We start from the raw sequence: 67,329 nt of genomic DNA, 5'->3' as shown, positions 1-67,329 counted from the left end.
CAGAGGCTATATATAGCGGGGGATCTCTCCATTTTCGAGGATTCCACTTCATTCCAGATTGAGAGCTCAGTGAAAGAGAGAAAGAGAGCAAAGGAGCAAGAAGAGAAGATCAAGGAAGAGGAAGAGGCGAGAATCGACGGATCTACACCTTCTCCATTCCCGATCTTCAATCTAGTTCTTTCATGACTTTCTCTATCTCTTTTCTTGTATATCTGGACAGATCCATGACTTGTGAGTAGTAGACTTTCGTTTCTAGGGTTTGTAGATGGATTTTCTTGATTTGTGTTGCTTTTCTTGATTTGGATCTTGTATGAACTCTTGTGATTGAATTAATTGTGAATTTGCTTTTCTTGATTGCTTTGTGTTTCTGTGATTGCATGTGGTGTGCCTATAGTGGTAGATCAACCCTAACAAGGTCATGTGACCATTGCCTTCTCTCAACCAAACCAATCCCTTTAGGTAGACTTGATCGAATTGAAGCCGAAAGGTTGAATTCTCCTCTAATCGACAGATTAGAGGTTACCTTAGATCTCCAATCAATCAACTAGAGGATCTGGACCAAAACACGAGAGTTGAGGTTTAGAAACCCTAGAAGGTGAAGAATTGAATCCAAAACTTAGATCTTGAACCAACAAACGAGAGTTGAGGTTTAGGAACCTTAGGTATGGTCAATTGAACCTTTATCAAGAGTTTAATACGAGGTACCAGCAAGAAATGCATCAACTCGAACTTGTAAGCTCTGTTCTGGTAAACCAGTACGGCCCTTACAAGAGTGGTGCGGCCTACCCGTACCAAGCCCCATACGGCTTGGTCATACCAGGTTGGTGCGGCCTGGCCGTACCACTAGAGGCAAATCAGAGATGAAGTCTGAAACCCTTGAAACACCTTTTATCCCAAATCAACACACAGTTTATACCTTTTCTTGCACATTTACTATTCTATATCATTGCGTGATTGCTTGAGTTGATTCCTTAGGAAAATTAAACACCAAAACCCCTTTTTCTCACTTCTAGTCTTTAGCTAAGCTAAGTAAAATTCTAGATAAAGAAACCGTCCCTGTGGATCGATACCCGATTATACTCCTCGATAGGGTTGTGCACTTGCAACCCTAATCGGAAGGTGTAACCGCGGTTTAAAAGGTACGCTCCCAAGCGTACCGAAACTTGCGTTGCGCTTTTACGCCGATCAATCTCCATAGGTCATCTGAATATCTTGAACTGGATAGAGATATTGTAAAAATATTCAATAAAATCCTTCTTCATGCATCTATTTAACTAGATGGGCTTTGATGTCCTCTTTAGTTGATACATGTCCAAAAATCAACCAAATAAATAATTAGTAAATCATAAACCTAACAAAATTTGCTTCATGAAGCACATTCGCCCAACTCTAATTTGCTTTTCTGTTCAGAAATTAACCAATATTTTCTCATCTCTATTTTGTTGCATTATGGGTGTCCTTTGTATTTAACTTAAAGAAGTTTCATATTAAAAAATTTGATTGAAACTATACTAATATTCAATAATCATAAGGATTGAAACTAAATCCAAATATGGATAAAACTATGGTTACATCATCAACTTCAACTCTCCATCATTTGCAACAGAAGCAAGTTCATACCCAAAAGATCAAATGCAAGATAAATAAAATTAGATAGCTATAAGCATCCATTCATTTTATGTATGTTCGCGTGAAAGCGCAACGCAAGTTTCGGTACGCTTGGGAGCGTACCTTTTAAAACCGCGGTTACACCTTCCGATTAGGGTTGCAAGTGCACAACCCTATCGAGGAGTATAATCGGGTATCGATCCACAGGGACGGTTCTTTTCGATTCTAAATTCCTACGAATCCGAGTTAGGTACTAGAAGTGTGAAAAGTTGGGTTTGGTTTGTTTATATTTCCTAATTTCGAGTGACAATTCAATTAACAGTAAATGAAAGCAATTAAAGGTTTTGGTTTTGAACAATGATAAAAGGCGCTCCCAGGGTTTCAGGTTTCATCCCAAACTTTGCCTTCTCTGGACCTATCATGCGACTCGCATCATCTCTGATGCGACCCGTATGATGCGACTCGCATCATCTCTGATGCGGGTCGCATCATCTCTGATGCGGGTCGCATCATCTCTGATGCGGGTCGCATGGCCCTCGAGCAGAGCTGACATGTGTTCCTATCTAAGTTGATTTCTTGTGCGAGGCTTCAACCTGTAGCTCTCACCTACTGGTATCTAACCTAAATTGCTTGTCTGGTTTGCTAGAAGTATCCACAACCTTTCGATAATGGAAAGTTCACCTCTCGGCTACTATTGATCTTAGATCTACTTCAAATGCTAAATCACAATTGCAAGAAACATCAAGGCCAAATTACTAGAAGAGATGCTTTAGACATCTAACAGTAGACAATCAAGAATCAATCAAGCAATCAAAATCAAGCAATCAATGAATACTCAAACAAGGAATCACACAAGTTCAAGCTTAGATCAAAACAACATTCAACTCAAAGACAAAGTTTAGAGACTACATCCTAACCCTAGGAACTAAAGATCTACTCAAGCATGGTGAAAAAAAGTATAAAAGATAGGAGAAGAGAAGAGATCATGATGAAGCTCGAAGATCCAAGGTGGATTAGAGAGGATCTTGCAATCTTCTCTTCTTCTCCAAGCGATCTCCAATCTCTCTCTTCTTTCTTGATCAACACTCCGATTCTTGAGGTTTTGAATCTTCAAATTCGGAACTCCCTCCCTGGTAGCAGGGGTGGTCTATTTATAGACATTTCAAAACGAGTGCTTCAATTCTGGGCCTTAATTGGGCCTTTGCTGTCTGCTCTGGAATCTCGCGATGCGACCTGCATCAGGTCTGATGAGGGTCGCGTCGGCTCTGATGAGGGTCGCGTCAGATGTGATGAGGGTCGCGTCAGATGTGATGAGGGTCGCATCAGATGTCTCAGAATTCAGTAACTTCCCTGATTTTGCCCGTTTTCGCCTGATTCCTGCAAAGTAAGAACCAAAACATAGCAGTACCACATTCTATGGATATTCAATGTAAAAGGCACCATTTGTTGGTTCAAAACATAGATTTTTGTATGGAAACAAGTCGAAATAATAGGTCTAATAAAGTGATATCAATGTACACTAGTAAACAAAGGATAGATACAATTAATTAACAGAACTCGACTCATACATAAAATGATACATCGATACAATAACGGCTCAATTGTTTCTCAATTTTGAAAATTCATCAACCAGTTAATCCAACTTTAATTGAACATTTTAATTTAAATTATACAAAATTGGACAAACCAGAGACTAAAGTGAAGTTTACCAGTTGTTTAGTATGTATATAGATAGACAACTTCTGTTGCCTTTCTATTGTAGAGCACTATTTACCAGTATGGATTTTGATTCATCATAACAAATTAAATCTGTATTGGTATATAATCAGGACTGTAAATTACAAGTGTAAAGTATTAGAAACTTAAAATGGGAAGAAATAGGAAAGGGGGCATGCAAAGCTCGTGCCTGCAGATCCACCGAGTGGAGAGAGTGGGGCTCGTCGACTGAGAAAGCAACGCTGAGCTTCTTCTTGAGGCCATCGCAGAGGCAGCAACCAGGCTTTGAGTAAAGCACTAGCTGTCGCCGCGCCTTTCCGCCACCACCGGAGATGGACGAGAAAATGCGCAAACGACGCGGTGTGAGGCGCGCAGCGAGTGTGGTGAGCTAGAGTGTCGCGGGGGAGAAGAGCGAGACGAGATTTGCACTCGCCAGAAGCACTCGCAGGTTTTTCTTTTTCTAGGTTTTTTTTCACTTGGAGAATCGTCAATCGCCAGGAGGAAGAGTATCGCGAAGGGGTCGAAAGGAGGAGAGAGAAAAATGCTGGGAGAATGGTCTAACCGAGTCTGCCCGTTAATCTATTCCGCTGCCCGTCTTCGTTGTAGGGGCATTTTGGTCCGTGAAAAATTCAAACGTTGTAAGCACAAAATTTCACGCTGTAAAAATGGGTTCCCGATATTTTGCGTAAAGATGTTAACAGAGTATATTTGGTTTCATGCAGCGCACATACTATTGAAACAGCCCTACATTACATATAGTTCGTACGTTGCATGAAGTTAAAACTACTCTGTTGAACTAATGACCTGATATTTCAGGCATACTAATATCAGCAAATTTATAATCTATCAAATTAATATCAAAGAACTAATCCAAATCGTTCAAACCAATCTACTTCATGAGTAGTGTGTTTACATATAAAAATTTATAATTTTTTAATTTAATTATTATCGATTCAAGTGGTTTGTATGAGAGCTTTTTAAGTTAATTTTAGTTCATTATTTTTTCTTTGTTTTTTTAAAACTTGATTTGATACTAAAATAATTTATAAATTATAAATTCTACATGTAAATGCATACTTATGAAGTATATCAATTTGAATAGTTTAGATTCGTTTTTTAATACAATCTGACAAATTTTAAATTGATAACAAGTACCACTGATATCACATGATAAGACAGCAACCAAACTCATCATTAAGAAGTAGATAAAAATACACTGTATATTTTTCCTTTTTATTTTTTAGTTTTAATTACCTTCGTAGTTGTTATTTTTCTATTTTATGTCTTGAAATTTTTACAAATTTCAAAATATTAACAAAAAAAAAATTGAGAAAAAAATATCAAATTTTGCTCGATACGAAAAGAAAAACTTGCATATATTTATCATAAGTTATGTTTGATATCGCAGAATCAAATTACGTCATAATAAATAATGAAAACTAGAAAATTAGCCTTATTTTATTAACTTTTTTAGTACTTAAATTATCTCATACTGAACCAATCTAATTAGTGAAATATTTTATTTTTAAGAATACGTGCTCCAACTTTCAGATTACTTATTTATGATTTAATTTTAATAAAAATATATCAACAAGTCAAAAATATTTTTACTTTTACGTTGTATTAAGTCGGGTTACTCGGCCAGTTGACTCGCCCGAATCCGATTCCACACGCAACATTCATTGCTGATTATTATAATTCCTAATAATCCGAGTTTCGGATTCACACTGACTTGTGAGAACAAGATAAGAAATCTTTACCCGTGAAGACAAATTCGATATTTTGAATTCATATCACCTGATCCAACTTAACTTTTAAGTTCAGATCCGAACCGTCAATTGTTTTGGCACGAATATTAAAGGTATCCCGTGCATTTCATCTCGGGCTGGATTGGCCCCGATTCCAATCGGACGGTTCGGATCTAAATTCAAATATTCTGTTAGAGGATGTGGACTACTATTTTAGCCTCCGAGGACCTGCATCATCACGAATTCGTATCACCTAAGGTAACAGAATATTTAATTTTGGATCTGGATCGTCCAATAAGAATCGGCACGATTATTAAAGCATCCCCGTACGTTTCACCTCGAACCGGATTGGTCCGGATTCCGATCGGATGGCTGCGATACAAACACAAATATTCTTTTACCTCAGAGAAATAGATTCATTAATCATTTATAATAAATTAAGGAAATTTCAAGGAAGAAAAGACAAAAAGGGCAAAGTTGATTGGGCTGTCAGTTCCTCTTTCTGACTAAGAACAAATAAAGACGCAAAGACTTCAAGTCGTCTCCCCTTTGCTTTCAATACGGGTGAAACTTCAAAGTGAGCTGAAGACAAAAAAGGCCACAGCTTTTTCCAGTCAAATAATCTTCTCCCACTCATTCATTCAAGTATTCAACTTTGAATCCGCGTTCTCTCCTCTCAGATACGCCTCAACACAATCCAATTTCACAGTCTATTTCCGATTTTTACGACCTGGGTGGGTTTTTCTCCGATTCGCTCCAGCACCTATGTCTCTCCTTGTAAGTAATCATACATGGGGATTTTTTTTTTTGTTCTTGTTTTAGTATAAGAGTTGTTCTCGTTTGCTTTGGTATTGCTTTTACTGATTCGCTCCATGTCTGTTTTTTTCTCTTTTTCTTTTAATCTTTTTTTCCCGAGCCCTAGCTTGCTCACTTCAATTAACTATTTTGGTTCTAGCTGAACAAAAGACTCAGCTTGTTTTTCTGTAAATATATTTTTTATGGCTTCGTTAGTTTTGTATATTTAATTTTTCAAACTATAGAGGCATGCAGTCATGTCGTATTTTATGGTCAAAATTGGCTGTTTGACCAAAGTATTTTGAGCTTTTCTTCATATCTCTTCCACCAGATAGATATTTTCATTCTTATCTGCGTCTATTTTCATCTCCTTGCTTCACTGGTTACATGGTATTATGAAATAATCATAATTTTTTGTAATCCTAAGTATTATATTACAGGGGATAATTTCCCTTAATATGGTGGAAATTGAAATATTTAAATTTGTCAAGTACTTTTTTTTTTATGGTTGGCAGCAAAGTGCTGCCAACGGATATATTGATAAAAAAGTTTTAGTTACAGAAAATTAAAACAACAAAAACAAAATTATATACACAATTTGTCAAGTACTCTTACTGTGTGTGCTGGTTATGAGCACTGTAATAGTTCTTTTTGAATTAAAAAATATATATATATATATAAAAATACAAGAACATATAAGTGATATACCACCAGTACCAGGCAGTTAGATTTTAGTGTGTAACTTTGTTAGGCTTTGCTGGCAGAGGTGTTTATGCTCAAAACCTTGTAAACCACAGAATCCTGGTATATTATTCATGCTGTGGTACAACTGAATTTGGCTCTCTAATTGGTGTTTTAAATTTAAATTTAAATAATTACTAAATTTGCCATATGACAGCTTTATTATGGTTTAGCTACATTTAAAATCCTGAAAGTAATGATCATGAAGAAACAAAAATGATGGAAGGTGTCGTGACTGGTCTTCTAATTAATGTTTTAATTTCCTGCAGGTTCAGTAATTCCAAAATTTGAGGGTCTTATTTGAAGAACCTCCGCAACGACCCCTGTGTTCCTTCATAGACACCCAATGAGAAAACCTAATCTGTTAAACCTTATAGAGCCTTTTCTGTCCCATTTTCTAATTATAAGCTTACTTCAAGGTGCAACGACCGCTGATGATGTCATCTGCCTAAAGACCTTAAAGACCGAGATCTCCGACCCAAATGGCTATTTGAGCTCATGGACTTTCACCAACTCCACTCCAGGATCTATTTGTCAATACTATGGTATTGAATGTTGGAATAATAATGAGAATAGAGTTTTGAATTTACGGCTTACTAACATGGGGCTTAAGGGACATTTTCCCTCTCAGCTTAATTTGTGTGGGAGTTTGACGGGTTTGGATCTTTCTCGCAACAGCTTTACAGGGTCCATCCCGGGGAACATCTCTATCATGGTATGAGATTTATTTAATTTATATGTAAATATAATTTTTGGTTATGGTACATGTCTTAGACTTTACCAGCATAATTACAGAACTCCTGTAATTGGTCAGTGCCAGTCAGGTTTCCAGTGGAACAGAATGTTGGCTTCTAATGGGCTTCAATAATTCTCCACTACACTGCAGTAGGACCAGTACCAATACATACTTGCTTATAAAACTGGATCTTCCAGAATCAGTACCTTCCAGTCTGATATGCTAATGGACTGGTTTGAGCAGCATTTTGTACCAGTTATGTCCTCTAAAAGGACTGATCTCTCCATTACTGGTGCATACTTGACCAGTGTTTTACTGAGACTGGATCTGCAGTATCAGCATTTAGTATGTACTAGTTAGGTCTTCTGACAGGACTGAACATTGTACTTACGATCAGGTCAACTGACTGAAATCACTAAATTGGACTCTCCAGTATCAGTACTCATTAGCACAGTCAGGTTTTTTCTGATAAGAAACAAGTCTGTTCAGTTCTGTTACACACAGTCAGTTCTTTTGACAGGATTGAAATCTTTTCAGTGACATCCTGCTCTTCTATTGTCCCTCTTTACAAATAGGTACCATTTGTAACTTCCTTGGACCTCTCTTACAACTCGTTCAATGGTGAAATCCCGGTGAATCTGTCACTCTGCCAGTACCTGAACTCCATAAACCTCCAAGACAACTCACTTACAGGCCCTATCCCAGGACAGCTAGCCACACTGTCACGCCTCAGCAGCTTTGATGTGGCCAACAACTTGCTCTCAGGCCAGATCCCTTCATTCAAAGCCCAGATCCCAGCCGAGAGCTATGCGAACAACTCAGGTCTATGTGGGGCTCCATTGAATACAAATTGTGCGGCATCATCGAAGAAGAGTAATTTTGGGGTGATTATTGGGTCAGCGGTGGCTGGCATAGTAGTGGTTGTTTTAGTGGTTGGAGTGGTGGTTTTCGTGTTGTTGAGAAAAGTGCCGAAGCGGAAGAGGGAGGAGGATCCAAAGGGGAACAAATGGGCTAAGGTTCTCAAGAGTGCAAAAGCATCTAAGGTATTATTTATTTGGGGCATTTTGCATAATAACGCTTTATGTTTTTTCTTTTGTAAAAGAATACTCTAGTTGAAGATTATTAAAAAGTGATTAGGTATCGGTTCAACCAGCATGAACGGCGTGTTGGTAAGCATGCTAGATGAATAAATAAAAATAGAGTTCTTTTATTTTGTATCGTTATTTTTTTCATTTTGTTCTTTTGTGTTGCATAGGTTTCCATGTTCGAGAATTCAATCTCAAAGATGAAGTTAGCCGACTTAATGAAAGCTACTGATGACTTCAGCAATGACAACATAATTCTAACTGGCCGGACCGGGTCCATCTACAAGGCCGTCCTCCCAGACAGTACTTTCCTCTCCATAAAGAGGTTGCAAGACTCTAGTCATTCTGAGAGTCAGTTCAAGGCTGAGATGGAAACCTTAGGAAAAATCAAGCAACAGAATCTCTTGCCCTTGATTGGGTATTGCGTTGCCAAAAATGAGAAATTTTTGGTGTACCACTACATGCCGAACGGGATGCTCCATGACCAACTTAAGCAGCTTAAATGGTCGGTACGGCTCAAGGTAGCCATTGGCTCAGCCCGTGGGTTTGCATGGCTCCACCACACCTGTAACCCTAGAGTCCTACATCGTAATATAAGCTCAAAATGTATTCTACTGGATCAGAATTTTGAGCCGAAGATATCGGATTTTGGGCTTGCGAGGTTGATGAACCCGATAGAAACCCACTTGAGCACATTTGTTAATGGTGAGTTTGGTGAATTTGGATATGTAGCTCCAGAGTACTCAAGAACTCTTGTTGCAACACCAAAAGGCGATGTATATAGTTTTGGGGTTGTGTTGCTTGAATTGGTCACTGGAGAGAGACCTACTCAAGTCTCTAGAGCACCTGAGAGGTTCAAGGGAAGCCTAGTAGAGTGGGTACAACACCTTTCAGAGAATAATGCTCTTGGTGAGGCGGTGGATAGGAACATAATTGGGACTGATGATAATTCAAAGGGTGAGGTTATGCAATTTTTGAAGGTGGCTTATAGATGTGTGTTGCCGGGCCCAAAAGAGAGGCCGACTATGTTTGAGGTGTACCAACTGTTGAGGGCTATTGGAGAAAAATACCACTTTAGTGCGGGGGGCGATGATGTAATTATGACAGATCAGACTGCAGAACATGATGGCTTTGACGAGCTCATTGTTGCCAGTTGATTGAAAAAGTAGCTTGAAAATTCGGCACAATTGGTTCGGTATATATATATATATATATATAGTTTTAAGTGTTATTTTAGTATGTATTGAAAAGTATAATTGGGATCCAAACACTAGTGACTGTTTGTATAATAATAGTCTGTAGTTTGCCAATGGCTTGAGATCTTCAGTGAGGCACATGTTTGCCTTAATTTTTTTTCATTTAAATTTTGATGTAAAATATCTTATTGCTTAATTATGCTAGTAATAGGCGTCTCAATTTGGAATTTTAATGATAAATAAATACAGTTGGTGTAACTTTTCTTCTTTTGTATTTAATTTTTTTTTTCTGTTATTATTGAACATTCTTGTTTTCAGGTCTTTGCTGGAATTGAAACATTAGTTGGTATGAAGCAGGATATTAATAAGGTTTGTTACACAGCTTTGTTACTCAGATTGTTTCTGTATCAGATCTTGAACTGAGTGCCTTTTGGGCAGTTATGAGAACAAAACATCACAGTAATTTAAAAAATATAAAACACTTCCTGCTTCAAATGCAGTCCTAAGTGCAGTCCCTTTATACGTTATTTCCATATATAAAACACCTATGAAAATCCAATTACAAATTGAACCAATTAGAAAATATTAATAAGATAAAATAATTATATGTGGTTAGTAGCTACTTTTTGGTGCAAGTATAACTCTAATAATTCATACTTAAAATTAAGTCTAATGTTTCTATGTGATGTTAAGAACTTTCCAGATCAGATACTGAAAGAGAAAGAGGAGTCCACTCAAGCTCTTGGAGCCGGCAACCTCCCAGATCATATGTCTGGAGACGAGATGTCGGATGAGAATTTATTGAATTACTAGTCTCCTAGGATATGATTGCTTTTTGAGACTTTTTTTTTTCTTAGTATTCATTTTGTTTTCAATTTAGCTTTTGATGTGGTACTATCTCTACTTGTATGCTTTTATGTTTGTTGATGGTGACTTGATGTAAGACTTTTCATATTTGATTTTGGTACCTATTTTAGATACCATATCATATATGCTTGATTTATATGAAATCGGTGGTAATACCACTATTTTTCAAAAAAATTATATGTGGTTAGTTTCCAAAAACAAAATACTCACAAAAGACCACTTAATTAAAAGATGGCGGTCAAGGGATTACAGGATGTCAATTTTGTGGGCTGCTTGAGACAGTAGACCGCCGAATTCTTTATTAATACCCAAAATTAATAAAAAATTACGGATTCTAATCAGTTTTGTAGCATTTTTTCAAAAGGACCCAAACCGGTTAGTAGCTAATCGGAAATTAGCTTATCTTTCCGGTACTCCAACAACCGGATCCATTCAAAATGTCCGGTTATTTGCTAACCGGAAAGATAATACCGGTTGTTGGTTAACCGAACTCAGAACTCGGACCCGGTTATTGCATAACCGGAAAGAGAGTGGGGGGCGGGCTGGGGCGTGGACGCGTGGCGGCTTGGGGGCTCCGCGTGGCTTGGGGTGGATTTACTGTGGGCGCGTGACTTTCGTTTATATATTGGTTTTGGGCGGTTTTGGGCGGTTTTGGATGGGTTTGGCTGCGAGGAAGAGAAGCAGGGCTTCAAACAAGGCAGAGGAAAAGAGTCAGAGGACTGCAAATCAGGTTTTTATTTATTTATTTATTTATTTCGTATTAAAATGGTTTATAGTATTGATTAGATTGTGACGATATTTTTGGAATATTATTTAGATTGTTTGGAAGTTTATTTGGAAATATTTGAAATATTTATTTGGAAAATTATTAGAATAGTTATTTGAAATATTATTTGGAAATAACGAAAATAATTTTTTAGAACCATGAATAAGACAAATATACATGTCTGATATGGTAATGCATGCCTTTGTACCGCGAAGTGATATTTGAAATATTGTTCATATTGTTTAGAATTTATAATATTTTTTAGATTGAGATTATTAGTTCAATAATAATAATTTATATTGTTTTTCGAATAATTTAGAAATTTTCAAAACGGTATAGATTATTATCAAAATAATTTTGATAATTTGGAATTGCTACAAATTAGTTTAGAAAGTTCCAAAAAGGTTTAGAAAATTGTAAAATAGTATATAATAATTTAGAGTAATTTGTAAAATTGAAAAATGGTTTAGATTCCGATGCATGTCTATGTACCGTGAAGTGAAATTGAAAAAATATTTAGAGTAATTTGTAAAATTTCAAAATGGTTTAGAGTAATTTGTAAAATTCTAAAATTGTGAAAAATGATTTAGAAAGTTCCAAAATAGTGTAGAATATTTTAGAAATAATTAAAATGATGCCCGAATAATTTAGGAAGTTTCAAAATAGTTTAGAGTAATTTGTAAAATTCTAAAATGTTAAAAAATAATTTAGGAAGTTCTAAAATAGTGTAGAATAATTTAGAAAATTTTAAGATGGTGCCTGAATAATTTAGAAAGTTTCAAAATAGTCTAGAATAGCGTAGAAAGTTCCAAAATAGTTTAGAAATAATTAGAAACATCCAAAACGGTTTTTACTAGTTGAAATTTTTTGAAAATAATGAATTAACTTTGAATTAATTTTGTAGCATGGCAGACGAAATGAATGATGAAATAGATATGGCGCGGGGTACTTTTAGTGATCTGTTGTGGATACCGCACAGCAGTCACAGAGTGTGTCAGACTTCTGAGGAGGTAAGCAATTAGTTATTTCTTTTTTTTTTGACTTGTTCAGAAATATAGTCTTATTTTAATTTCTAATTTTTATTTTCGGTAATGTAGAAGAAAGAGGTTATAGTCTTATGTTCAGAAATATAGTCCAGATTTGCTTGACTAACATTATACCCAACCAATTTATAAATCTCATTCCGAAGATAATCAAAGTTGTGGTTCGCGGTTAGCGGTAATGAGTATTTAGCTCGGGTACTGTAAAATACCCCATCATCATTGTATTGGATTTCTCCTCCAATATAAATCTTCACACAAATAGTTCTATCCATTTTTAGTTTCAATTGGTCTGGCAATTCAAAAAATAACAACATATAAGTAATTAAAAATTGTCCGAACCTCTGAAAATTATTCTATATTATTTTACAATTTCCTAAATTATTCTAGCCCATTTTGAATATTCCTAACTTATTCTGCACCATTTTGCAATATCCTTAACTATTTTCAAATTTTATAAAATATTCTAAACCATTTTGGAATGTTCGAAAAAATTCTAAATTATTTGGACAATATCCTGAACCAGTTGAAATGAACTAATTAATTATATTACAAATTAAAATTAAAATAAAAAATAAACTATTTTTAGTCTAAACAATATATGTAATTAACCTATTTTTAGTTATCGATTGGTACAAATAACAACATAAATAATTACAAATTAATTATAAAAAATAACCTTTTTCTTTTTTATCTTCCTTTATCTTTGCCTGAGTGTCTTCCTTTCTCTCCGTCTGAGTGTGATCGTGTGCTTCATATCTGTAGCAGATTACAAAACCGGTTAGAAGAAATAATAATTAACATAATTTCAAAAAAATATAGATAGTTAACAGATAAAATAATTAACATAATTTCAAAAAAATATAGATAGTTAACAGATAAAATAATTAACATAATTATTTATTTACTGATAGAGCAAGTAATATTTGTTTACTGAGTTATTTTTGTATGAGTGATTATAATTGATTCTAAACAATCTAAACAAATAAATTCTAAACAATATTTCAAAAATTTATTTAAATAAATTCTAAACAATCTAAACAAATAAATTCTAAACAATCTAAACAAATAAATTCTAAACAATATTATTCCAAATAATTCTAAACAATATTTCAAAAAATTCTAAACAATTATATTTCAAAAATTTATAAAAATTCTAAACAATCTAAACAAATAAATTATAAACAATCTAAACAAATAAATTCTAAACAATATTATTCCAAATAATTCTAAACAATATTTCAAAAAATTCTAAACAATTATATTTCAAAAATTTATAAAAATTTCGACATAATTTGAATACAAAGAACTGGAGGAGAAATCTTCATTATATTTCAAAAATCGATAGTTAAAAAATAATAACTTAATTATAAAAAAAAACTTACTTTTTTTCTTCTTTCGTTTCTCTCTGGCTGAGACTCTTCCTTTCGTTTCTCTCTAGCTGAGAACTATCTGCGGGTTATATAACCGAGTGATACGAATTTCCGCTGCACTGTTAACCGAATACAAAACCGGTTAATCAATAACCGTGCACATATTACATTTCCGGTGCACAAATAACCGGTTTCATATATTTTCGGTTAGCCTCTAACCGAACATATTGAATTTTTCCGGTGCACAAATAACCGGTTTCATATTTTTTCGGTTAGCCCCTAACCGAAAATATTCAATTTTTCCGGGCACTCATTTACCGGAAAGATTACTATTTTCCGGTTATTAGAAGACCGGGTTGGGTACTTTTGAAAATAAATTACAAAACTGGTTAGAATCCGTAATTTATTATTAATTTTGGGTATTAATAAAAAATTCGGAGTAGACCGTCTACTACTGAAATAGTGAAATGTTCCTTTGTTCAAACAATTTGATTTTGGATGGAGAAATGTCAAGATTACTTCATAGAATGGCACTCAATCAGATATTTAAGACATTGCACATACACTACCCAAAATAAAATAAAATAAAATAACAAAACAGCATTAATTCCTGTTGATAATGAGTGCAGTATGCCGGTGTATTTGGAACCATAAAAATGAATTCTGCTTTGAGAGAACATTAAAAAGTTAAAATCAATAGAAATATGGTCTTACTAATTATATCTATTATTTCATATTGGACAGGTAATGTAGACCAGAATATCAAGGAAAAAGCTGGAGAATGGACCACTCTCCACCTTTGAAGCCTTGATTGATTCAATATCTTGTATTTTTTGAAAATGTGCCTATTTAATCTGTTGCAGCTTTCACTTTTAGGAGGCTGAACAAGGGCTTTTCCAGTGGACTACCACTAGACCCCCCCTGAACAAGGGATTTTGTTTCATTAGAGTTCAACAGGTCAACATAACATAGCTTCTTTTTAATCTTATGGGCTTGACAACTTTGTCGTACTTTTGGGCCGACTTTTGTGTTTTAAAAACAAGTTTAATTGGATCCGCAATGAATCCTAACTTATGAGTCGCAACGAATCATGGTATTATTAATTTTGGATATTTTGTAAATGTTACGAATTTAACTTTTTTAGTTTTAAATATGCTATGAATGAAAAACAGATTTTGGGACGTAGGATTTTGGTGAAATTTTTAGTACATGGCGCAAAGATAGACAAAAAAAAATATTTGATAGGAAAACCGAGTTGGCAATTATTATTAGCAATTATGAAGAAAACGAAATGAAGATAAAGTATAATAGTTTGCACAACAAGTAGCCCCATATCTCAATCCGAGTTTTTTCGTTGCTCTTGGTTCACAATCAACCAACTATTTTTTTCTATTTACGTGTTTTAAGGACTTGTACACCGAGTCTATATAAGATGCATCTATTGGCCTTTCTTCTCCACAGGTGCCTATCTTCTTTCTTCCCAAATCGACAACGCTTCTTCCGATAAATCCAAATTGACGCAAATAAAAGGCAGAATCGTCTTATCTTGGAGAGAATCGCCTCCAAATCGTGAGAATTGGTCTCGAATAGGTCGAGACTCGATTGATTCGGCCGAATCACCACTATTTAACCTGATTTTTCTATGAAAAATTGGCCACCGCGTAACTCGGTCAAAAATCGGATCTGCATCGTCCGATTCCGTTCCGACTAGGCCAAGTTTGCATACTATGGTTATTTCCCTTTCACATTTTAGGGAATCAGCCTCCGAGCACTGACACACAAAAAAAAAAAACATTTTAGGGAATCAGGATACTCTAAAGTAACTCAAATTTTGGTTGTTGTGCATTCTACTCCGGACCTAATTAATTCATATTTCTTTGGTACGCTCCAGATACAAATTCAAAATTTGAAGTACTTTTGATATCTGAGCCAATTTTGAGGTCCATTTCTCTTCTCTACACAATCATTTTTCTAATTTCTAATAATAACTTATTGAATGTTCCTTTAATATTAAATTTGAAGTAAACATGTAAGATTATATCATAAAAACAAAAAAAAATGACCCGAGCAATAAGCGGTGCTGCTTAAGCAGTGAGTCTGGCGAAAATATTTCGCCATGGCGATCAGGACCGTGCCCCCCACCTCCCGCGAGTGCGAGTGCGTATCCCCTGAGATATCTCATGTTTTGCATGACCGACGTGTTCGGTGTCTATTCGGAGGTGACGTAGGGGCCTAGGAGTGCACAAAAAGTTAATGACTCGAAACTCAGTTCGAAATTAATTCGGATTCAACTCACTATAACTTGAGTCAAAACTGACTCGAGTTTATTGACTCGGTTGATTTATGAGTCGAATCCAAGTTACCTCCAACTCAGTTCGGAATCAACTCAGTTGGACTCATCATACCCAATCCTAATTCATATATTTCTAATTTTTGAGCCTCCCAAAATCTTATACCTGCTTTTCACATTGCCGCTTGAAACTTAAAAAAAAAAAAAAATCAGAGAAGCGACTAAACCTAATCCCCATTCCCCACTTTGTGTTCGCCTAGCCACATCAGCCCAGCTTCTGCCCTCCGGCCTCTCAAGCTCCCAGCCTCCGCTTTATTAGACTTTGTACTGTTTTGTTAGATTTTATCGGTTTGGTAATTTTTAATTATGTACTATTTTGATATTTTCATAATTTTTAATTATGTATTGATCATTATCTCATTATGTATTGTCTTTAATTGTGTATTATTTTGATAAAATATGTAATATTTTTTTTGTTAGAATTAAATTAGACTGTCTCACTATATACTACATTATGAGTCACGAGTTGACTCACTTCGACTTGAGATGCTCGCGAGTTGATTCCAAATCAGAGTTTTTGACTCGGAACTGGATTAGCGACTCAGACTTAACTCGGCTCATGAGCAGCCCTAAGGGGGCCAGTATTATTTGAGCTTTGAGATTCGCGCAAACGTATTGCAACGGTTGAGATTTTCTGAAAAGTCACGCAAAATATGAGATATCTTAGAGGATGCGAATTCGCACTCTCCTCTCTCTTCCACTTCATCTCCATCTTTTTCATTTGAGTCAGTGCTTCTGTCTGGTGAATCTGGTTATCGTTTTCGGTGCTTCCACCTAGTGGATTTGGTCACTGCTCATTCCTTTGTCGTTGTTCGAGCCGGTGCTTCCATCTAGAGGATTTGGTAACCATTCTTTGATTCTCCCACTTCGTGGATCTAATCATCATCCTTATGGGGGTTTTTGGTCTCCAATACCAGCGGTTCGCTTTTCTTACCTTCTCTTGAGCTTTTTTTCTCATCTTTGGCAATGAAAGAGTAGGTGAAACGAGTTATACATATAGTTACTTTATATATATCTTCAAAGAGGAGGGTTCAAATGCACTTTATCCTTTTTCTCCGTTTTCAAAGTCCGAATAGTCAATCCGAACCGTTAGATGCTATTTATATATTAAGATGTGCTTGGAGACCAAGTTTTACATTTTTTGGAATTTTTTTTACTATTTATTAAGCCACTTTGAAAATCGCTGATCCAATGGTCCAGAAAATGTAAAATCAGCGATTTTCAAAGTGGCTTAATAAATAGTAAAAAAATTCTAAAAAATGTAAAATTTGGTCTCCAAGTACATCTTAATATATAAATCGCATCTAATGGTTCGGATTGACTATTCAGACTTTGAAAATGGAGAAAAATGATTTGAAAGATAAGGTGCATTTAGGTGCACAAAAATTTGGGTGCATTTGAACCCTCCTCATCTTCAAATAAATGTTAAGTTACAAAATAAATGTCAGTTTTTGTAATGATGATGTTATGTCTAGTTTTGTGCTGCTTTTCGCTTCTTATTTTTATTTTATTTTTATTTTTTGTTTCGAGGTGACTGTCCTGGACTGGTTGATTTAGTTCCCAGTCTAGTTCGATTCAGTGCCTACTCAGCTGATGGGTGATTGTCCAGTCCGGTCGATTCAATTCCCGGTCTGATTTGGATTCAGTGACTTTTCAACTGTGATATTTGTACAGATGATACTATTGCTAAGCTCTCACCACTCTAATCAAGCAAGGATGATCAATCTGCGTCCACATGATGCACATCTTTCTGTGTGTTTTTTGTTTTGTTTAGCTGTATGTTTTTCATAGATACTAGTTGTTTAATCTTATGTAACAGCTACATTTTATCAATGAAACTGCCTACGGTCTTTCAACCAAAAAATAAAAAAAAATTTGCTTATGATCGTCAAAAGTAAAATGAGTCAATTTCTTCCAAATACATATGAAAGCTATAATTTAATCTCTCCCCACTCTGTACGACATGGGTAGAAATTAGAAGTATAGTGAGGAGTTCCATTCTTCATTATTAACTAAATAAAAAAATATAGTGAAACAGAATTTTAGTTAGTAGAGAACTAGAGAGTCTGATCTGACCTGCTTGCCCTCTTTCAACAACAGCTTGATAAACAGATTCAAGCTAACACGAGTTTGAGGTCGAGTTAGATCAAACTTAAGTAATGACAAACTGAATTAGAATTGAATGAGCTAATTATAATTTTATATTTTTTAGTGGACAGTTGCCATTTTTTTTTGGTCGAGTGCAATTTAGGTCTGATAGCTATCAGAAAAAAAAAAAAAAAAGGGTTTGATGAATATCAGAATCAGAAGCGTATGATGTGCGTTAAAATTCGTGCGCACAATTCCAAAGCAGGAGCTCGCACGATTTTAAAAGGCATTGGACGACTTTGATGACCATCAGAATCCAAATTTACTTCCCTGACTATCAGACCTATACTTTTTTTCTTCTGATCTGCTCTATTATTGACCGTCAGATCCCACCCTAATTTAGGTTCGATGGGCATATCTACCGTAGATTTTCATTATAAATTCATTAACACATCGGAAGAAATAACGGGACTGAGTGAAACGAATTTGGTTAATTCTAAAATCCAAAACCCGATAACCACAAACCAAACCCAACAGATCTTTCGACCTTTCTCCTCTCCTCTCGCTCTCTCTCGTCCGCGTCGTCTGCTCCTCTCAACCCTCTGCCAGCTCTCTCCCGCGCGCGCAACCCTCTGTCGCCTTCCTCTCTCACAGCGCGAGCGTTTATCACTTGCAAAGGTACTGTCTCATGACCTAAAAATTGATATGTTTCATATGCTAATTTATCTTTTTTCTCTTCGGTGTCAATTAATTTCATGCACTGGAATCCTAGTGCCTGGTACCTGAACCCCTAATCGATATGACCAATTTAGGATACTAGGTGGTGGTCTCTTTGTTGAGATTGAGAATAACTGACTCGATACTTCTCATCTAATTAGGTGTTTGTTGAGAATTACGATTTATTTTATGTTGATTGAGATTTAGATACTCGGTAAGTGTGTTAGAGGTATATAATGAGAGAATCAGGGACCTACTTACCGAAAGCACTGGCCAAACAGCAAAGTGAGAAAATTTCTTACCGCATAGTTCTTTTTTACCTAAAGTTTTCTGAAAATTTGACCGCTAGAGAAGTATTGGAATAAGAATTAGTAGGATAATGAGAATAGGCATTCCAGTTCCTAGAGAAAGTATCTTTTAGAACTTAGAAGTATTTATTTTTCCAGCTTAACATTTGCTATTTTGCATCTTTTAATTTTTGCCTTGTACCCTTTATAGATACATCCGAGGATTGTCTATGCATGAAATTGCTTAATTAAAATAATAGTAAGTTGAAATCTAGAAAGGGGTTTGGGCTGTAAGTTTTGTATTTGCTAAGTGTGAAAAGGGATCCTGATTTCACATTGCATGATAGAATTGCTTTATCCTCATTCTGTTGTTTCAAACTAAAGAATTTTTTCTGCAGAAGTGAGAGCCATAACTGCTCTATTTTATTAATTCCAAGTGCAACTTGGGCTTGAAAAAGTCTACAGGAATTCAGAAATTAAACTTGATAAGGAATATTATAGCTATCTTTTATTTATCAGATTTTTAGTTCTGATTAATTAAAAAGGGATTGTTAGAGTTGGGTGTAGATTTTTTATGTTGCAATTTCATATAAGAAATGATTTTGCTGGTTGCAATAGCAGAGGTTTTTTGAGTTGCAATTGAAAGGAACTTTATAATTATAATTGCATTAACAGAATTTGGTTGCAGAAAATTCAGTACTGGTTAATCCAAAGGACTTCCTTCTTTTTTTCTTCTCTCTTTAAATGATGTGCAAAAATTTAGGTTGACTGCGGCTAAATTGGTGTGATGACAAATGAAGACCAATAAAAGTCTCGAGTAGAGCATACTGAGTGTAGTTGCATATTTTAGGATTAAATGATGAAAATTTGGATACAATTAAGTATTGCTTGCCAAAGTGGGCACCCTAATTCAGAGCTAAATTTTGGGTTAAATTGAAGTTTCAGGAAACACAGTATTACCATAACAGTTTGCTTTGTGCATAAATAGTATTATGAGTAGTGCTCGGTGCAGTCCGAAATTGTACATCATTGTTATTCCAACATCCTATAACTTTCACGTCTTTGTAATTTGTATTGTATTAAAATGTCATTTTGTTTCCAATTCAATATTTTACTTTACCCTCTCCAACTCGTGGAAGCATGAGATACTTCATGCCTTTGAACCTTGCACTAAGTTCATTTCCCCTAGAGAGGTGAAATTAACAATGTCCTTTACATGGATAATATCGTTTGCCTGATTATTAGTTTGTAGACTTCAATTTTACTTTGTTACACAAGTTGAGAAAAGCAAAGAAAAATGTTCAACTAAGCTAATAATCATTATCTTTCCATAATATTTTAAAAGCCAAGGTACAAATTAATACAAGGGGTCATTACTGTACTTGTGGTGATTTTGGCTGGTATATACCATTATTGTACTGTACCAGTTTGACCAGAAGTTCTTCTTTTTTTTGTTTTATTTTCATTATATTTGCTTTTTTAGTGTCAAATTGCAAAACTGATGCTAATTTGGGTGAATAATGAACTGACTCAATTGCTCTTGAATTTGGGTGAATTGCTCTTCCTTAATTATTAAAAGATGTGCTGAATAATGACCGGTTTCTTTTCTTGACTCTCTTAGGGCTTACCTCTCCAAAAAAATGTCTCCAGGAAGTGCGTTTGCCAGCCTGGCACCAAAAACCAAAAACCTAGTAGTGGCCGGTGGGTTATCAGCTTTTGTATTTGGTGTTTATTTCTACACTATGAAAGCAGTTGGTGGTTCGGATGAGTTACAAACAGCAATTGACAAGTTTGAGAGCTTGAAGGATAAAGCCAATGGTGAAAAGACCTCATCCTAGATGATGTGGCAGAACATGATAGATCCTTTTGTTTCCTTTACTAGTTAGACTTTGCTTTACCCCAAAGTAATAAAATGTTTTATATTGGTGTAAAACCATAGATGTTCCATCAAAGACTTGAAGATTTGCTCTTTTTGCCTCATTTTGGGATTTATTATCTGGTTCTTCACAAATATTTTGCTGGGTGTGTTACTAGATATTGTGGGACCCAGTGATATGTATGATTCATAAGCTGTGATTGATCAGTTTCAAGCCTATGAAAATAACGTGTTTGAATGAGCGTGAAGGATAAACTGCTACTGGAATAACCTAATATTGGTAGCAGGGCATAACCTGATTGGTCCTTTTATTTGTATATTTCCTATACAGGTAAATTTGTGCTCAATTTAGAAATAAAAATGTGTAAGATTCTGGCGTTGTGTTCTTTCAGTCCGTGGTACAACATTTGGTTTTGTTCATCCTTTACAAATTGTGGTAACTTCACATAGTTTTCTGTGTATTTATTTTGCAGATCATGCCATCTAATAATGTGGAAATGACATTGATTAGTCCTTGCTGGCAAATTGGCACTTGTGGTCCGAAGCAGCAAAATAAATATGCATAGCACTGTGATAATATAATCCTGAAATTAGTTCTGGTTAAATTTATGCAACTTGTGGGGCCATGTTTTTTAACTTCCTCCACACAGCAATAAAACAACTTTTATTTCAGATATTGATTAAATTGGGAGACCACTTGAGAAATGTGTAGGGTCATATTGTATTTGTTGGACCTACTGCTCCAATCCTCCTTACCAGAATAATTCTTTTGGAGGGAGCAGTGCAGTAGCAAGAAATTGAAGATATTGTAATTTATAGTTAGTTGATGAAACAACCACAACTAACCTAATTGATTGCCGTTTGATAACTACAAGCACTAAGGGTGTATAAGGAATGAATATTTATATGTTTCTTAGGTGTCCCTATTCATATATTATCTATAAATATACTATCTATATTAGAGGCAGAGTTAGACTTTCGAATTATGGATTCCATCACATAAAATTTTTCCACTAAGAATGGATTAATTTTAAAGTATATGACAATTTATATAATATAATTTTTTTATTTTAAATAGAGATCAATTGACATCAATTCTGCCTTCTTTAATCCGTCTCTGGCCATATGTATAAATAAATTATCAATGTAGGACAATATCAAATTGTTAAAACTTTTTATTTGTGCATCTTAATGTCAATTCTCTTTTTTTTTTCCCATTTTTTTGAAAATATCCTCATATTTTATATACATAATATCTACATGAACTAATATATAAAAACATTTTTTTATTAAACCTTTTATTTTATTATTCTTAAATACTTATTTTTATTATATGCATATTTGTCAGTAATATATATTAGTTATTCACTTCTTATCCATATCCAAATATGTATCCGTCAATTATTCGCTCCTTAACTGATTCCATTTATAGCATATTTTATTTTGAATCTCATCATTCATTATTTGTTCTAAATACGTCCCATTTACAGTCTTAATAAGCACAGAGAGTTTAGAATGGGAATACATATGGATAGCCAAAATGTCAAAATAAAATTTGAATAAATAGAAATGTCAATATGTTGCATGAGATTATGTAATAGCTCAAACTAAAAATCTAATGAAATTAATTGAAGGCTTGATTCTTTTCATTTATATCAAAAAGAAAGTAAGAAAGAAAGAAAAATGTTATACTATAAAAAATAATATCCCATATGATTCTTCTCGTCTAACTGATGGTGATGGAAGTACGGAGGCTCCAAATCATCTCTCTTAATATTTGAATAACGATGCAATTCTAATGATAAAGTTAGCCATAAATAATATTTTCCTAAAGGACCCAAATGTGAAATGTGGGGGCAGTTATGTGGGCTCAAGCAAGGAATTAGCCTGGCAATAATTAAAATTTCTTATGTGTTCTTCAAAGCTTAAACAATAAATAAAATATCTTAAATACAGCTACTTTTATAAGAGCTCATCCATATTTTAATACAAAACTTTATGAGTGAGTCTATGGCACTATGCATATCACGGGTTGTTATCGTGCTACGGCTCTACATTCGAGTTTTTAAATTCTAACGGTCGATCCGAACCGTTCATCTTGTTCTCCATATTAATATGTGTTTGGAGATCAAATTTTACATTTTTTGAAAAAAATTTACTATTTTTTTAGATATTTAGAAAATCACTTGATCTGAAAATTCTGGACCATCCAAAAACAGTGATTTTCAATAAATCTAAAAAAATAGTAAAAAAATTTCAAAAAATATAAAATTTGATCTCCAAACAAATATTAATATGGAGAACAAGATGAACGGTTCGGATCGACCGTTAGGATTTGAAAACTCAAATATAGAGCCGTAGCACGGTAACAAATCGTAATATGCATAGTACCATAGACTCACTCAAACTTTATTGTAGTTCCAACTTTGTTCTCGAATTGGGTATCATAATGCAGTGAGTTAAGAAATTGACCCCATAACAGCTTGTTTTAATAATTTCATGGTAATATATGCCATAAAGATAGCAGGATCATCGATAGAAATATAAAAATAGTATTACAAAATTTTGTACCTGATTTTATTAAACAACAGAACAGTAACAATTTATTGAGGAAAGCACGTTACTATGCAAAAATGCTACATGGCATTGGACGCGCTTCCATTTCATTTCGTTAGTTTTATCATCGTGAATTTTGGGTAAAGATATTAACACAGTAATTTTAGCATCACGCAGTGCATGGACCCTGTTTTGATTAGATTGTCCGTGCGCTGCAGGAAGTTACAAATGTTCTGTTATTTAAAGCTGTAACTGCAGGGGATGATGCAATGGAGAGAAGTAAATAACAAGAAACAGAGAAGAGAATCCGAGTAAATTCACACACCCAGTCGCTGACAGCTGAGAGAGATAGCCCAGCCCCGAAGCGAAACCCCAGACCTCAACTCGTTTCGCCATGGCGCGATCTTTCTCTCTCTGTTTCCTCGCGATCTCTGATTAGTCTCTGCTTATTCGGTAATTACCATTTCTCTAGCTGCATTTAATTCAATTTTATACTTGTTTTCTCCGTCTCTACAGACTCTGTAAGTACGAGATCAGATTTGGTTAATGTTCTTTGACAATTTTCTCCCTTTTCGCGTCGCTTGGGCATCATGTCTCTTTCATTTTAATTAGGATGTTTATGTTTGATTTAATTTCCTTTTTATTGAAAGTCCTTGGCGTGGTTGGAACTAGAATGATAGAATTAGTTGAGCATTCGTTGTCATAATTTGAAGGAGATATTGTAAATGGCCAGCACAGATTGAACTATTCGTTTCTCCTTTTCTGTAAACTATGGTCCACCTTAAAATCTCATATATTATATAGTTATATTAAGAACTATTGCTTCACGCAGGCACTCAAATCATGGTAGACAAGCATAAAGCAAAGAACTTGACATGATATTGATTTCTGTAGATTCTCTCTCATTTTTTTTTCAAGGGGTTTGCTGTTCTCTTGTAGAGATCCTTTCTGGATTCTGATGATTACTTTTCTTGGAACTTTTCCCTTTTTTGGCTATAGGTTAGATTTGTCTCTAGTTTATATATCCATATGAAACTCTAGCGTCACTAAATAGTACTCTCTTTTTTTTCCAAAAGAAGGTTGTTATTTTTAGCTCGTCTTAATTTTTGGTAAATTTCAATCCAATCCCTCCTAACAATATATCATGTTTGAAATTGGTTATTCAACTTTGATTCCACCCCACCTCCCTCACAACAGAACCATTCAACTCGATGTTTTTCATTCACATCGCTCCGTTTATTTTTCTGGGAGTACACAAAAAAGCACATGCTGATCTGTCAAGTAATTTTGCTTTTGTAGTAGGCAATTACGTAAGTCATGAAGTCTTTTGATCTGTCAAGTAATTTGATGCCAAAGATGTATGAGGCTATAAGTTTATGAAGTTTCGATCCTGATTTTTGAAGTTTACATGGAATTGATCTGTGAAACGCTTTTTAAGATTCCTCTGGTTAATAGTTCTACTGAAACATATTTTCATCCAGACTTTCATTTCTGCACTATGCCTGATGCTTAGCTGGTAACTATAATAAAGAGGGAAAAAAGGGTGCGAAGGGGAACTGGTCTGGAGCGAGAGATGTCAGAAGATGAAGGGGAATATGCAAGGTGGATGTGTGGGAGGGGAAGCATGGTTAATTTGCATCGTGTCAGTGCTATTGTCCGTGACATGCGTGACCCGTGTCTCCATCACTCTCCTTCCAAGGTAGTTCTTTCTAGTTTGAATTATGCATTTGTCTGACCCTACAGAAACATCAAATATCACAATTGCCCTTTCAAGAAAAAACTAAGATTTTGTGTCCCTTCTAAAATGTGGAACATATCATGTGTACCCTTCATCCATATATCGTTGAAAGTTCCAGCTTAGCTCTCTTTCATTGACTGATTTAAAGTCGGGGAGGTTGGTGGGGTGGGGGGGGGTTTACTTTTATACATCGTTCAAGTAAAGGGAAAGGTATGGACTATATGTCCCAACTTTTGTAGTGATAAGGATGTGTTAGTATTTCTCATTTGTTTTCAGTAGAATTGTTATAATGATAAGAGAAAAAAAAAGGCTGGTGGGTATCTGTGATATTCGACTTTTATGTGCCTGTATGTGAACTCTCTATTCTGCTTCATAAGAGGAATTGCAAGGTAATCATGACTCTTAAATGATGTCGAACTAAATTGTTATACTTGTTATTGGTGTAGTGACTGATAACTAAATTAGAAAGTATACCAGGCTTAAAGGTGTACTGAAATCTACTTGCAGCCTGTCATTGTTTGCTTTGGGGATACATCATATCCCATCTCTCAGCTCAAATGTCATGTCAATAACATTACTTCTTTTTCTTTTGGATTACATAGGGACACAAAGTGCTAAAGCCAGAGAAGTGGCAGACAACCTTTGACAGCAATGGCAAGGCTATAGGTTTCCAGAAGGCACTCAAGTTAATTATCTTAGGTGTATGTTTTCTTTTCTTTCTGTCTTTTTTTCCTCTTATGTATGTTTTCTTTTCTTTCTTCTTATACTTTAAAACTGTTTGATTCAAGTTTTGCATGGAATCAAAGCCACAATTCCTTGCATAACAGTGTCAGTTTCATCCAGTTCAAACCTGGGTCAGGTCCACACTGGTACAGAATCATAGGTTGCTTATAAGTGTACTACACATTCCTTGAAACCATAGATGAAGCTTAGGCTAGGTTCATTAAATTTGAATTTCTATAAATAAGCCTACAAGTAAATCAACTTTTTTCAGTTCACTCCTGCAAACGCACTCTTTTATGGTTGGCCTTTTCTGTAAAGAGAAACCAAAGTTATGGTATGTTTCTTTTTTAGCTGTAAGCCAACATAGCTTAAAGATTGCTGGAGATTATACAACATTACCCCTTCAGATAACACAAATTAAGAGATGAACCTACTGACGGTGTACCAGTATTATGTAAACTTTGGTGTAAAAGCTGTTTAAATTGATTTAGAATAAGCATTGTGTTGTATATATAGGGAGTTGATCCATCTATAAGGGGAGAGGTATGGGAATTTCTTCTTGGTTGCTATGCATTGAATAGCACGTCCGAGTATAGGAGCCGACTAAGGATGGCTAGAAGGTTTCAATTCTTTTACCATTTGTTTACTATTTTTCAGATATTTTGCAAATAAACTATAGGTCATTCTTTGGAGACTACTCAGGTTATTTCCAATAAGTCTTGTGTTTATGCAACCTTACTTAGAAACAGTATTCAACCAAGCAAATTATTTTGAAGTGAATTCCCAAGTTTGAATGAACTGGTTATGAAGTGATTAGGTATTTGGATTCAGTAAATTTAGGAGCCAGAGGCAATTTATTTATTCATTTTATTCTTTACCTTACCTTTGTTTTAATGGTTTGTCATTAATGGACACAATATTTTCCAATGATTTGTCTTGACTGAAGGGTATTTTAGATTCCAGTTTCCATGTATATAAAGCACTTCACATATCAAGAAAGCTGGAAGAAGTATTGAAAAACTAGTTGCTTTGCAGTTAAAGAAAACCTGAAGCTTGGACTTTCATAGTTGAAGAAAAACTCTAAATGAAGTAAATATAAAAAATAAAAATAAAAATTAACCCTTACTGTGACTGTTGGAGTTCATATTTTTTTTCAGCCATTTTATAAGTATAATCATTAATAGTTTTGTATGATTTTTTTTACTGTTGTTTCATTACTTGCTTCCTCTAAGCACATACGTCTGGTTTAACTTGTGATAGAAAATAAAACAGGGAACGCTATCAAATGCTAGTCAAGCAATGTCAAGCTATCCACTCAAGTATCGGTACCGGTGAACTGGCCTATGTGGTGGGCTCACGAGTTATGGACATGCGTACCACCTCCAAGGAACACTCCCCAAGCCCTGAACCAGCATCCACTAACCCTACTAGATCCTCTTACCGCACCAGTACCAGTTACAACAATAATTCTTACACCGCTACCTCACGAGCACACAAGAGAAAAAGCTATGGAAATTCCTCTGATTTCCCCAGATATGATACTGAGCCAAGATATGATGAGCCAAAATATGATGAGCCAAGATATGATGCCGAGGATTCGTATGGCTTTGACTCTCTACCAGTGGCAAATTTATTTTGGGACAACCACGAAGGCAATGAAGAAAACATGCATAGTTTTGAGATTAATGATAATATAGACCTTGTTATGGAGGCAGATAGGAAGAGAGAGAGTGAGACATGGATTAATAAAGTTGCACCTGAGTATAATACTGGGAGAGATGGGGATGTGTTTGGGGGACCTGTATCGAATGGCTTTGGTTCAGATGGTGATCGGGTTTCTGAATGGTTGTGGACTCTTCATCGAATAGGTTTGTTGCTTTCAGAGTATTTATAATTATATTTTGCTTAATGATTTTATTTTTGGTCTAGAATGTTGAAATGTCTGGTAACTCCTTGGGAAGAAACAAAGGAGGTTATGTTCATATTAAACTCCAGTGAATCAAAACTTCAAATGATAAACAAGATAATGATAGAGATGAACCTAGTGGCTGATTTTCTGTTTATTTCTTGCTCTTAAACTATTTGTATATTCTCCTAAACTCAGTTGTATATGGCCCGAGAAAAATGGCACAAGTACAGAAAAATGAGAAAGTAGAAAAACAAATAAAGCTACACAGATATTCTTGAAGCGTATGGTATAGTAGTGACACCATGAGATATTTCAAGGTTCGAACTTTTAGTTATTTTCTCTCCTATTTATGTCATTGCACCACTTAAATCCGTGCATTGATTTGTATTGTAGTTTTTTCTGTTAAGAACTTCCTTCCTATTAAGATTTTTTTTTAATCTTTTTGTGAATAATACTTCTGTAGTTGTCGATGTGGTAAGAACAGACAACCATCTTCAGTTTTATGAAGATTCAAGAAATATGGCCCGCATGTCAGATATTCTAGCAGTATATGCATGGGTTGATCCTTCGACTGGATACTGTCAGGGTAAGTTATAAAGCTAGTAACTTGTGACATTTAAAAGGGAAAAATAAGAATTTGGATAATTTGGATGTAAATGTGTAAAACTTATATTGTGTGTCTTGGTCTTCTCTTACTATTCACATAAATACTGTTGGAGTCTTTCTTTTGGAATTTATGCTATTTATCATTCTTTTGGGTATCTAAATTGGTAATTGGCGTAAACAAATCACTTTTCTTTAGAGTCTGCATTCTGTCTGTTATTGATAAGATATAATTTACCTTGAATACATAGTTGTAATTTACATTGCACAATATACATTCGAAATAATATATAAAAAAAAGAAAAAGAAACAAGTTTGGTAAATGTGCTAAATTGATCAGCAAAACACATACAAATGCAAATGAAGGGTTACTTGAGCTGTGCTTCGTAAACAAGGTTTAGAAACTCCTATAGAATTAATATTTTTTATGTATACAAATTAGCTTCTTAACAATGTCAAGCTAATTTTCTGTAGGTATGAGTGATTTGCTTTCCCCTTTTGTTGTTCTATTCGAAGATAATGCCGATGCATTTTGGTGCTTCGAGATGCTATTGCGAAGATTGGTATGTCTACTCGTTTTGATAATTGATTTACTTGGTCAAATCCTGTATCGGATAAATGGAGTATTTTTTAAAATGTGATAATTTGAGATATGGTTTTAGCAAAGATCGGTAGCTTTACTATAATTTTAATTTACACATTTTTTTATTGCATTCTGCAAATTCCTCTCCTCAACAACTACTTGCAACTAGATGTCACATAACAAGTAATTGGTTCAGGTCATGTCTGGTTTAGGTGAGGTAACTAGATGCAGGGGCGGAGCTAGACTTTCAGATAATGGGGTCAAACGTGAATAGGGGGTCAAGCATATAAAATTTTTCCACTACGAATGGGGGTCAATTTCACACTATCCATAATATTTTAGTTTAAACTATATTAAAAATAGGGTATAAATACTAAAAAATTGAAAATGAATGGGGGTCAATTGACCCCCCATTCATTGAATGTGGATTCGCCCCTGATTAGATGCCACATACAAAAAAAAATCTTGTCATTAAGGCTATTTTCCTGCCCAGTCATTCTGTGTCTTGTTTCATTTGGTCTGGTCATTTCAGGTAAGGGTAACTGGTTTTCTGTTATTCAGTTTCTGGTCAGACCAGTTCTGTTTGTGAAGTAACCCGAGTATGTGCTTGGTTAAGCCAGTTCTGTTTGTGAAGTATGTTGAGTTTGTGCTATGAGTAAAGCCAATCTATCAAGTAACTGTAGTTTTGAATTTTTTTTCTAATTCATTTTCATGAAATTGAGGGCTTAAATCAGATTAGTTTTATTAGCTTTTTAAAAGTGAACCGACTTGGCATGACCTGTTGTCTCTCCTAGTTGCATCAAATTAGACTGGCTTATTCACATTTCTTTTACAGAGGGAAAATTTTCAGATGGAAGGGCCCACTGGTGTGATGAGACAGTTGCAAGCACTGTGGAAAATAACTGAATTGACTGATGTCGAGTTATTTGAGCATTTGTCGGTGATTGGTGCTGAGAGCCTCCATTTTGCATTTCGCATGTTGTTGGTGCAATTTCGCCGGGAGTTATCCTTTGATGAGGCCCTCTGCATGTGGGAGGTTTTGAATTTTAGTATTCTGTACTTTTTCTTGTTCAACAATGTACATCTTTTCGTTGAAAGTTACTTGTTGGTTTGGATTCGTTATTGGCTTTGAAATCTGGTCAATAATGTTTTGTTGTTTGTGAAAGATATTGGAATTTGGGAACTAAAAAGAATGACTTACCCCTGTCTGTTTGTCTTCACAACCTAACCCTCTTAATAAATCATGGCTGCTACTAGGTTGAACTTTTGGTTAAGTCTTAATTACAAGCTAGTAGGCATTTTGGGCTAGTTGATTTCTAATATATTTTTACATTGTTTTAGGTTCAGTTTGGGTTCAGGAGTGTCATTGAGGTTGATGTAACCAGTTCTAACTTAACCAGGACTATAATACAAAACACCTCATCTGGTATGATACGGGATTCCATTCTGGCATCTTTCTACACTGGAAAATAAGACCTGTTTAAGAATCTGTTCTGTGTTGGTTCTATGATATAGAGGATGATTGGTACCCTTCCAGTATAACACCAACTTGTGGATGTAGTGTGATGCTGATCATAAATTTATCATTTCCCTATATTTCAGATGATGTGGGCTGCAGATTTTGATGAAGAATTTGTCCGCGAATTAGACCAAAATTGCCTAGAAGCATTAACAATTGACCTCTCTACCCCCAATATGATCCCATCAGATACAATTATTAGAAAACCAAAGCACAAGAGAATGTCCCTTAACAAAAATGGAGAAAACTCCAGATCTATGACTATAAGTGGCATCATGACTAATGGTGCGAAGAATCCTCTTTGCGGGCTATCTAGGGCTACTAGAAATTTCTGGATCTCAAAGTATGAGCATGAAGTGGGTCCAACGGGTAAGGCTGGAGATGATGAGCTGGCTGTGTTTTGTGTTGCAGCTATTTTGATTACCAACCGGCACAAGATCATGAGAGAGACTAAATCCATTGATGATGTTATTAAGGCAGGTGTTTCTGTATTAGTTGTTATTTTTGTCTGTTTTCGCCTGAAATATTTGGAACTTCAAAATATATTTTATTTCAACCAGGAAAAGCAATTTGGCCCTGTAACATCCGTGATTGGAGTAGGGTGAGTTCCATCTTTTTGTAGCTAAGCCCCAAATTAAGCAATTCAAGCCTTCAATTAATTTGATGATTTTCATGTTAAAACTTACATGGTACTTGTGCCTTGATCTAGCTTTCTATTGTCGAATGCAAGTAACCACAATTCTCAATTGTGTAATTGGACTAAATTGTGATGATATAACAAATATATTAATAGGCAGAAATAATGGTTCCAATTGGTTTAACTTTGTAACCTTTCTGGAGCTCTAATTTGGAGATTTGCATTTGCCAAATGGAACATTTATTTTTACATATATGCACCAAACATTGTCGTTATTTATCTGTCTTGCCATGAATGGTTATCTATCCTAATCCTATTTCATAAATTATGGGCTGTCATTTAATAGTTATCAAACTAATATGGTTGAAATGATCGATTGCCATTTTCTTGCGCAGATGTTTAATGATAATGTGCTGAAGATAAATGTAAAAAGATGCATAAACATGGCAATTAAGATTAGGAAGAAATATTTATACAAGGTAATTGCAATTACTTTTTTTTTGTTGTTGTTGAACCTTTATTATATTAGCAGTTCTTTTGAAAACTCTGCGGACCTAGCAAATTTGTATGCCTTCCAAAATGTGAAGCATGTTTTGATGTGAATTGTCCAACTGTGGACATTAAGGTACTTTTCAAGGATCAAATTACTTACTTTTGTGCACTGGATGGTACTGGAACCTTAACTATTTGGTACCAGCCACATCAGTGTTAAAATGGTTACAATTGTGGCCCGTGGCTCCTGGTACCTGTTTTTGTATTCCCTTCTTTTAAATTTTAAATTAGTAGCGAGTTTGGTTAGTATAACATCAGTGTCATTTCAATCTATATAACACCAACTCTAAAACCTATCAAATCGACTTCAAATGGTGAATCCAAACTGTTCAAACCGATCTACTTCATTAGTTGTGCGTTTACATGCAAAATTTATAACTTTTCGAATTTATTTAGTATTAAGTCAAGTGGTCAAATGTGTGAGTTTTAAGTTAATTTTAATACATTCATTTTTCACTATTTTTACCGCTTGAGTTGATACTAAAATAACTCGAAAATATAAAAAAATTGTATGTAAACGCATCACTGATAATGTAAATCGGTTTGAATGGTTTGGATTAGTCGTTCGAAGTCGATTTGATAGGTTTTAGAGTTGGTGTTATATAGGCTAAAATGACACTGATGTTATATTAGCCAAACTCATTAGTAGCTTACTAGCTATCTGTTTCTATTAGAACTTATTAAGTTGCAAGGATACGGATACGAGTATCATATCAGATACAATGCATATAGGGCAATTTAGCATTTTACAAAATCCAAGGATATGATATATTATATATATGTACTTTGCTTATTTTTTATGCATAATACTTGGTTTTATTTTAAAAAAATGAATGCTAGGGTTTGTCCCTAATTAAACTTTGACTAAGTAAATGTTAAAACTTGAATAATTATAGAACCAAATAGTTAATGTTTAGCTTGCACCTGTGGTCATAAATAATTAAATGTTAAAGCTTGGGGAATAAATAAAATATTTTCAGTATTATAGAATATTTAGAAAGTTTAGGGCATAAGCAAAATGCACGTAATTCTATCTTTTTAGCATCAGCACAGATCTTTTTGTTTTCTTTTTTTGCACCAGAGTATAATTTCTATTTTTATAATCAAAGCATAGAGATTGGAGAGTTGGAAACTTGGTTCCGGTTCATTACATGACACTTTTTAGCCCCACAGGTGGGAAGAAATTAATCTGGGAATCTCCCATCCATATAAAAAGTAAGGTGGCAGTATAGGAAAGCACTCCCCACTGGTTTGCATATGGCCACAACTATCTTGTGGTTTGTGTGCAGATATTCAAACAATGGTGTATCTTTGACTGAACCCGATTGTCAGAATAATTTATTTAATTATGTGTACTCAAAACTCGTATATACATATCAGATATTTACAGTCAGGCGAGAGCCGCATCTGGTATCACAGGAATTAACAAAAAGAAATAAGGCCATTACAACAATGTACGAGCTGTTGTATAATGCCATTAAATATTTCATTACATTATATCCATTAGATGGGAAATGCATTTTTACGTCTCTTTTGTTCTTCTCATATATTTTTTTTATTCTTTCAGTTAATGAAGCAAACCAGTATAGGAAGCAACTCAGACCAATGTCAAGGGCAGAAGCTGATGTGAATAATATCTACACAATAAATTTAGCACTGAATTTCTTAGGTTTTAGAATTTCACTGGAAGTTGAAGAATGCTTCCCTTGGATCCAGGGTTCTGCAGAGTTTCTCTAGTACAGCTGTTTAAGGTACGTTTTGTTGTAGTATTAGAAACATTGGGAACAATTTTCTGCCCCTTTGTTAGGTTCTGGTGTAAGATATCATGATCTTCAGGTCTTGTATGCATAGAGTTTGTGTATGTACTAGCTGTTCAGTATGATATCAGTTTATTTATTCTCACCTTTTACATTTGAATTTCCCATGTTATTTTATTTACAAATGGGTGGGTCTTAAGTTAAGTCTCTAATATCAAGTACCTGGTAAAAAGGCAGTCAAAGCCTCAAATGGTCTATGTGCTGTTATGTAGTACATAAAGAATCACCAAACGGTATGGGTGAGGAAATTTCAGAGTCAGGCATCGAGTAATTTCACTAGAGTAAGGATGTATGCTGCATTCAACCTGTTACTATTGTAGTCTTGAGTGATTATTCTTCATTTTAGTAGTTATTTTAACCTTTGTAGTTTTTGTGATACTTTTGCAACTTGCTTCCAACTTTTTTAATACTGATTTTAACTGTTCAATTTTTGTTTTTCCTCTATTCAGAAAAGATGTAAATAAATCTTTAGGATGAGGCCATATACTTCGGAACTAGTCCAGTGGTGACTAAGAAACTAAGAGGTATTGAGTGATTCAGATTATATTTTCTGTGGCAACTGAACTTGGTGTTTCGTGTTTCTTCTGATATGAAGGTAACTTCTGAAAGGGAGAAAACGACAAGACAAGATACAATTTAGTTGTAGCTACACTGTTGTTAAAATGGATTATTTATATTTCTCTCCTATTCCTGCATAAAATTGCTCAGCTTTTCATTAGTCTCTTCTCTTCTTCTTTTCTTTTTCTTTTTCTGTTTCTGTTTCTGTTTCTTTTTCTTTTTTTTGTTGTTGTTATGCCAAGTAATGCAAGTCTGTATCCTCCCAGGTACTTGACTGAGTACAATTAGCGCCCATTAACTTCCAGCCTACCAATTGGAATTCGGTGCCTATTTAGATATAGGGGTTCATAGAGGGTCCCTTTTGAGATTCATGCCAAGTTAAAATGACAACTCAGATCTAATTGTACTCGGCCAGGTATTGCACTGGATCTGAATTCAAGTGATGATGGCATTCGGCAGTGTGTCATTAGTCTGATCTGTGGTCACAGGGCCCGTTGTGTTAGGAGGTTCAGTAAATGGTGAACATGATTTATTGTGGAATGTGGACGTACGTATGTCTTCATTTTTTTTAAGTCAACTTAAAAATTTAAATGCTTTATTTTGGTGCCAAATGTGACAAGTTTTCAGAAGTCCTAAAATATAAGAAATATATAGAACACCAACGCCGAAATTCCCTTATATGCGATATATATCATAATTTTTCTTCTGCATATTTAAACACGAGGGTTAAAATGTCTCGTATGTCTTACCTGTCATGTGATGTTTCACATCTTTTATTTTCGCTTTTAAAGTCTATAGAATTGATCCAAAGTGCACAACAAGATCTCCATATAAAAATGTGTTTGGAGATTAAATTCTTTATATATATTTTTTTTAAATGATATATTTTTATAGGTATAAAATTATTATTTTTGGATGGTTTAAAAATAGTGATTTTGTACCTATCTAAAAATATAGTAAATTTTTTTTTAATAATATAAAATTCGGTCTTCAAGCACATTTTAGTATGGAGAATATGAAATACACAAGGCATTTGAATCCTCTTTAAAACATTGTGAATTTCTTTTATTTTGTTTTGATGACATCAAAAGCATGAAAAATCAGCATGTAAAAGTTATGGACATTAATTAATATTTACAAGTTCTTGACCTCTTCGAAGCAAAATTGAAATCTACAACGCTTTCGTAGTGTTTTAATTATTTTATTGTTTTTTTTTTTTTAAATGGAAGCAAATTTGAGGCAAATAATAGAGATTTGTATCCGCTGTTTCATTAGGATGATACTCCGTTGTATCATGACCAATCCAGATTCCACTATTTCAAAATCGGATAATACTATAATAGGAATATTTTTTTTGTTTTGTTTGTTGATGCTATAGAAAAATGATCTCTACGCCATGGACAATTTATTCATTTGTTTTAAATTTGACGGTCCGTGCCGAAAAAGCACTCCTGTGAAGAGTTCAGAATAATCAATAACAACAGATATGAGCTTGATTTCTCGATGTATTAAAATCATTCGTAATTATGCATCATTTATTTATCAAGTTTATATTCACAACTGCTGTTATTCCCTATCACTGTTAGTCTAGATATCCAAACATTGACATGAAGGTCTATTAGTCTATTACTTGTATGCTAAAGAAACAAATCATTAAGGTCAATAGTGCATGTTTGTGTTAATTTCAGTGATTGAGATGTTGCAGGGAACTTGGCAATCAATTGGACCAGATAATTACAACAAAAGAAAATTACACGCCGTAGATTTTGGGACTATTAATTAAAAAAATACTTATATTTTTGTTGCTACATGAAAAACAGCCATGTATTTGATTGCCTTGATTGTAACGAAATATCTCTCTAATGCTAGGCACAACTATGGAATTTTCTAATAGTCTCTAGTTTGCTTACTGGCTAACTAAATAATCTATGCTTTTTCATGATGAGTGATGACAACACTAATTTAAAATATATTGTCAAAGAAAGTAGCTGTTATGGAAACAATTTCAAATTACAATTTTATCAGACCTCATGTTACGGACTAAAATATTTCAAATTTGTTCAGAACCTATCAAAATGATCTTAAAACCTTAATTAATTGGGTTTAAAAACTTATTATTTCCATATTTATTTTGTTGCAACGTGACAACGAAATGTTCAAAAGCTTGAGGCTTTTACTAATACTGACAATTAATTTATAGACTAGAATTTATAATAATATTGAAAGAGACATTATATGGTCTATTAAGAGATAAATTTTGTCCTGTTTGTCTTGTTGACAATTATTAATTGTAGACTACGTCTTGATCTTCCTATAAACAGAAGTGAGATGAAGCAGAAACAAAATCAATACTTACCAAAAGGAAAACAAGAAAAAGAGAAACCAGTTATATATAAAACACAATCATCCATGGATAGCAATCTATCAAATGAGTTCTCTGAGTTGGTTCAAGCTCAAGCAGATCTATGGAACCTGACAATAGGTTTTCTGAAATCTATGTCACTGAGATGTGCCTTAGACCTTGGAATTGCCGACGCAACCAACAATCATGGCCAACCTATGACCCTCGGCCAGCTTCAGTCGACTTTGTCCCTTCCCGCCACAAAGAAACCTCACTTGCACCGTCTCCTACGCATGTTGGCACATGTCGGCTTCCTCCTTGAAAAAGGTGCCAGCATAGGAACCGAGGCAGTCTATGGCCTTAGTACTATGTCGCGCCTTGTACTAAAGAATGAAGGAGCTTTTAGCATGTTTTCTTTAGTGCGTTCGCAACTCGATTTCATTATGGTGAAACCTTCTTTACATTTGGGTGATTGGTTCAAGCAAGATGACCAACAAAAGCCGTTTGAAATGGCACACGATTCCACATTTTTGGAGATGATGAGCAAGAACCCGAAATTCAATAAGATATTTAATGATGCGATGGAAAGAACCAACAGCTTTTTCATCGGCGCATTTGTCAATAATGTCAGTGATGTTTTCAAAGGCATACACTCTATAGTTGACGTGGGTGGAGGAACCGGTGCACTGGCCAAAGGAATCGCTGAGAATTTCCCGCACGTCGAGTGCACTGTTCTGGAGCTGCCTCATGTGATACGCGGCATTCCAAATGATGGACCTGTCAAATTTGTTTCCGGCAACATGTTTAATTACATTCCTCTGGCAGATGTTGTGGTTCTCAAGGTTAGCAAGCTTTTTTTTTCTGTACTAAATGCATCCTTATACACTAAAATGTTTACTAAATTAAAGAGTAATGTTTCATTATATTACATTTTTAATAAAGAAAATGCAGTAATAAATTTTGATCAAATTAAAATAAGAAGAATATTCTGTATGTGAATATTACATGTTCGAAACCTAACTAGATTGCAGAATCTTTTTTTTTTTTAAGGTCAGAATAGAGAATCTCTTATAGAGATCTAAGTTGAGATGTTTGATCACATCTTTATTTCAAATAAAGATAAAAGAAAAGTTGAGAATGTTTACTTTGTTTTTTAGTTTCTAATTTTTAATAAGAAAAAAATCACTAATAAGATTATAACAAAAGTTATATCCTTGTTGGAAAACATCAATAACATAATATATAATTATTCAGCCAGATAATTAATATAAGACCATCCAACAAAAGGTTAACATCCTGAAGTGATTTTCTAAATTTAATTTTCTCATCTCCCTGGTTCTAGTGGATGCTGCATGATTGGTGCAATGAGGATTGCATTAAATGTATTACGGTGATGCAAAGAGGCAATTGCTTCGACGGATGATGGAGCCACAGAGGCAAGGTGATTGTAATCGATAATGTGATGGGATCAACTTCATCCAAAACATGCCAAGAAGCACACTTGTTGTCTGATTTGTTAATGCTGACGATATTTACCAGAGCAGAGTGAGATGAGCTCGAGTGGCAAAAGTTATTCACTGATGCAGGGTTTGGTTCGCACCAGATCGTCCGTAACATCGGATTTAATTCCGTAATTGAGATTTATCCATAAGTTTTTTTTCTTAAATCTTGTAAAACTAGTGTTTTCCCTCCTGGTTTTTTTTTTTTTTTTTCCTTTTTTGGGTAAAAGATTCCAGCAGAAACATTACACAGGAGCTTACAAAGGGTAATATTATCAAGATTTCTTAAAGAAAAACGAAATATATTTTTATAATAATTAATTTTGAAAATATATTTTTTTAATTTGAAAATCAAATTTTTAAGAATACATAGGATGATTATACTTGTTTTTTTTTTCCTTTGTAGCTATTTTCTCTAACACTTGTCCTCTTCATTAACATCCCATGAAGTACCTCTGGAGATTGGCAGAGGGGAGTCATGTTCAGTGGGCACAGGTGCTACGAGCAAAATACATGCCTAGAATCCTAATTTGGCATTCTAAGAGAAACTACCTGTGCTCTCGTTTCTGGAAGGCACTCATGAGCCTAAGGCACAAGCTGTTACCATGTTTAAAATGGAGCTTGGGCGATGGAGAGCAGTGTTTGGCTTTCAATGTTATTATTATTATTATTATTATTATTATTATTATTATTATTATTGTTATTGTTATTAACAAAGTTCCGAAAACAAAAAAATACAAAAAAAATCAATGTGGATCTCGGCCGGTATGCAAAGCAGCACCACCATCAACTGTGTATGGTAACTTTAGAGGGTATATATTAAAAAAAAAAAATCTTGAGGGATGGTTTGCCTCTCTTCATGTTTCTATTTTCTCCTGTGCGGTTGCAAAACCCATTAATGTAGCATTAAAAGATTCATATTATTATCAAACTCTTCCTTTTTTTTTTTTATTTAGTGCTTTCCTTGATATATGCTTTCCATGTTCTTTTGGGAACTTTTCTTTGGTTGGATGTTTATCACTGTATAATGAAATGTACACTGTTTAAATCAATTTTATCAGTTAATTGATATATGTTAATTAAATTGATGACTATATACAGACATACAGTGACCACTATGATTAATTATCTTATATCTAACAATAAAGAGGAAGGCTCGAATGCCTCATTGTTTGTGCCCCAGCCGTATCCCAATATCATTATCTTCGATTTCAAAGATCAAACAAAAGATGTGAACTATTCTTCATGATATCTACGTAAAAATATGCTTAGAGATCAAATTCTTTTATATTTTTTTGAAAATTTTATACTATTTTTTAAAATAGATACAAAATCATTGTTTTTCAGGAAATTGTGGACCATCTAAATACAGTGATTTTGTACCTATATTAAAAAATAGTAAATAAATTTAAAAAATATAAAATTTGACCTCTAAACACATTTTAAGTAGATATCATGTGGAACAGTTTAGATCTTTTGTTTTGACTTTAAAATGAAAAATAAAGATGTTGAGGTACGATTGGAGCATGAAGCAATGAGACATTAATTTGAGTCCTTCTCAAGAATAAAACATATGTTGTTTGCAAAAATAGTGAAATTCCAAATTATACTTGAAGTATAATAGACCTGTTTTTAAAATTTTGAATGATTCTAGTATACATTCAATATTATCCAAAATAGTGATCGTGGGTATTAAATGATACAAGATAACAAGAGTCATTTTCATAGTTGTACCAAAAAATAATTATCTATTCTTATTTCACATGATTTCATAACTTGCGGATACCTTAATATATGCTATATTCAACAATTAATGTGAAATTTTAAAACTAAATTAGTAAAAGAAAGTAACATTTTCAAATTGGTTTCTCCAATCTCCAGTTTAATCATGATGACTGCTCCAATTTTACAGAATTGATATCCAACAAAGAATATAATATACAGTACAAAGAATATAATATACAGTACAGAGTAAAGCTAGCGTGTACTATACTCACTAAAAAGTTTAATAAGCGGTTCAAATTACGAATCTAAGCGGTTGAAATTGATTTACATTACAAGTGATGTGTATACATACAAAATTTTTAAATTCATTTAGTACAAAGTCAAGCAGTAAAAAAAATAAAATAAAGATTTATGAGTTATTTTAATGCATTTATTTTTTATCATCTTTTTACTATTTAACTTTACATTAAATGATTTCATAAATTTGAAAATTTTACATCTACACAAATCACTTGTAAAATAAATCAGTTTCAATAGCTTGGATTTATAGTTTGAAACAAATTCAATAAATTTTGAAGTTATATGTTCACGGAATCTTTTTGATAAGCATAGTGTTAGCTTTATGTACGCTCGTCCGAGAAAAAAGATGCATCATGTTAGTTACGATATCTAAAAAAAATAACATTTTCAAATTGGTTTCTCCAGCTTAATCACGATGACTTCTCCAATTTTACAGAATTGATATCGGAAAAAGGATCATAATTGTTTTTAAGATCCGTGCGAACTAGATCAACACAAATATTGAAGCGACGCGCACATATCTTAATGTGATATGTGTGGATTGTACAATAAAGGAACCCTTCGAATTCAAATTTGAGTCCGGTGGGCATTCTATGCTTTTAATAAAGGGTAAAATGGATATTTTATAAATTTAGAATGATTTTAAATATAAAAAATATAATAAAATAAGTAAATTTGTGAGTTTTTGAAGTTTAGAAGGAGAAATACGTAATTTTAAAGTATAGAGGGGGAATACGTAATTTTGAAGCTTTTCAGGGGTATACGTGAAATTCCCCTATTGAAAAACACTGTAGTTTGTAAAATGTTGAAGATGCTAAAATATAAGAGTGAGTCTATGGTACTATGCATATTACGATTTGGCACCGTGCTACGGCTCTATATTCGAGTTTTCAAATCCTAACGGTCGATCCGAACCGTTCATCTTGTTCTCCATATTAATAAAAAATAGTAAAAAAATTTCAAAAAATGTAAAATTTGGTCTCTAAACACATATTAATATGGAGAACAAGATGAACGGTTCGGATCGACCGTTAGAATTTGAAAACTCGAATATAGAGCCATAACACAGTGCCAAATCGTAATATGCATAGTATCATAGACTCACTCAAAATATAATATTATGTTCCCAATCTCATTATCTAGCCATTTATTTCCTTTTTTTTTCCAAAGAAATTAGTTTCTATATGATACAATGACTGAAAGATTCAATTTGGATCAGATCAACATGAATTTCCTACATCTAAGCCCAATCTTATTATGCACGTGTTCCCATGGTCGACATCATATTTATTTTCATTTTAAAATATTTGAATAATTATATGAATCTCCCCACTCTCATCTCTCCATCACCCCCCCCCCCTCATCTTTTAAACCTCCATTTATGTGAAATTTTACGAATGTTGTTCACATTTCTCACGATCTATGTGAAATTTTGCGAATCTAAAACCACGAACGTATTCTACGCAATTTTATCTTTCAAATGAGATCCATGATGACATACTTTCGGACTCATCGTCACACAAGTATTTATACCTCATTGTACATGTATTTATACCTATACTTGTAAGTATTTATCCCCAATCGTGTTTAACTTCTATAAACTAACTTAACTAACTAGTTTAATTAAATTTATTCGAAACACTCTGGTCTTCCAAGTTTAATTAAATTCATAGGTATAAATACTTGGAAGATAATAAATTAATACTTGCAAACTAAGATATTAATAATTGCATGTCTAACTTGATATGACTATATGGGGGGGGGGGGGGGACCACTCAAACTACATGGGAAGAATAATCATACACGTTTTTAGTTTTTTTTTTTTCAATGTCGTCCACATTTCTCACGATCTATAAGGAATTTTTTGAAACTAAAACCACGAACGTATTCTACGCAATTTTATCTTTCAAATGAGGTCCATGATGATACACTTTTGGGTTCATTGTCACACAAGTATTTATACTTCATCGTGCAAGTATTTATACTTCATCGTGCAAGTATTTATACCTATACTTGTGAGTATTTATCCCCAATCGTGGATCCCGCATCTCCGCATCAACCTTTCCAATCGTCCCTGCGTCAATCTCTCTAACAAAAATAATTGATCACATAGGTATAAATACGTCAGTGCATAGGTATAAATACTTGTAATACTTGATATTATTACTTTTAAATGTCAGCAGTGTCATATGTGTAAAATACTAGGTATAAATACTTAAATTACGAGGTATAAATATTTGCGTGATGACGAGCTCGAAAGTATGTCATCATGAATCTCATTTGAAAGATAAAATTGCGTAGAAGACGTTCGTGGTTTTATATTCGCAAAAATTTTTATAAATCATGAGAAATATGGACGAGATTGAACAAATAAAATTGGAGGAATAATGAAGAGATAAGAGTGGGGGACAATTATCATGTCCCAAAATATTTACTAATAGTATATCAATGCACGTGTTTACAGCTTATATGACTGAAAGTTTTTGAAAATAAAAGGTTCCAAATTCTGAGCCGCAAGAACTATTGAACGCATGAAACTGAACAAATGATTTTGTGATGGATTATAAACAAGTTTATGTCCGAAATTTGATTTTTTTTTTTTTTTGTGTGTGTGTTTAATTTACAACTCTTTAACAAAAAATGCAAAAAAAAAAAAGGTCTTAATGCACAAAAACGGTTCACACAAAACAAATAAAAAAAAATTAAAAATAAAGAACACGCAAATTTTGTTAACGGAGTTTGATTTCGCAATATTAGATGATCAATTTAGCTATAGTCGTACTTCAATAAAAATATATAATATATTAGATATATGAAAATACACATATACTAAATCTGGGTTAGATAACAGGGGTGGACGCAGAAATTTTGTCAAGAAAAGACAGAAATCATATTCAAATAGCTTATTGAATTCAAATTCAATAACTAATCAGGTACTATATATAAAATAATTAACATAATAATTTAGCTATTATAAATTTTAAGTATTTAATTTTGGATAATTATAATATCCCCCACCTATCCATCCCCCATTTCATCCTCCAACTAACTTTCTATTTTAACTATAACTATAACTACTATTTCTAACAACCTTTATTTCTTTCCTCTTTCTCTCTTTCTCTTCCACCTCTATTTTCCTCTTTCACCTCTATCTTCTTCTCCTACCTTCGCCTCTGCCTCCCTCTCCCACCTCCGCCTCCCACCTCCCTCTCTCACCTTCACCTCACCTCACCTCCGCCTCTACCTCCCTCTCCCACCTCCGCATCCCACCTCCTCCTCCACCTCCGTTTTTCCATTGATAAGCTCCCCTCACTCTCCCACCTCGAAATGATAAATACAATAAGCTCCCTCCCTCTTAGACTTTCGCATCGGTTTTTTCCCTCTATGCCTACTGCTCCTGCTCTAGCGAATGTTTTGCCGGAGATCATCCGTCACTCCATCCCAATCAAGCACGCCTCTGCCAGGAATGAATACTTCAATGTGTATGAATGAATACTTCAATGTGTTTGAATGAATACTAGAACACGTCTTTACCGGGTCAGATCCGTCACTGTCGATCGTATCAAAATAATTTTGTATATGTATATGCAATTAATCTTTTTCACGTTTATGTTCTCATTTCTCATGAAGTAGCGAGTTTTGCAAAGAACAAAGCTTTATTAATGGTGAATTAGGCCACTGCGTATTAAATAAATGACATAAAAATAAATTTTGAAAAAAAAAATAGAGATATATGAATGAATACTTGATGTCTTAGAGATGAATACTTCAATGTGTATAGAGATGAATACTTAATATCTTATGTATGAATACTTGCGTGACAATATATTAATACTTATGCAACAGACAACTCGAAAGTATGTCATCATGGATCTCATTTGAAAGATAAAATTGTGTAGAAAACGTTCGTGGTTTTAGATTTGCAAAATTCTTCCCAGATCGTCAGAAATATTGGTTAGATTGAACGGAGAAAAAAAAACCCACATCTAAAAACATGTAAAAATAGATGAGTGATGTGTCCAGTTTTTATATTTACACTTACACGATGAGGATTAATACTTTCTCGATAAGAGATGAATACTTGTGCAACGGACAACTCGAAAGTATGTCATCATGGATCTCATTTGAAAAATAAAATTGTGTAGAAAACGTTCGTGGTTTTAGATTTGCAAAATTCCTCATAGATCGTCAGTAATATTGGTTATATTGAACAGAGAAAAAAAACCACCTCTAAAAACGTGTAAAAGATGGATGAGTGATGTGTCCAGTTTCTATATTTGCACTTGCACGACGAGGATAAATACTTTCTCGATAAGGATGAATACTTGTACAACGGACAACTCGAAAGTATATCATCATGGATCTCATTTTAAAGATAAAATTATGTCAAAAACATTTGTGGTTTTAGATTTGCAAAATTCCTCACCGATCATCAGAAATATTGATTAGATTGAACGAACAAAAAAAAATCCCACCTCTAAAAACGTGTCCAGCTTTTTTTTTAAAATACTTGATATATTAGGTATGAATCATTTATGTGTTATAGATGAATACTTGATATATTATAGATGAATACTTGCGCGCGCCAGTTGTAAAATATTTAAAATATTATGTGGTCCCCAAATAGTAAGTGGTCCCCCTAGGTAGTTAGTAGTTATTGAAGTAGTTGATAACTGGGGGATGAAATGGGGAATTGTTACGAGGGGATAGCTAGATGCTCCCTTTAATTTTAGCTGTCATGGTTCATAGATTTAGCTAATATAATAAAGCCTGATATATATATATTTAAGAGAAATTGGTAGGAGTAATATATTAAATCGTCTAAAATAGTTACATTGACGTGAAGGAGAAACAAATAAATAGAATAACTGCATCTAACTTGAAAAACAAATTCTTATAACTCAATTTAAAAAGCAAAGACAAATCTCCAACCATTCGCCCCCTTTTCAGTTTGTAGAAAGTAAAAAAATTGAAGGAGTAACTTTCCAAATTCTCTCACCATAATATATAATCTTTCATATTGATTTTTGGATAGATATAAAATAAAAAATAAAAGGTCTTTAAAGCCCAGCTCATAAGTTAAACAAGAAAGTTGTTTTTTTCTTCTCTTCGTCTCTTCAGTTCTTCTTCATCCCTCAGCAATGGTTTTAGAGAGAGAGAGAGGGAAGAGGGGCAAAATGAAATCAGATCTGTTTTTTCAATTAAATTTCAAAATCCGGGCGGGGGGGGGGGGGGGGGGGGGCAACTGCCTCCTCTGAATCAACGTGGATCAGTCCCTGTTAGACAAGTCTTATTCTAGGACCGTATCAAATCCGATCCGAAAGAGTCGGTATCCCTTTAGGTAACTTAGGTGCAATTTATACAAACAAACGGTCCAGGTTAATTTAAGCCGGACCAAACTCAATCCGATGCTTTGAGAATCGTGCCGAGTAAAAAGAACGGTCCGAATTTACTTATTGCACCTCATATATCTGAGTATCCGAATTGGATCTAAGAGCATCTACATCCCTGAAACTATTAGAGTTTCTAATCCAGTTTCAGAGATGTGGGAGAGTTTCTTATTAAGAAACTGTTTATAAACTCTATGTTGGCCAAATGATTGTCTCAAATTGTTTCTTCTTTTTAATTTGTTGCTGACGTGGCTTAATAAAAACTCTAAAATAAGTTTCAGGGATGTGAGAGTTAGAAACTTATCATAATTTCTAAAAAGTAGTTAACCGTTATTTAGAAATCTTTTTTTAATTTTAGAGATGTAGATGCTCTGAAATGGGACCCAACCCGGCCCATCAACTTTCTAGCCGGATGGGCTCAGATAGGCATGGGTGGATGGCTTTCGCTATCCTTATTATTGTGGACACTTTCTGAAAGTTGAAAGTGCTTACAATTCCACGGATCTGCGGATCTGTTGGATTTAGTACTTAGTAGTTCCGCCTCCGGAGTGTGAAACTTCCCCAGATTATTCACACACGGAGCTGTCGGCTCGGTTGCAGCTTGCTTCTAATTATTTTTGGAATCGCATTCGCTTTTACGTACGATTTCTCACTTAAAATTTTGTTGAATGTGTGCATTTTGGAATAAAAATTTGAGCACAAGCTCGCGTAAGACCCAGCTCTAAAAATAATACCATACGATCTTTACATTTGGGTAGGATTGTGCTCGTGACCAGTGTTATCAGAACCGGACCGGACCGGTCGGTTCAACCGGAAAAAACCGGAACCGGTCTCTTGTCCGGTTCGGTTCTTATGTAGAATCGTCTGTGTAAATAAACCGGCCGAAACAGGTTAAACCGACTGGTTTTATTAAAAAACGATGAAACAAACCATCCGAAAAACCCCGGTTCAAAACAGATTCTTCCCAACTCTTTCGCACCATTCGTAACCTCCTTCGTTTCGATTTGTCTCTGTTGATGAGTGAAGACAAGGCAAGATGACTGAAGGGAGAGAGGAGAAATGTGCGAAATAATAAACTCAACAAAAATAATGGTTTCAGAAATCTAGATTCCAAAGATAGGAGGTACTATGAGCTTCACCCATGTATGAAGCTGTGGCTCCGTATTTGACACAAGATAAACAAAATAAGTAGAAAAGCAAGGGCGAAGCTTCCTAAGCCGGATAGAATTGATTAAAACAATACTGCTGGATTATATAAGAAAATTGGTTTGATTTTTTTTTTTTTTTTTCTCGATTTTCTGATCTCCTCTCCTATGCACAAAACCATTACTCATTCTCAAGGTTTATTTTGAAACAAAATTACAATAGAAACTGTTGAGATCAAATACTCTAATTAGTCTCATGTAATCAATGATTAAATTGATAGAACACTTGAAAGGTTAATACTTTTAGTTGATTTTATTGAATAAATCAATGCATTTAAGGTGTTTGATGAAATGCTCAAATCAAAGTAGAATTTTTATGGTCGGCAAAATTGTTTAGAATACCTCATCTAAATATAAATTAAGTACACAGTAATAACAATCAATGTTTAATGAGTCAATTTCATAATTTTTTGAGGATTTGCCAGTATCATTCTTGGAAAATTATATATGAATCAAAGTACACTGATTAGATTTCCTACGAGCTGCAACTTTCGCTTCAGAGATGTTCAGTTGACACTAATATTAAGTTATAATTGTTTTAAAAAATCAACGGTTGAACCGGTTGACCCACCGGTTCGACCACTGAACCATTGACCCGAAGCTTTGCCGGGTCGATGCCCGGTCCGGTTCTGATAACATTGCTCGTGACAGAATAGACTTAAAAATGATTAAACAATTTATGAAACCGAAAAAAGACCACCGTCTCCCTTGGAAAGTTCAATTGCAGAAACTATAAAAAAAAATAAAAAAGACTGAATTTAAAAAGAAAACAAAAAACATTTTGATACCCTCGTCTTGGAGTTATCTTTCTTAACTGAAAAATAACAAAAACATTTTGATACCGTGTTGTGATTTAACCATAATTACTAATAAATCATTTTTCTCATAATTACGACTACAGTCCAGATAAAAAAAATAAGAAAATAGAAAAATCAAAATCTCTTTCCCAGCTCGCTGTTTCTCCTTTTAACAACTTCAGCTGCCCAGCTCTTCCCAATGTCCGTCTGAAATTTGCCTATAGTAACACAAACACATAAATAACTAAAAGAAATATTAGGTAGTTTGTGCATGGCCTAATCTGAGATGAAAAGGTATTAAAACCTGCTGTTGAAAGAAAGAACTCATCCAATATCATCCCGTGTTCTGCTCAAAAAAAAAAAAAAACACATAATCAAAGTGATTGAGAAGTATAATTGAAGTTGACTATTTTAAATATTTTCACTCTTTAAGTAGAAAGAAATGAACAAAACAGCAAAAAGGATAACAATAAGAACGTACCTGTCTCATATTCCAAAGCCTGAAGAATCATTTCAACCTATATAAAAGAAATGAAGGTATTAAATGAGGTTCAAACAAAGAAAGACAATGTCTAAAAATGATAGCCACTTTATAACAGAATCAACATTTGCAAAGTTTATGTTAGTATATAAAAAGCCAACTGATTTTAATCCATTTCACACTTTATCAAAGTCCTTCACGATGCTAGCTTCAATGGAAGAATTATTCTCATACTCTGCCCAAAGCTCCTTTATTTCATCCGCTGATAAAAAGTAATGAAAGTCAGCATGCATAAAATAAGACAAATGGGTTCATTAAAATATAACCGACTTTAGCACTTTTGCCTCTTTTTTTCTTTTCTTTTCTTGGGGTTATTACATTGCCTGTACTGAGACCTACATATTTCATATTGTGCATCTTTCACTGATTCCATGAACAATATAAGCATTCTGCTGCTTATATTTTATGAACAATAAGATCTCTTTACAATTTTATGACCGCCCCAGCTGTAGAAAATAAGATACGTTTACAATTTTACCAAACAAGAAGTTCCTGAAAATGAAATAGAAACATAGACAGATGCACACTTTTGTAAAATTACCTCTTAATCCACCACCGAGGATACGACACATCTTATCTAATGCCTCCTTTTCAAGACGGCTTTTCTCTGCTTTTGGTACGCCATCAGATGGTGTAATGTCACCTACAATAGCTGTAATAAAAGGGGACATTAGTTACTTCAATCAGAACTGCATGTAACAGAATAACTAGTAGCAAACTTTAGAAGGTATCTGATTCTGACTGATGTTTGTACCTTCGGCAATATCATGAACAATTGCAATCTTGATACACCTATTCAACACAAGATGAGAATAAAACCAAATATCAGATGGTATAATAAAAAGTTGACAGGTACCCTCCACAAGGTGTAATTATGTGCAAATTTAGGTTTTATAAGCCTGTCAGACACTCAATTGTGCAACTTAACTCAGATTACTAAACTCTTAACCAAATAAACAACCCACCAAAAGAAAGAAAGAAAAAGGTAATGGATAGGTCAAACAAGTAGTCAAACTGGTAGCAATGCACATGGTTCAAACTATTACAAATGTAGTGGAAGATTCAGACATCCAACATGCCAATTCTTGAAATAGACAAAAAGTACCACTTATTATAAAGATTTCACATCTTCTTTTTGTTTCTGGAGGGGAAGGTTTGCCCAACAGATTTCATATTATGCTTAGAAAATCATAATAAAAACCAACCTATCTCGGTCAATATTGGGGAGATCAGGAGCAATTAGAGTCATGATTGCCATTCGGTACATGTGATCAGCAATAGACTCGGGACCCTTAATTCCCTGATTAATCCATCCTTTCCTCTTTGTTGTCTGGAAATTATAATATAGAGAATAATTCCTAGCATATGTAAAAACATTTAATGAAAGGACAAAGGAAGGTGCATGTGAGGATTTTCTTATCTATTAGAGTGCTGTAAAATTCTCAAGTTTTATATAACAGCACTATCCTATATAACATGAAAAGCTGCCATTTTCTTTCATAATTTGGTATTAATTACAATTTTAACTTCACAGCAATCAGCACAAGTATAACCAGTCAAAAATTTATAGCAATCTTAAGTGGAGAAAGTTGCTTTGCATATAACACAAACCAAGATGAGCACATTCTATAATTTCTATGTTGATGCATCTAAAATAATTCTTTACCAATTAAAATTACCACATTTGCTACATACAAGAGACAACCCTCTAGCCAAATAATATTATACAATAGCCTAGTCACAGCTCACAATTGCTCAGTGTTTTTAAATGCGGCCACATATGCATATGCATATGCAGTCTGCTGCAATATGTCATGCAGTCACATATATACGGATTTGAATATGCGGCCTCATATGCAGTCACGCAAAAGCATAATACTACATGCAGATGCATAAACAGACACCTAGGAGTTAATTAGGGTTTCTGCTAGGGGTACCCCATTCTGTGCATCTAGAATTGTCTCCAAAACTTCAAAAGTTCATATAAATTCACCCCTTTTGAGTTTTTTACTTTTTAGGGTAACTTTATATCAAAATTCATGATTTTTATGTAGAATTTTATCATGAATTTTTTTCATGAAAATCATTGTCCATCATTAGTGACTTTCAAGAAATTGGGATTTTACGGTATTATTCTCACCTAATTTCTAAGGAATTAATATGATAAATTCCTCAGACACATATTCCCAAACTATGTAGGGTCCATCAACAATTCATTTTAAAATCCGCATATAAGTCAACATTAAAATCCGCATATGCTGGTAACCTTCCGGCTTCTGCATGCATGAACAAAACTGCATTTTAAAACATTGCAATTGCTACATGCAAGAGACGCCCCACTTATCAAATAACTAAACAAATATACGACGAAAAAGAAGGAAAAATATCAAAAAATTTCCTCTGACAGATCATCGCATACCTTGAGTTGGTGACAGAGGGTGAGAAAATCGATCGCGGACGAAGCATTAGAAGAGATCGAAGTTCCGTTACTCGAATCCAGCGACGATCCCTTCGAGAAGTGTCCGTCGGAGGTAGGGTTTCCAGCGCTGGAGCAGAAGACAGCGATAGAGCTCGTCGATTCTTTCGATCTGAAAGGCGATGCCGTGCATGGGGAGAGAAAGGATCGGGCTGGGAAGGAGCCAGAGAGGCGAGTCGAGGCGGGAGAGGTGATAGGTGGTTTCACGGCCATGGGAAATATCGCCAGAGAAGAGATGCGGAGTCAATCAGTCAATACTTAATTGGAAGGGAAGGTGGCGAAAGCTCGACCCGAGATCTTATTGGCGAGTCCATATCCTCTGAGGTAACATAATATCTCTGTTAAAGTTTCTTACCGTCCGATCCCAATTCGGACCAATCCGGTCAGAACAGAATGCACGGAGATTTTTTACTATTTGTGCAGATTCTGACGGTCCATATCTAAATATAACCAACTTAACAATTAAAGGAGTTTCTAAGGGTGTGCTCCAGAACCTGTCGTGCAGAAGAAGGGGACGGGAGACGAAGAGAGGGTAACACGGCTTGTGTTATGTCTACACCCCAAATCCGGGAGTACGAATTTCGGAAGCTTTCAACGTAGAGTTACCCCTGCAACAGTAGCGTTTTCCCTTTCTCTCCTCTCCGATTTCTTCGTTCTGGAGCGAGTAACCGTGACGGGCAGCTCCGGTCTGCCTTCGTCTCCCCTTCCTTTCCTTTAATGAGGGGTTTACTCTCCGTTGTGGAGCACGCCCTAAATATATTCTGGAGTTCGTATCCTCTGCATTAACTCAAAAAGGAATCTTTTGAGTTAATGTATCTGGACCGTCTAATCATTTTTGAAATTCGTGCAAATTAGACCAGCACTAAAATTAAAGACACCCTATGTTATAGGTGGGAGGTGGATGGACTCTGTTTATAATCGGACGGCTGATATCTATTAACTCAAAAGATGCTCTTTTTGAGTTAATGCAGACGTTGTAGACTCGTTACATTAGGTGATATGAATTCTGAATGGGCAGAGACTAGGTGGGACCATGGGAGCAGGCAGCAGCTTAATTACTTGACAGTTGACACATCATTTGTGGGTCTCCCACTTGACCATATGGCAACTTCACCTTTTTTTTTTATTTTTTTTATCAGTACTACTATAATATCACCTTGAAAATATTAGGATCCAAGCCTCTATCTATCCAAACAAAATCTCAACCGTTCATTCAATAGATCTGAGCCACTCATCAAAACACATGTTAATCTCAGCCTTTAATTACTAATTTCGATTTTATGTATCTGTTTCATAGTATAAAACGCGTAGAAGTCTAAATTTAACTAAAAAAAAATACCCGTTTCAACGAAACACATAATATAAGGCATTATACTTGCCACACTCTTTTCATTTTTTTTCTCGGTAGCTGTGCGCGGAACGCGCTTTCCTTCTTCACTTCCCGACACAGATAACGCGTGAGTCTCCTTCTCCTTTTTTTTTCTCTGTCTCCTTCCTGATGCCACCTATCTTTTTCTCCTTCCCGGTGTGGAGAAGGAAACCGATCCTAGCGAAACCCTTTTTTTCTTTTTCTCCGCCTGGATCAGACCTAGGGCGAGGTGAGGCAATTGTTTATGCTCAATATCCCAACTGCTATCTTTACCGGTGTAACTGAGTCATCAAGATTAGAAAAACCCTAACATCGCTCAAAGAAGAAAAACCCTAATCGCGGTCTCCATCTCTCTCTTTCTTTACGATCCGATAAGCATATCTTTCTTTAATAGGTGAGTTGATTCGATTTGGATTCCCTGCTTTTGTGATTCCTCTTTTTCAACTATTTAATTTGATGGATTGTTGATCGATTTGGGGGGTTAATGGTTTTCTTTTCTTGGAAAAATTTCAGGAATCAAGCCACGGCGAAGGGTTCGTTCAAGCTGAATCAAGCCATGGCGAAGAGGGTCCTGCCAAACGCACAGTACATGCCTGACAAGGTGATTTTTTTTATATTTTTTATATTTATTTTTTTCATTTGGTCAATTGCTGCTAGATAAATTCAAAGTCATCCATTAGGTAGTAGATCAATTCAATGCAGGCTTTTCTCTTCCACTTTGGAGTTTCTATTTTAGGAATTTCTTTTCTGCTATAATTAGTCTTAGATTTCAAGAAGGCTCCTTAGTTTTTTTTTTTTTTTTTAATCATTTTGAAGAGTTTCGTGATGAATTCATTTTATTTTTTACATTCCGGGTGTGTTTGTGATTTGTGAGCACTTCCAATACTTCTGTTATTTGACTAAACCTAGTGTGTTTTGTGATAATTAAAGGACTTGCACTGATCATTTGAATTGCAAGGGGAAGAAGTTTATCTTGTACTTATATCTAAGAATGGTTTTATATCCTCATGACAGATTATTTTGAAATGAAAATCTCCAGTATTTGTGAGAGGGACTTTTGCAGTAATTGCCACCAACGGATTCACGGCTGAGACCAGACCAACGGTACTTAGAGAATGGTGAGTATGACAGTTGCCGATGCTGAGAAGTTGCGGTTAGAGCAAAGACAGAGACTGGTACGTCTCTTCCTCTCCCTCTCTTCTCTCTCCTCAACTACTTTGTCTCAAATCAAAGTAGAATTGGGCAAGGCCTTTCTCAAATTTTGGTATCGTACAAGTTCAGTTTTAACTGTACAATATCTCTCTAAAAAGCCAACAAGGATCGTAATCATTTAGTGCTCATAATTAGTAAGATTATTGCACTGCATCAGTTAGGTGTGGTACCGGCATTGGGTCTAACTACTTGTACAAGTATTAGACACCTGCCAATTTGATTTCTTTTTAATCTGCTGATATTGCATAGATATTCATTAATCTATTTTTTATGGCACAGTCAAAGAGCGTGCAAGAGGATGGATGGAAACCGAGATGTTCAAAAAGGATGGCAAGGAAGGCACATATCGTTACATTGGTGGGTACTGGGAAGCTAGGGACCAGAACAACTGGTATAGCTGTCCTGATACTTTAAAATATTTCTCTGATGAATATGTAAGTTAATAGCTAGCCACTGTTGATATTAAAAAAAAACCGGTAAATTCAACAAATCATGTTCTCTATCTTTGATTTTGAAATTTTAGCAAGTAGAACGAATTAATGTGTTAATTGTGGCTTTTTTCCTAATTTTTTTTTTGTTTGCAAGTTGCAACAGATTCTTATAATCTCTGGCTAATATACATAAACAGTATGCTAATTGGAGGGCCAATTAAGCGCCTGATGCACTTACCAGTATTCTTAGCTGAATTTAATGTTCGATCAAGTGATATTGATTTATTGTCAAACAGAAAAGAACAATAAAATCCTAATAGACATTTCATCGGGTGATATTAATTTGTTGTCAACCCCCGTTGCAACGCACGGGCACTTGACTAGTAAGCTAAAAAGACTCTACTATTTATTTCATATTTTTGTAATAATTTTACCTTTTACTTGAATGATTTTCTCTTCATTTTATTTCCTAAAATGTATATTTATAGTTTAATAATTAGAATTTTACTTTGTAATTATAAGAAGTTGGATTTAAATATCAATTACTACGTATTATGCATTTAAAATTTTTAACATGTAATTTAAATTTTTTAATTCAATCTGACTTTGAAGATCTACTAAAGTAACTTAAATTTTGAGTTTGAATCTAAGCTCGTCTAATCAACTCTAACACAAATATTAAAGACATGCTCTATAAATGTAGTGCGTAGAGAAAGGAGAAAGAAGAGGAAAGAAGAAGGCGAAGTCTAACTTTCTTCAAACTTACACCTCAAATCAAAAGTGAATGGTTTCGTTAAAACTCTATACGAGCATCACCTTCGAACTAGGGCTGTAAATGAGCCGAGTTTGAGTGAGTTACCCCCAACTTGAACTCGGCTCGTTTAATAAACGAGCGAGCCAACTCGAGTTGAGATAATAATAACGAGTTGTAGAGCCAACTCGAACTCAGCTCGTTATCAACTCGAGTTGGCTCACAACTCGTTTATAACTCGTTTAACCAGTGATAGTATTACAACACAAGTTCAAACTCAGCTTGTTATCAACTCGAGTTGGCTCACAACTCGTTTATAACTCGTTTAACCAGTGTTAGTGTTACAACACAAGTTCAAACATATTTTACATGAATCTCGAAGCACAAATAGCAGTCTAGAGATTTGGGTTTGATTATTTTGGGATTTATTGTGAGCGAGTTGGGGCCAACTCGAACTCAGCTCATTTATTAAATGAGTTGCCCAACTCGAGTTGTAAATGAGCCAAGTTAAACGAGCTGTAAATGAGCGAGTTACGAGTTCGAGCTTTTTTGCCCAGCCCTACTTCGAACAATATTTTCTCTTTCTCTTTCCTCTGTTCCCTCTTTGATTCCCCCCTTCTAAAGCAGGTGAACTTACTCAATCTGCCTCAATTTAACGAGCTCCGCACAATGAAAAACTTCTTCCCTTCCCTCTACGTTCCCTCATTTATAGCACGTCCTGAGAAGAACTTGTACATTCTACCTTGAATAGAATTGGCTCATATTTCTGATAAATAAGTTCGAACAGGGGCAGATCCAGCATACTGCAGGGTAGGGCAGTTGTCATACCCTGGAATTTCAAAATTAGTTTCCAATTACTAGGTTTTTGGATCTTGCCCTAACCTGAAAAAAACAAATGCCCTACCCTGTTGAGTTTATTTCTTGTTTTTCATGTACAAAGAATTAGATTTTAGCAATCAATTTTGCCCTCTTCTTTTTCTCCTCTGTAAATTTTCTTTTATTGCAATTTTATGTTAATTTTCAAATGATTTTTTGAGAAGAAGAGATCCTTGAACTCTATGAACGTGGAGTACATGAGCCAAAATAGTGACACTAGCTACTTGGTTTTCATAAACCAAACGTAGCAAAGGAGAGAATATAATAAGTGGAGCTGGTTGGCTTGGATTAGTGGACCCACAAGTAAGTTTAAATGAAAGAGAACAAGGAGTGCGCAACCAGGACTTAACCGATAACCAAAGGGTGACCACTTGTATCCGAACTTCAGTTATAAACCTATTAGGATATAGTTTGGTAGATGAATGTCTCATCCTATTGTTAGTTTGTAATAATCTAGAAGTCAATAATACGATAATTTATCATAAAGCTTTGTTCATGAATTGGATGATTAATATCATTTTGTTGCCTTGAGTATTATTGAATTTATGGATCATTTCGAGTTCATGACTGAAATTGTGAAACTCCATAATATAGATGATATATACTCTTAATCTTAAAAGGTCACTAACCAAGGTAATTAGCAGGAACACTAATTACCACTATAAGGTTAGTATGTGGATTGAAAGATGGTTAAGTTTTACAAACCATTTGACACGAGATGTCATTTTAATCACATAGATACATGTTCTAGGAACATGGTATTTGACAGACCCCGAATGAAAACATTAAATAGAATTGTGTTCGTGTCATTTATGTTTTTCATTCAGTGTCACGTTCTAAAGTATGAGGTATTTATCGTTCCCACTAAGAAATATATATGTGTGAGTGTTATCTAACACTGTCCGTAAAAAGCAGTCATAACGGTAGCACTTCGATATATATAGCTTAGCTGAGGAAGTGATAGTCTGCCAAGAATACTACTTGTCCCTCGTATCTCTATACGAGTTATAGCATCACTGGGCCCCTTGATAGAGTAAGATTATCAGCGCGCGGTATGATTACAAGAGTAATCATATTTGATAATATGCTCAAGATCAAGAAAAGATTCAGTTAGCAAGGATGACACACATCTACCTTGAAACTGATCTGATAGCTATGAGACAGAGGAACAGACACAAGTAAATTGTTTACTAGATCGTGATATTGTACAGTACAGCATCATCTGTGTAATTGGATGGTCATGATGTGTTGCCAGACGCCACCCATGATTATAGAAGTTAAAACGGTTTTAACTCTATTTACCAACATAACACAGATCCTATTGGGTCACACCATATAGGAGTTAATCGGAGAATCTTATTTTGATTGATTATAAATTGGTTATGATCAATGATAAGATGGTTATAATTAATTATACGTGTTATAATTAAATTATAAATGTTATGTAAAAATAACAAGCAAAAACATTGGTTAATTTATAAACGTGTGTGACACGTTATATAAAAGTTGACCGGTTAATTTATAAATGTGCAGGACACATTGTATAAATTATCGAAACAACAACCGCAAGAAAAATATATATAATTATTCAGAATAATTATACGAATATTATTTGTGTTCAGGCCGAGGGCATTCGAGTCTTTTTCAGATTCGACCTTATCCGCATGACACGTCATCGATCCTATCCAGATGACATGTCATCGATACCGAAACAAATAACCGAAAGAAAAATATATATATAATTATTTAGAATAATTATACGAATATTATTTGTGTTCGGGCCGAGGGCATTCGGGTCTTTTCAGATTCGAGCTTATCCGCATGACACGTCATTGATCCTATCCAGATGACATGTCATCAATCCTATCCACAAGGGCAAAATGGTCATTTCACACCTATGCCACCTTGCATGTGTAGAAGCATGGAGAAGGATGTGGAAGGGTGTGGAAGGGGTATTTTGGTCATTTCACATATAAAAAGGATGAGGTGTCAATGGCATGTCTTGTAAATAGGCCGAACTTGGAGGGCATTTTGGTCTTTTGCAACCAACTCTAAACACTATAAATAGGGGTGGAGGGGTAGAGAGAGAAAGATATATTCACATATATACATATGCACATTCACATGTATCTTTTCGTGCAGAAACGAATCGGTATTTTCTCTCTTTCTCGGTTTCTCTCCCAAATAGTGTTTCGGTTGAGAAAAGAAAGTTATACGTAGTTGACGTATAATCTTGCGGGTTGTTGTGGAGAATATTTACGGGATCGATGAATAGTGTTTTATCGAATTTTGCGGTATGTCAGTTTTGCATATTGATGAAACTGAGCAACCAAAAATTCGTGTTTACGGGTTTTCATCTTATTCCCGTGAATAGTGTTTTTGCATAATTCCGCGGTTTACGGTATTTCTGGCAGAAGAAATAAACCGCTCTCCGGTTAGTCCTGGTGGATAACCGATAGAGGTATCACACGTGTGATACTCCGAGTCGACTCCTTCCCTGGTGAGGCTCTACTCGCTCGGTCTGCATTCCAACTGTGATTTGGAAACAAGGTATAAATATGTTATATTAATCTATTTAATTTGTAAGTAGATTAAAGTTTTAGAAATCAATCATGGAGTAGATCTGTAAAAAGGATTAAAAGGGTCCTTGCAATGAAAGACTTCAGAAGGAACTCTGCTTTGGTCTTTCCGGCATATCCATTTTAATTCACGGCTTGAGTTAGAAGTAAAAATTTTTGTTTTACGTTCTTTCCGCAGCTTAAGCCTAAAAGGGTTTTGGTTACCGCGAAACCCTAAAAGTGGTATCCGAAAATCCTACAGTGGTATCAGAGCACAAGGCTCTCCCGCTGATTGATTTTCTAAAAGTTATAACTTATGCAAATTAGGTGCATATACCGCATATCAGTTTAATTCTTACATTTGCAGCTTAAGTCCAAAACCGATTAGAAATGAGATTTTCTTGGATCGGTTCTACCGACTAAGAAAGTTAAATTAGATTTAAGCTTTCTTTATGCTTTCTTATGAAATGTAAACATTTACATTTCTTGGATCGGTTTTCCGACCGAGAAAGATAGAATAGGATTTTATGCTTTCTTTATGTTTTCGTTTGCAAAACTTTCAACTGCGTTTGAGTATATCTAAGAATGTGATGAAGCAATAAAGTACCTAAGTAAGAACTGCTAATCTCCACCCGTAAACGACAAGGTTAATGACAAGAAAAGTCTCGACTTTTCGTCTAACCCTCGTTTACGCGTCCTGATAGCTGGCCCAAAGGGGACTTTGTCACGTTACCAAATTACTCTATGCTTTTGAAATGGCAAAATTTAGTGTAAGTTTTTTGCCTTTTCGAAAACCTTCGGATAAGTAAAGTTCATCGAATAATGTGATGAAGCAATAAAGTACCTGAGTAAGAGCTGTCATTTCCACACAAGAAAGAGATGGTTCTGTCTAGGAAAGATTGAGTCTTAGCGGTCCTTGTGACCCCGATCTTTCCTGGGAGCCCCTTTCACGTGTCCTAATGGCTGGCCCAAAAGGAACTTTGTCACGTTACCAAATTGCTTTATGGACCGAAAAGAATATCTGATTTTAAAACATATAAATTGTTTATGTGCTTTAAATGGTATAAATAAGAACTGAGCATAGCTGCAAAATAAAGAATTGGTAACTGATAGATTATATACCCGACTTGGTCTCGTAAATAAGTAAATTAGATTTACAGCTTGGAGTAAATTAGATTTACTGCTTTAAAACTGAAAGAAATATACCTGACTTGCTCCCGTATATAAGTAAATTAGATTTACTGCTTTGATATGAATTGAATAAATTAGATTTATTCCTTTCAAAGGAACAGTGAAAGAACGTGATGTCAAAGAAAGATTTGTGAAGGAACTCACCGTTGTCTTTCTGGCAGACGACTTTCACGTGTCCAAAGTCAGTTACAAGAACTGACTGCTTAACAAAGCTAAGCGTATCAAAGAGGTACTAATAAGAACATAAACTAATGGAGATCACATTTCGTATTCAAGACTTCCTTTCCACGACTGCTTAATGAAGCATATGAAAGAGGTCGTTATAAAGATACGAATAGAATCACATTTAGTCATTCTTACATATGCTGAGAGAAGAAAGTAATGGGGATCATATTCGATATTTTAGACTTCCTTTCCACGACTGCTTAATGAAGCATATGAAAGAGGTCGCTATAAAGATACGAATAGAACCACATTAATCGTTCTTTCTAACATAAGATAAGAAAGAAAATGGAGATCACATTTCGTATTCAAGACTTCCTTTCCACGACTGCTTAATGAAGCATATGAAAGAGGTCGCTATAAAGATACGAATATAATCACATTAGTTGTTCTTTCTGACATACCCCTTTGAAGATTGCTGGCACTGTTAAGCATAAACACCAACCCATTAAATATTAAGTAGTATGCCCTTCCCACTCTATCCTCCTCACATCGTTGTTCATTGGTTGTATGATTGAAACCTACTCAGTAGGCATCGCCTTTTACCTTTGGTGGTCGAGGGTTATGTGAGACATAACAAAACAAAATAGAGTGAGGTTACTTACCGATGATTTCTAAATGAGTTTTAGGCTCGGGGCAAAGTCTTCGTTAAATACACGTGATGTTTTAACGAAACTAAGAATCACAAAGAGTTGTGATTAGCATGTTTGCTTACCTAAGATAACTGATAGCCATGATATGCATACACTGCCTTGGTTATTGGTGAAAACATGGATCTTGGTCTTACTGCAAACGGGAATAGAATAAATTTGCAGTGGGAGTTTTATTATTGAATAAAACATTACATGAACAAAGCTAAAATCTTTACTTTAAAACGTTGTAGAAATATGGCTAAAGAAACGTCTTTCTCTTTACGCTCCCTACCCGAAAAGGTAGACATACGTGAGAAAAAGGAATATATCCTAAATACACCGGTCCCTGCTGAAATAGTAGAGAGCAGCTCTGTCAGTACTCACACGCTTCGTATGATAAGCGATGATGAGGAACTGGAGAAGCTTAACTGTCCGTGGAGCCACGAGTTGGCCACGGAAGTTATCCTGAACTCATTTCCTCCCAGCTATTCGGAGTTCATTGTGAACTCCCATAAGCAAGAGTTGGATAAGAGCTTGCAGGAGCTCCAAGGGATGCTGAGGATCACTGATAAAGACATTGAGAATAGCTCTCATGTCCTCATGATCCAAGAAGGTGGGAGGAAGATCAAGAAAGCAAAAGGGAAAAACGGCGATTAAAGTACAAAGGCAAAGGGAAGTTAGTTCCAGGAACGAACTCTCCCAAGATAAATGTTTCTGCTAACTCTGACTGCTATTTTAGCAATAGCAAATGTCACTGGAAGAGAAACTGCCTGGAGTATCTTGGAGATATGAATTTTGAGAATGTCTCAAAAGTCTCAGTCTCAAGTATTTATGTTATTGAAATTAATGTTGCGACCTCTGTTAATGATTGGGTACTGGCTACTGGATCATGTGCTCATATTTGCACGAATATGCACACACTAAGAGGAAGTTACGCAATAAGGAAGTACAACTCCGAGTTGGTAACGGAGCACAAGTTGCGGCCGCTACAGTCGGTAGGATAAAATTGTACTTGCCTGGCGGGTTTATTCTGGAACTAGAAAATGTTTATTTTGTTCCTACCATTTCTAGAAATATCATATCAATCTCGTGTTTAGAGATGAATGGTTTCTCGTTTGTTATAAAGGACAATAGATGTTCTGTTTATAAAAATGAGACATATTATGGATCATCTTACTTGTTAAATGATCTTTATATGCTAGAAATGGAAAACCACGTGTTTAACATCAATAACAAAAGACTCAAAACGTTTCATGAAAGTATTGACTTACATAAGACATAAGTCTGAATCCTTTGACGAGTTCAAGGAATTTAAGACTAAAGTAGAAAATCAACTGAACAAAAGTATTAAGGCATTACGGTGGGACCGTGGAGGCGAATACTTGAGTTATGGTTTTCAAAACGTACTTAAAGGAATGTGAGATAGTCTCACAACTCACACCTCTAGGGACACCGCAATGTTACGGTGTTGCCAAGAAAATGAAACAAACCATGCTGGACATGATTCGTTCCATGATGAGTGACGCCACCCTTCCAAAATCATTTTGGAGACACGCACTAGATACTGCCGCACTAACGATAAATATGGTTCCATCCAAGTCAGTTGAAAAGACTCCATACGAGTTATGGTTTGGGAAATCCCAAATATGTCTTATCTTAAAAATAGGATTGCGAAGTATTTGTCAAACGCCTGACGTCTGACAAACTTGGTCCCAAATCTGACAAGTGCTTTTTCGTAGGGTATCCTAAGGAAACGAAAGGATATTACTTCTATTACCAGTCCGAGAACAAATTAGTTGTTGCTCGTCATGGTATACTTTTGGAGAACGAGTTTCTTGCAAAAGGAAGTAGTGGGAGTAATGTAATACTTGAAGAAATTCAAGATACATCACACAATACAATATCTGAACTAGATCAGATTAACCCACCTCTTGATTTTTGGCTGATGAGCATCTGGAAGTACCAAGTCCACAAGTAGTTGTGGATGAGGTTCTAGTCTCGAGCTCAGGTGCTTCAACGCAAGTTGAAGTAGAACTGGATCCGCAGACAGTTGTGGATCAAGTTCGACAGCCTGAAGAACAAGTGCTACGTAGGTCAATGAGAACAGTCCATGCACCCGAGAGGTACTTGGGACTGCACGAGGTCTCAGTTTTTGACACTGAAGATCCTCTGACCTATGCGGAAGCAATGGATAGGCCTGACTCTGATAAATGGCTGGAGGCCATGAGATCCGAAATACAGTCCATGTATGACAACACGGTTTGGAACCTAGTTATACCACTTGATGGGGTGAAGCCCATAGCTAACAAGTGGGTTTTCAAAGGAAAACAGACATGGATGACAATATGACTATTTACAAAGCACGGCTAGTAGCGAAAAGGTTTCAAACAAATTCTGGGAATTGATGAAACTTTTTCACCCGTGGCTATGTTTAAGTCAATTCGGATACTCCTAGCAATTGCCGCATTTCATGATGATGAAATATGGCAAATGGATGTCAAAACCGCCTTCTTAAATGAAAATTTAAGAAGAGGATGTGTACATGACACAGCCTACGGGTTTTGAAGATCTAGAGAATGCTGGGAAGGTATGCAAGCTTCTTGAATCCATTTATGGATTGAAGCATGCATCACGGAGTTGGAATCTTCGATTTGGCGAAGAAGTCAAAAGCTTGACTTCGTCAGATGCGAAGAAGAATCTTATGTGTACAGAAAAGCTAGTGGGAGTGCCATCGCCTTTCTTAATCTTATATGTAGATAACATACTCTTAATAGGAAACGATATTCCTCTATTGCAATTAGCCAAGTCTTCATTAAAGAAAAGTTTTCTCTATGAAGGACTTGGGCGATGATGTCTATATACTAGGCATAAAGATCTACCGAGGTAGATCAAAGAGACTTATAGGATTAAGTCAAAGCACGTACATTGACAAAGTGCTGAATCGGTTCAGCATGCAGGATTCTAAGAGAGAATTCCTGCCAATGAATCATGGTGCACTGCTTAGCAAGACTCAGTGTCTTTCGACAACTGATGAGCAAAGCACTATGAGTAGAGTACCATACGCTTCGGCTATTGGCTCTATCATAAACGCCATGTTGTGCACTCGCCCTGATGACTCGTACGCTTTGAGTGTGACGAGTAGATATCAGGCTAGTCCAGGCATAAAGCACTGGAATGCTGTAAAGAATATCATTAAGTTCTTGAGGAGAACTAAGGATATGTTTCTTGTCTACAATGTTATCACCTAATACGAAAGATCGTAAACATCATAAGATGTCTATAATTAATTATAAAAGATATAATTAATATAAAGGTGATGTAAAGATAAGTAGAGTTGACACAGTCAGCAACACAGCTGATCCACTAACAAAATCTCTTCCTCAAGCCAAGCACTAGATGCTTAATGCTTCTATGAGTTTGGAACACATAGAAGATTGGCTGTGAAATTTTCTCAGGATCTACGAGATCTTAGAGAATATAGAGTTTTGTATATAAGTAGGGTCTATGATGATTGACTCCTAGCTTAAGTGGGAGATTGTTAGTTTGTAATAATCTAGAAGTCAATAATACGATAATTTATCATAAAGCTTTGTTCATGAATTGGATGATTAATATCATTTTGTTGCCTTGAGTATTATTGAATTTATGGATCATTTCGAGTTCATGACTGAAATTGTGAAACTCCATAATATAGATGATATATACTCTTAATCTTAAAAGGTCACTAACCAAGGTAATTAGCAGGAACACTAATTACCACTATAAGGTTAGTATGTGGATTGAAAGATGGTTAAGTTTTACAAACCATTTGACACGAGATGTCATTTTAATCACATAGATACATGTTCTAGGAACATGGTATTTGACAGACCCCGAATGAAAACATTAAATAGAATTGTGTTCGTGTCATTTATGTTTTTCATTCAGTGTCACGTTCTAAAGTATGAGGTATTTATCGTTCCCACTAAGAAATATATATGTGTGAGTGTTATCTAACACTGTCCGTAAAAAGCAGTCATAACGGTAGCACTTCGATATATATAGCTTAGCTGAGGAAGTGATAGTCTGCCAAGAATACTACTTGTCCCTCGTATCTCTATACGAGTTATAGCATCACTGGGCCCCTTGATAGAGTAAGATTATCAGCGCGCGGTATGATTACAAGAGTAATCATATTTGATAATATGCTCAAGATCAAGAAAAGATTCAGTTAGCAAGGATGACACACATCTACCTTGAAACTGATCTGATAGCTATGAGACAGAGGAACAGACACAAGTAAATTGTTTACTAGATCGTGATATTGTACAGTACAGCATCATCTGTGTAATTGGATGGTCATGATGTGTTGCCAGACGCCACCCATGATTATAGAAGTTAAAACGGTTTTAACTCTATTTACCAACATAACACAGATCCTATTGGGTCACACCATATAGGAGTTAATCGGAGAATCTTATTTTGATTGATTATAAATTGGTTATGATCAATGATAAGATGGTTATAATTAATTATACGTGTTATAATTAAATTATAAATGTTATGTAAAAATAACAAGCAAAAACATTGGTTAATTTATAAACGTGTGTGACACGTTATATAAAAGTTGACCGGTTAATTTATAAATGTGCAGGACACATTGTATAAATTATCGAAACAACAACCGCAAGAAAAATATATATAATTATTCAGAATAATTATACGAATATTATTTGTGTTCAGGCCGAGGGCATTCGAGTCTTTTCAGATTCGACCTTATCCGCATGACACGTCATCGATCCTATCCAGATGACATGTCATCGATACCGAAACAAATAACCGAAAGAAAAATATATATATAATTATTTAGAATAATTATACGAATATTATTTGTGTTCGGGCCGAGGGCATTCGGGTCTTTTCAGATTCGAGCTTATCCGCATGACACGTCATTGATCCTATCCAGATGACATGTCATCAATCCTATCCACAAGGGCAAAATGGTCATTTCACACCTATGCCACCTTGCATGTGTAGAAGCATGGAGAAGGATGTGGAAGGGTGTGGAAGGGGTATTTTGGTCATTTCACATATAAAAAGGATGAGGTGTCAATGGCATGTCTTGTAAATAGGCCGAACTTGGAGGGCATTTTGGTCTTTTGCAACCAACTCTAAACACTATAAATAGGGGTGGAGGGGTAGAGAGAGAAAGATATATTCACATATATACATATGCACATTCACATGTATCTTTTCGTGCAGAAACGAATCGGTATTTTCTCTCTTTCTCGGTTTCTCTCCCAAATAGTGTTTCGGTTGAGAAAAGAAAGTTATACGTAGTTGACGTATAATCTTGCGGGTTGTTGTGGAGAATATTTACGGGATCGATGAATAGTGTTTTACCGAATTTTGCAGTATGTCAGTTTTGCATATTGATGAAACTGAGCAACCGAAAATTCGTGTTTACGGGTTTTCGTCTTATTCCCGTGAATAGTGTTTTTGCATAATTCCGCGGTTTACGGTATTTCTGGCAGAAGAAATAAACCGCTCTCCGGTTAGTCCTGGTGGATAACCGATAGAGGTATCACACGTGTGATACTCCGAGTCGACTCCTTCCCTGGTGAGGCTCTACTCGCTCGGTCTGCATTCCAACTGTGATTTGGAAACAAGGTATAAATATGTTATATTAATCTATTTAATTTGTAAGTAGATTAAAGTTTTAGAAATCAATCATGGAGTAGATCTGTAAAAAGGATTAAAAGGGTCCTTGCAATGAAAGACTTCAGAAGGAACTCTGCTTTGGTCTTTCCGGCATATCCCTTTTAATTCACGGCTTGAGTTAGAAGTAAAAATTTTTGTTTTACGTTCTTTCCGCAGCTTAAGCCTAAAAGGGTTTTGGTTACCGCGAAACCCTAAAAGTGGTATCCGAAAACCCTACACCTATGACTAGTAGTGGAGTAATCTTAATTGTTATTATTATGAAAGGCATATAGGAATGACGTAACTGTGAACTTGACCCTTTTGTAATATTAGTAATTATGACTTATCATTAATCTTTATGCGATTGTATTAAGTGCCCAACCAGGACTTATTCAATTAGGGTGTTGCATTACTGACCAAGTAATCAACACTAGAACAGGATTAGAAACTCTCATATTGCAATTGATACCAATACAGGTCGCGTACGGTTCTTACCAAACCATGTGCGATTCTAACTGGAGTAGAAACCAGCCCTTGTACGGTTTGCTCAGTTGGGTGCGGATGGTGACAGAACCGCATGTACTGAGTAACTTTACATTGACAGGTATTAGCAGTAGCATGCGGTTGGTGACAGACCGTACACAATTGTTATGTTGACTAGAACCTAGATTAAACAAGTTTGAATGATAGAATGTCTGATCCCCTGAAAGCCTATTCTCTGAACACTTAATCCAATACTACTTCACTATTGTAACTCAACATTACAACCAAAACAACCAACAATCACTCAATCAAACACAACCAACCAACCTAAAGGAACCATAACCTAGACTTAGCTTGCACCTATATCTCTTAATACACCATCCCTGCGGATCGACACCCCGATCTATACTATATGATAGATTCACGCGCTTGTAAATCGATTGTAAAATAGACAATTAGGGTTATAAATATTATTAGCATTGATTTCCACCCTATCACTTAATAAATAGTAAAAAAAAATCCAAAAAAATGTAAAATTTGGTCTCCAAGCACATTTTAATATAAAAAGACCACATCTAATGGTTTGGATCGATCATAGAGAGAGAGAGAGATTGGCTACTCTACTTCCATAAGCATATGAGAGTATATGCTTATAAGTTATTTTTGTTTTTTTTAATATCCAAATGGTTGATCTGAAGTGCTCAACATGTTCTCCATATTAATATGTGTTTGGAGACCAAATTTTGTATTTTCTGAAATTTTTTTACTGTTTTTTCAGAATTTTTCATATATTTTTTATGACTGTTTTGAAAAATTCTGAGAAAACAGTAAAAAAATTCCAAAAAATATAAAATTTGGTCTCCAAGCACATTATAGTATGGAGAACATGTTTAGCGCTTCAGATCAATTATTTGGACATTAAAAACACAAAAATGACTTATAAATTAGCATATGCCCTCATATACTTATGGAAGTAGAATAGCCAACCTCATATAAGCACATGCCCTCATGTATGTGTGTGTGTGTAGAGAAAAACTAGGGTGTGATGTGCTCACTAAGAGAGATTAGTGAGCACACCTTCAAATAACTATAGGATTGACTCCGAACTACGAATCTAAACCATTGAAATCCAAGTACTTCGTGAGTGATGCATGTACATGCAAATTTTTTAAAGTTTTGAATTCATTAAGCACATGGTCAAGCGATCAAAACAATGATGAAAAATTAATACATAAAATAATTAAAAAATAATTTATAAAATGTTCATTGTTTTGACTCCTTGACCATGTACTAAATGAATTCGAAACTTAAAAAAATTTACATGTACATGCATCACTCACCAAGTACTTGGATTTCAACGGTTTAGATTCGTAGTTCGGAGTCAATCCGATAGTCATTTGGAGGTGTGCTCACCAATCCCTCTTGGTGAGCACATCACACCCTAGTTTTGCTCATATATATATATAT

The 67,329-nt window shown here is 34.9% G+C and overlaps 5 protein-coding genes and 1 long non-coding RNA gene across 12 annotated transcripts; 5 read left to right on the top strand and 1 right to left on the bottom strand.

Annotated features, from left to right (window-relative positions):
• Nucleotides 1-5,614: 5,614 nt before the first annotated feature.
• Nucleotides 5,615-9,883, top strand: LOC144564850 (probably inactive leucine-rich repeat receptor-like protein kinase At5g48380). Its single transcript, XM_078314459.1, has 4 exons — nt 5,615-5,849; nt 6,878-7,323; nt 7,920-8,387; nt 8,600-9,883. The coding sequence occupies exons 2-4, from the start codon at nt 6,955-6,957 to the stop codon at nt 9,584-9,586; spliced, it is 1,824 nt and encodes a 607-aa protein (XP_078170585.1). The 5' UTR covers nt 5,615-5,849; nt 6,878-6,954; the 3' UTR covers nt 9,587-9,883.
• An 8,745-nt stretch (nt 9,884-18,628) lies between these two features.
• Nucleotides 18,629-21,231, top strand: LOC144564681 (cytochrome oxidase assembly protein). The gene is made up of 2 exons (XM_078314284.1): nt 18,629-18,787; nt 20,735-21,231. Exon 2 carries the CDS (start codon nt 20,754-20,756, stop codon nt 20,949-20,951), a length of 198 nt encoding a protein of 65 aa, XP_078170410.1. The 5' UTR covers nt 18,629-18,787; nt 20,735-20,753; the 3' UTR covers nt 20,952-21,231.
• A 2,585-nt stretch (nt 21,232-23,816) lies between these two features.
• Nucleotides 23,817-34,359, top strand: LOC144563831 (rab GTPase-activating protein 22-like). Of its 5 annotated transcripts, XR_013514489.1 has the most exons (13): nt 23,817-23,998; nt 25,027-25,244; nt 25,886-25,984; nt 26,523-26,626; nt 27,279-27,874; nt 28,379-28,501; nt 28,993-29,081; nt 29,937-30,137; nt 30,443-30,527; nt 30,704-31,096; nt 31,653-31,736; nt 33,377-33,560; nt 34,076-34,359. XR_013514489.1 is itself a non-coding variant. In XM_078313303.1 (12 exons), the coding sequence occupies exons 2-12, from the start codon at nt 25,119-25,121 to the stop codon at nt 33,378-33,380; spliced, it is 1,893 nt and encodes a 630-aa protein (XP_078169429.1). In that variant the 5' UTR covers nt 23,817-23,998; nt 25,027-25,118; the 3' UTR covers nt 33,381-33,560. The 5 variants fall into 5 exon arrangements, 3 of the variants coding, with proteins under 3 accessions (XP_078169429.1, XP_078169431.1, XP_078169432.1); XR_013514488.1 differs by lacking the exon at nt 30,443-30,527; XM_078313303.1 differs by lacking the exons at nt 30,443-30,527; nt 34,076-34,359 and adding an exon at nt 33,190-33,263.
• A 2,205-nt stretch (nt 34,360-36,564) lies between these two features.
• LOC144564541 (trans-resveratrol di-O-methyltransferase-like) lies at nt 36,565-38,218 on the top strand. Its single transcript, XM_078314136.1, has 2 exons — nt 36,565-37,367; nt 37,868-38,218. Exons 1-2 carry the CDS (start codon nt 36,594-36,596, stop codon nt 37,946-37,948), a joined length of 855 nt encoding a protein of 284 aa, XP_078170262.1. The 5' UTR covers nt 36,565-36,593; the 3' UTR covers nt 37,949-38,218.
• Nucleotides 38,219-47,441: 9,223 nt separating this feature from the next.
• Nucleotides 47,442-50,731, bottom strand: LOC144564271 (uncharacterized). Of its 3 annotated transcripts, none has more exons than XM_078313854.1 (8): nt 50,402-50,731; nt 49,188-49,312; nt 48,737-48,774; nt 48,524-48,634; nt 48,105-48,184; nt 47,923-47,959; nt 47,746-47,790; nt 47,442-47,659 (listed from the first exon to the last, which is right to left on the bottom strand). In XM_078313854.1, the coding sequence occupies exons 1-8, from the start codon at nt 50,669-50,671 to the stop codon at nt 47,577-47,579; spliced, it is 789 nt and encodes a 262-aa protein (XP_078169980.1). In that variant the 5' UTR covers nt 50,672-50,731; the 3' UTR covers nt 47,442-47,576. The 3 variants fall into 3 exon arrangements, with proteins under 3 accessions (XP_078169980.1, XP_078169981.1, XP_078169982.1); XM_078313855.1 differs by having other exon boundaries at nt 47,746-47,787; XM_078313856.1 differs by having other exon boundaries at nt 49,188-49,340; nt 50,402-50,597.
• A 1,630-nt stretch (nt 50,732-52,361) lies between these two features.
• LOC144564769 (uncharacterized) lies at nt 52,362-53,508 on the top strand. The gene is made up of 3 exons (XR_013514741.1): nt 52,362-52,428; nt 52,842-53,002; nt 53,319-53,508. It is a non-coding gene; the product is annotated as an uncharacterized LOC144564769 (long non-coding RNA).
• Nucleotides 53,509-67,329: the final 13,821 nt, after the last annotated feature.

The sequence above is a fragment of the Carex rostrata genome, chromosome 13 (genome assembly GCF_964058835.1).
Source record: "Carex rostrata chromosome 13, lpCarRost1.2, whole genome shotgun sequence".
Classification (NCBI taxonomy): Eukaryota; Viridiplantae; Streptophyta; class Magnoliopsida; order Poales; family Cyperaceae; genus Carex; species Carex rostrata.
The sequence above is the reverse complement of the archived record's forward strand: the minus strand, read 5'-3'. Positions and strand labels throughout refer to the sequence as shown.

What these genes read in the sequence shown, in the direction of transcription:
- LOC144564541 (XM_078314136.1), top strand. Translation starts at nt 36,594, where the DNA reads ATGGATAGCAATCTATCAAATGAGTTCTCTGAGTTGGTTCAAGCTCAA. An exon ending in CAGATGTTGTGGTTCTCAAG is followed by an intron (nt 37,368 to 37,867) that starts GTTAGCAAGCTT and finishes CCCTGGTTCTAG; the next exon opens with TGGATGCTGCATGATTGGTG.
- LOC144564681 (XM_078314284.1), top strand. Translation starts at nt 20,754, where the DNA reads ATGTCTCCAGGAAGTGCGTTTGCCAGCCTGGCACCAAAAACCAAAAAC.
- LOC144564271 (XM_078313854.1), bottom strand. Translation starts at nt 50,671, where the DNA reads ATGGCCGTGAAACCACCTATCACCTCTCCCGCCTCGACTCGCCTCTCT. An exon ending in CCCTCTGTCACCAACTCAAG is followed by an intron (nt 49,313 to 50,401) that starts GTATGCGATGAT and finishes TATAATTTCCAG; the next exon opens with ACAACAAAGAGGAAAGGATG. An exon ending in CCCAATATTGACCGAGATAG is followed by an intron (nt 48,775 to 49,187) that starts GTTGGTTTTTAT and finishes TGTGTTGAATAG; the next exon opens with GTGTATCAAGATTGCAATTG.
- LOC144564850 (XM_078314459.1), top strand. Translation starts at nt 6,955, where the DNA reads ATGAGAAAACCTAATCTGTTAAACCTTATAGAGCCTTTTCTGTCCCAT. An exon ending in CGGGGAACATCTCTATCATG is followed by an intron (nt 7,324 to 7,919) that starts GTATGAGATTTA and finishes CTTTACAAATAG; the next exon opens with GTACCATTTGTAACTTCCTT. An exon ending in AGAGTGCAAAAGCATCTAAG is followed by an intron (nt 8,388 to 8,599) that starts GTATTATTTATT and finishes TGTGTTGCATAG; the next exon opens with GTTTCCATGTTCGAGAATTC.
- LOC144563831 (XM_078313303.1), top strand. Translation starts at nt 25,119, where the DNA reads ATGTCAGAAGATGAAGGGGAATATGCAAGGTGGATGTGTGGGAGGGGA. An exon ending in CGACTAAGGATGGCTAGAAG is followed by an intron (nt 26,627 to 27,278) that starts GTTTCAATTCTT and finishes AAAATAAAACAG; the next exon opens with GGAACGCTATCAAATGCTAG. An exon ending in TTCGACTGGATACTGTCAGG is followed by an intron (nt 28,502 to 28,992) that starts GTAAGTTATAAA and finishes AATTTTCTGTAG; the next exon opens with GTATGAGTGATTTGCTTTCC.